At 37.5% G+C, this 51,139-nt stretch overlaps 3 protein-coding genes and 1 long non-coding RNA gene across 7 annotated transcripts; 1 reads left to right on the forward strand and 3 right to left on the reverse strand.

The window, feature by feature from the left end:
* Nucleotides 1-2,945: 2,945 nt before the first annotated feature.
* LOC107669611 (transcription factor 15-like) lies at nucleotides 2,946-4,507 on the reverse strand. The gene is made up of 2 exons (XM_016461915.1): nucleotides 3,827-4,507; nucleotides 2,946-3,189 (listed from the first exon to the last, which is right to left on the reverse strand). The coding sequence occupies exons 1-2, from the start codon at nucleotides 4,310-4,312 to the stop codon at nucleotides 3,124-3,126; spliced, it is 552 nt and encodes a 183-aa protein (XP_016317401.1). The 5' UTR covers nucleotides 4,313-4,507; the 3' UTR covers nucleotides 2,946-3,123.
* Nucleotides 4,508-12,788: 8,281 nt separating this feature from the next.
* On the forward strand, nucleotides 12,789-20,391 carry LOC107669583 (uncharacterized). 2 transcript variants are annotated; one of them, XR_001632015.1, is made up of 5 exons: nucleotides 12,789-12,823; nucleotides 13,513-13,669; nucleotides 13,791-14,030; nucleotides 14,560-14,697; nucleotides 19,416-20,391. It is a non-coding gene; the product is annotated as an uncharacterized LOC107669583 (long non-coding RNA). The 2 variants fall into 2 exon arrangements; XR_001632016.1 differs by lacking the exon at nucleotides 12,789-12,823 and adding an exon at nucleotides 12,947-13,071.
* Nucleotides 20,392-21,143: 752 nt separating this feature from the next.
* On the reverse strand, nucleotides 21,144-28,257 carry scrt2 (scratch family zinc finger 2). The gene is made up of 2 exons (XM_016462029.1): nucleotides 27,455-28,257; nucleotides 21,144-22,301 (listed from the first exon to the last, which is right to left on the reverse strand). The coding sequence occupies exons 1-2, from the start codon at nucleotides 27,603-27,605 to the stop codon at nucleotides 21,517-21,519; spliced, it is 936 nt and encodes a 311-aa protein (XP_016317515.1). The 5' UTR covers nucleotides 27,606-28,257; the 3' UTR covers nucleotides 21,144-21,516.
* Nucleotides 28,258-44,230: 15,973 nt separating this feature from the next.
* On the reverse strand, nucleotides 44,231-49,312 carry slc52a3-1 (solute carrier family 52 member 3-1). 3 transcript variants are annotated; one of them, XM_016461909.1, is made up of 5 exons: nucleotides 49,155-49,312; nucleotides 46,109-47,266; nucleotides 45,377-45,500; nucleotides 44,979-45,071; nucleotides 44,509-44,583 (listed from the first exon to the last, which is right to left on the reverse strand). In XM_016461909.1, exons 2-4 carry the CDS (start codon nucleotides 47,122-47,124, stop codon nucleotides 45,009-45,011), a joined length of 1,203 nt encoding a protein of 400 aa, XP_016317395.1. In that variant the 5' UTR covers nucleotides 47,125-47,266; nucleotides 49,155-49,312; the 3' UTR covers nucleotides 44,509-44,583; nucleotides 44,979-45,008. The 3 variants fall into 3 exon arrangements, with proteins under 3 accessions (XP_016317393.1, XP_016317395.1, XP_016317394.1); XM_016461907.1 differs by lacking the exon at nucleotides 44,979-45,071 and having other exon boundaries at nucleotides 44,231-44,583; XM_016461908.1 differs by lacking the exon at nucleotides 44,509-44,583 and having other exon boundaries at nucleotides 44,934-45,071.
* Between the last annotated feature and the right edge of the window lie 1,827 nt (nucleotides 49,313-51,139).

Here is a 51,139-nt window from a genome sequence, read left to right on the forward strand (position 1 = left end):
TGTGTGTGAGGCACGGTGAGGCAGTCACGGTGGGGTCGGACATGCATGTTTTGCTTTCCTGTGTGCCCATGACAACTTCCTGCAGAACAAAAACCAGGGAGCCATCTCACATCGGACATATGAGCCAGAAATGCACACACCGAAACAAGACATTCATAAATGGTAATGGAGTTTCCATGAACACACAAGCACCAGGGAGTCTTCCCACACGTCACCATTTTTCCCAGTAAATATATTTCTAAAGGTGCTGTTGACATGAAATGTTCACCAGATATCGGTGACAACCCAAGTAATCCATACATACAAATAAAACAAAACAAATAAGTTCAGAATTAACTACTGAAAATTATTTAATACTTTGTACAAAAGCCTTTGTTGGTAATGACAGCTTCAAGACGCCTCCTGTATGGAGAAACTAGTCACATGCATTGCTCAGGTGTGATTTTGGCCCATTCTTCCACAGAGTCTTCAAATCTTGAAGGTTCTGTGGGCCTCTTCTATGAACTCTGACCTTTAGTTCTTATTTTCTATTGGATTCAAGTCAGATGATTGTCTGGGCCATTCTAGCAGGTTTACTTGCTTTTTCTGAAACCAAATGAGAGTTTCTTTGGCTGTGTTTGGGATCATTGTCTTGCTGAAATGTCCACCCTTGCTTCATCTTCATCATCCTGGTACTGTAGGTGTTGAGACTGAACCAGCTAGTATTCATTTCCACTGACAAGGGGCAGGATTGCTTTGTAATTACTGATAGATTTAGCTGGTGTCTTGGCTTTCCATGCCTTTTTGCACCTCCCTTTCTTCATATGTTCAATTATACTTTTTCCCTGTGTCATTCTACTTTATTACACAGAACTTCATTTCTGAAATTATTTGTTTTGATTTCTTTGCATGTATGGATTACTTGGGTTGTTACCAACTTCTGGTGAAAACAGTGAACAGTACCTTTAGAAATATATTTACTGAGAAAAATGGTGACGTGTCCAGTTCTTATTTTACCCACTGTATGTTCAAAATACAAAAATCTAAAAATCTACCTTCATTACATAATTGACCCAAAAATATTTAATGTCAACAGGTTTTTGAATATTTCATAATATATATTATAATGTATATAACACATATATTTTTAAATATATTAAATCTCAATAGATCAAATCCCAATCATTAAGAAATTAAATAAACATTTATTTCCCAGATAATATGGAGCTTTGATTAGACTATATAATAAATATTTTAATATTATGTATTCAGATAACTTTTTGTGTATTATTATATTTTATAATACATAGCTATTTTTAATATATTAAATCTCAATCATTAATTCAACCATCATGATTTCTCATATAAATTTGGGCTGTGATTAGACTAAATAATACATATTTTATCATTATATTCAGATAATTTTTTATATTATTGTATTTTATAATACATATTTTAATATATTAAATCTCAGTCATTAATTCAATCATCATGAACACTGACTCCTATAGCAACCATAATTTTTCGAGCAGATCCTAAATCCATTCTCAGTTGTTGAAGAGATCATTACAAAAAACACAATTGTGGACTGTTTCATGTGAGAAACATGCATTCTGCGTAACTCTGGTGGAATGAATGTCTCTGTCTCCGGTCTGATCGCAGCATGTGAGATGGAACAACCGCTTTAAAACCAAAGAGGAGAGATCAGACACAACATATTTGCTGTCTCCTGTGTTATTTAAGGTTTTCCTTTCTCAACAGTTCACAGGGTTTGTCTTTTTTTATAAGCCACATAAAGTTCACAGAATATATTGGGATATTGACAATTTTACAGATCCATTTTTGACTGCAATTTTAAAACACCCTCTCAGCTTATATGTACAGTAACCTATGACCTTCATCCAAGCATCTGAGAGCTTGAATGCTTAATCTTCACTCAGACCTTCGACCTTGCTTTCTCTTTATCAAACCCCCTCTAACACTTTCTCTTGCTCTATATTACCCCACCCCACCTTCCAAGTTGACCCCGCTGGTGATTTATGCAGCTCAGAGATGCACAGCTGCAGCAGGTCCCCATGCTGACCGAAGGGTAGATTTACCGTGACTAATACATCCCAGATCTCAAAAACACATGCAGACAGAATGAGAGAGATATGTATCAAATAATTTTTAAAAATCAAAGGAAAGCATTTAGATTCTGTCCTTCAAAGAAATTACAAACCAACTTAACAATGACGAAAGGACCGCATAGAGAAATAGAGGAGTTAAATTATGAAAAGAGATAATCGATGAGTTTTTTCTGAAATTAAATGAATGTTTATTTTCAGATGACTGATTGATTTGAAGCTCTGCCTAAATCCCCCGAGCCCTGAACTGTTCTTCCAGCTCTTGGTTGTATTTTCCTGGCCATGTTTGGATTTTTAACTCTCAAGGAAAGGGATACAAACCCAGAAAAGCATCAGCCACAAAAGTCACAAATGCAATGCAATGGTTTGGTTTCAAAAACAAGTTGAAAATCAGTTTTAAAATAAAATAATATAAAATTTAAAAAGTAGCAGTATATAGGCTATAAACTTTATAAGGACGTCCCACAAAGCACTGATTTTTGTACTAAAAAATTAATTAATGCTTAGGCCTGCTTCTGAGGACGTTTAAACTCATCATCAAACGGAAAACTCATCATCATCATTCGTTTTCAATATATACCTAAATATGAAAACGTTTAGTTAACAGATTTATTGCAGAAATATTTAATTTTAAAGAAAAGTCCTTTCAACACAAACCATCCCAAAAATGTGGATTTTTTTTATGTGCCATCCACGCATAACTGACAGTGGACACTTGAAATTTGAAAAAAATATATATTTTATTTCACCATGGTGTTTTCACAATTTGTGTATAAAATGTATAAATTCTCTTTAACAAAAAAGAAAACGAAAAAGAAAACAATATTTTATGCACTGCATTTTAAATGTTCATATCTCTATACAAAACACACACAGAAAAAGTACAAAAAACTCGAAATGAACTCTTGTTTGAATGGCGAGTCTTCCGAAAATCTCCGTCGCGAGGAGTCTCGCTCACCTCTCGCGGAGCGCTCCCTGAGTTGCGGCTTTATCTCACGCGCCGCTGCCGCTGCCGCTGCTACCGGCGTGTCAGGCGCAGTGAAGTGATTCCCCGCATACGGACACAGTCAGTCCCGTCCTTTATCTGCGGAAATACACACAGACAAAACAAAAGGTTATTCATTTCATGTCATACAAATATATGATCTAGACTAGACTATCTCTCTGTGATTAGGGCCTGGCCTATTCTCTCTTTTCATATGATGTTTTTCTTTATTGGACGCTTAGAGGTTTTAGGCCTTCTGAATATTGGGAAACAACTCAGTTTAGGCCTTGATAAAGACATTTAATGTTTGACAGGGAAAGAGTAAACTATCGTGAGTAAATATAGATAGGATATTTAACATTTTCATTAGCATCTAGCACAAAAAGATGTGTCCAAATACATTATCAGTAGCCTATCAGAGGGGACTAAATGTTCAAGTTTTAAAAAGCTGTCACTGTATATATATTATAGGCATAATTAAAGCTAATAACATGAGGACTTCTATTAGGCTAGCTATTTTGGTTACGTAAATGTGTTTCCTTTCGTTTATGTGTACATTGTGTACATTTATTCTCAAAATTGCTCTCTTTAACAGAGGTCCTTCACACGTTCTGAGGTGCGTGGATCTGCACATCCTGCCCATGTGCCATTCATAAATGTTTGCTATTATAAAGATAAGTGTTTATTATTAGGCTACTATTTCTATATCCAAATGTATAATTTGAAATTGCCTTACCCCTTTTCTCTGGCTGCTGAGGCAGAAAGTACATATAGTGCGCGGCTGCTTTCCTCCGCTGTCCCCGTGCGCGCTGTAAACCGCGCTGACGCACGGCTGCGCGTCCTCTCCTCCGTCCCCTATCAGGAGCACATTGGCCAGATGTGAGATGTAACTGGAGGCTAAGCGCAGAGTCTCAATCTTTGACAGCTTTCTGTCCACCGGCTCGGTGGGAATAAGAGTCCGTAACGCTGTGAAAGCAGTGTTGACGCTCTGCGTCCTGTCGCGTTCCCGCGCGTTCGCTGCGTTCCGTTGCTTTACTACAACCACACTGCTCACCGTGGACTTGCGCAACATTTGCCGCCGCTTCTCCGCACTGGGACAGCAGCCGTAGCTCTGCTCCGAGCTGCCGTCGCTCTCGCTGCGGTTCTCCTCATCCTCGGACATCATGGCAACATCCGGGTACGCTAGATGAGTCGCCATGGGCCGCAGCATGGCAAATGCCATCACTAAAAATTGCTTATTGCTCACTGAAAAGAGCTTGATGAAACCGAGAGGGAAGTATCCAAAGTATCCAAAATGAAACGATGGCTTGTTGTCAAGCACTATCCACGCAAACACTGCATCGCCAAACCCTGCTGTGTGTTTCAGCAGTTGAACAATCTCATCACATGTTAAAGATCCTCTTGATGCGCGTCCTTACAGTCATTCCAAGCGCGAGCAGCTAAAGCAGGAGCAGCTCGCGCGGTCTTATAGGATCAGGGAGGAGCAGTCACTCATATGCAAATAACCAACGCTACAGGCTCACAGTCAAGCTAAACCATATTTGAGCACAAAATACCTATTTTTAATACTTGATAGTTTTGCTAACAAATTAAATACATTAAGGGATAAATAAAAACATTAAGAACAAACAGAAAAATACAGTTATGCATTCACATGAAAGTACCTAAAGGTATGTTTTTGGATAGGTAGGCCTTGGCAGTATGGCACTCTCGTGCACCCTCAGGAAAAAAAGGTATAAAACCTGTCACTTGGGTGGCATCTTTTTAAAGGGTCCATATTCTTACCTATTAGTAAAGTGTGCATATTAGAACCTAAAAGGTACAAAAGTGTACCTTTTTAAAAGCTACCGCCACAGTGACAGCTGTTGTACTTTTTTTCTGAGAGTGTGTATTGAGATGAGTTTTAGTTCTATAGTACAACGGTATTGCCTTCTGTACCATCACTGTATCATGGTACTGCCACAGCAATGTAAGGATAAGGGTGTTTTATGCATTTATAGATGTATAAATGTATAATTTCTATGTATGTAATATTGATCATTTATATTATAAAGTCTTATATTATTAATTTAATTGAGTTAGTTTATTATTCCTCGTGTTTTAATATGTTTTTGAAGAAATGTTGCCGTTGTGTTGCATGTCGTTTGTCAGTGTTTCTTGTTGCAAGATTGTTTCCCTTTAATCGCCGTTTTAACACTTATAATTTGAAAATTTGTGATTTTTATTTTGGCATCTTTTGCCACTATCAGATGTACTGTAAAAAATTAAACCCACTAAAATTGAACACTTCAGTTTAATTGCTGCCTTAGGCTACATGTTTAAAATATTAATTGCATTTGTTAAACTTTTTAAAGAATTTAATGACTTAATATTTATTATTATTATTATTATTGTGTAATGTGGAAACAAATAAAGAGACTTTTTAAATAAAAGAGCTCGTGGAGTAATACGACACTTCACTGGGAGAAACAGAAGCTGCACCTGCAAGTAACTCTCGGCCTGTGATTATCCTCTGAATTTATTGCTTTTATTGCGCGGCCATTTGACAGCGAGGCGTTTAAAACAACACCGGGCCTATAATGAACGCGCAACAAACACGCTGGCAAACGCACTGCAAAGATAAATATGTTTATTTACAGAAACACTTTCCGTCATGAACCTAGTACATATTAGAAAAACAAATAAAAAGAATTCAAATGTTCAAATTAAAATATTCATTTGGTGAATCGAGGTTTTCAAGACAACCTGCAATAGAGCGTATATTTACTTGAAAATAGAGCTTTTACTCGCACAGTCACATTGGGCAGTACTGCTTTTGTTAAGTGAGAGTTTTAGACCCGCTGCGGTTTGTTTTCATTCAGTGGCTCAAAGAGCACGAGACCACGATAAAGAACAGTGGGGCTCTCTCTCTCTCAAGCCTTTTCTTTTTCTCACCTTCTGTTTCTTCATCTTTTTTGGCATCTTTTCTTCTCTCGTACATCCTCACTAGTCAGTTTTTTATTTTTATTTTTTTAATAGCCTATACAGACAGTCAAATTTCCTATTTGATTTCTCTGCTTCACACTCACACATATAAGTTTTCACTTTCCTTCCTGTCATAATTCATGACTGGCCTTGTCATATAAGAATAACATGTCTCACTGCTTCACGATCATGCTCTGACTAAGTTTCTGTTTCAGTGCAAAGGAATGCAAGACCTTAAATCAACCATATGGGCTTATGTGACCAAACTCACTAACCTGTGACCTCTCATCTTTGACCTCAGCTTATGTGCTCAAGCAATGTGGTCATCCTCATTTGGTCCTATAATCGCTCAGTTGCAATATGCATAATTAAATGCTTTATTGGATGAAAGGTTTTGGCATGCATTTCAACTGAATCTTGGTCAGAAACTCCTTGTTTTGACATGTCACATTAACAACAGCTTAAAGCACAGGTCTCTTTCACTCACAGGTTATGTCATTAGCAAGATAACAAGATTAAATTCACATAATTGTGTTTGTTGATCTCTCAACTGTTTGGTTTGTAGCCGAGGGGCAGAGGTTCTGCTGGAGTCTATAATCTTCTGCTGGGGCTGAGCTCACGCAGTGATAATTTGTTTATAGCCAGAAGCGGGTGTTGGGTAAATAAACATGAGGCAGATGTTAAGAATGATCTAAGAAAGAAAGAGTGAGACAGTGGCAAATGGTTTCCAGACCGTTTTTCTCTGTCTCATTTATTTTCTCTGTGCTTCCATGGCCCGTAATATGTCACTTGGAGCAGCTTTTACAAACATGCCTGTGTCACTTAAACCCAGGACTTTCTGTCCCCTCAGCTGCACTAACAACCCCCTTCTAACATCTACGACACCTACGACATTTTCAAAACACCTGCATGCTGTTTTTACAAGCCTGGTGGGCAATAATCAATTAAGCTATGCTGATCCATACAATCCCTCATGTAAATGTTTAAAACAATCACCAATTAAAGATTTATTAGTCTTAGTTCATGTTTATTTCTTCATATATTAGGTTAGTGTATTTATTTATTTTAGAATTTTTAGGTAACTGCATTAATGTTAACAAATTTATTGTGTCACCAATTCTTTGCTAGTTATGTATTTATCATGCAATGACAGACTCAATGTTCTCATATGAGTTGGATGTGGTGAGTCAGTGAGCTAAGACTGCAGCTGAATACACAGATTTACAGGGCCAATAACAACATGTCAGAGAAATAGACAGACTTGTTTAGGAGAAAGGAGAGAGGGACTGTAGGCTGTGGGTTCACACAATTGAGTGAGTAGAGCAGGTGAGTGCGTGTGTGTGTGTGTGTGTGTGTGTGTGTGTGTGTGTGTGTGTGAGATAAGGCCATTTCAGGACAGAGTTTAATTCAGTGTGACGGATCTGTGACCGGGAACCTTTTCATCCCGAGTTAAAGTGAAACGGCTCAGCATCAGATCTCACTCACTGGCATTGTACTACAGTGTTTTTGTACATTTACCATGGTGTTCAATCTCAGTCATAGCATAATCTAGACTACGCTATAAGAATTTTCCCTCTATAATGCAACTCACAATTTATGGTATTATGTTAAAGGAATATTTGTGGTTCAAGTTAAGCTCAATCAGCAGCGTTTGTGGTGTAATGGTGATTACCACAAAAATATTTTTTTTTTCTGTAATAAATATAAATAAATAAATGTGGCCAATTTTTGTAGAATTTAAAAGTAGAAATGTGTAGCTTAGAATTTTAAAGTACTTAAATTAAAGAAATAGTTCACCCAAAAATGAAAATTTGTTGCTAAATTTCTTCAAATCTGTCCTGACGAAGAAACGATCTTGGGTGGCCTGAGGGTGAGTACATTAATTAATCTTGTAAAACTTGTTATAATGTCTGTAAAATTTGACCTATAAAGCTGTTCTCATCACTTTACAGTTGTTTAATAGTTACATTGCAACAGAATCGTAGTATTGAATATAACTTTACCCAAAAAAGTACAATAAAAATCATGTACATGCATATTGTTTAGGTGCTATGCTATTGAAACTGAGTATTTTAATGTATATAGATTGGCACTATTTATTTGTTGTAAGTGCCTCACTTTATATATATATATATATATATATATATATATATATATACTTTTAAAAACATTTTTAAAAGAAGACATAATCAGCATTATTCCACAAATGCTGTCAACTGAGCTCAACCATAATATTCCTTTAATACATTGTTGTCATAGAGAAATGCACATTTGGTCTCATTCTAAGCCATAAATATTATTCATAGCATGCGTATTGAGGATGTAGAGCACGTAAGGGTGAATAGACATTAGAATGAGTTTATCACTGTATATAATGTAGTATTGTGGTGCAGTACATCAACTGTATGACTATAGGGTCAGTGTCTATTAGCTCATATTGCGGCCACATGTGATGGAGGTGTGTGTGAGAAAGAGAGCAGGAAACATGTTTTCAGGATAGCTAATTCTTCACAGCATTTGCAAGGCTAATGTACATCCATCTAGAGGGGATGAGAAGTCTATTATTCATTTGCATGTAACTCCACAAATATGCTAAAATGGTTTGGTAAATTTCCCTGTGTGAATGTGCAAGTATGTCATTATTTTGTCATCATGTAAGCCCCCTGCACTGCAGCGTCAGCAGGGGATTCATACAGTGCACAGAGCCACAGTGTGAAATCAGACGCTATTCAGGGAATTGTTGACTGACCCCTGCAGGTAAGGGTCAATGGTAGGATCCTGCCAAAAGCTGTACAGGAAAAGGAAGTCTATTCATGTCCTATTGCTCCATAACTCTTGGACTCTGACATACAAAACAAGACCATAGAGCAGGAGCACCAACACATACACTTAACGGACACTTCAAAACAGAGGACACATCAAGTCTACGTCAATGATCTGGTGTCTGATGATACGGTATCTTTATTTTCTTTACAAACCTCTGTTAATGCTGAATCCAGCTAGTTCTGGAAAATGAAACCCAAGCTCAACTGCACCAACCTCAGTTTTAGCAGTTTTGTCAATTAAAAATGATCTAGATGGGAAAGGTTTTACTGTCATATGCTATTTTATATAAATTATTAGAAAAATGTTCCTACGTAAATTGTTACATTAAATTCAATGGAAAATTTAAATCAGAATGGGCTTCTGAATGATTAATTCTGCTCGTATTTCATGAATTCAATCATCTGTGAAAAATATGAAAAATTAACAGGACCAAAAAAACAACAACTTTGAGATAAGGATATGGAAAATTAAGAGAAAACTCTATTCTGAAAAAAATAGTACAATTTCATACCTAGATTGTGATTCAATAATGGATGTTAAGTGACTAAATTGGTATCATGAAATTCTGACTCTGAATCATCATGTTCTCACCAATACTAAGGTTAACAATTATTCTAATTTCTAAATTAATGTTATTGGACTTATTGTGAATGATTCATCCAAGCATGCATTTCATTTTTCACCTTGTAATTTTTCATCAAAATCTCATAACTCAACCTTATGATGAAACAACAGACTGCCCTATAATCAACAGCAAGCTAGATAAATATTACAAAAGTTTGTTTGTGAATGACATCATTAGCAACATATATAAATGGTAAGTTGTGCATAAATATAGTCATTTATACAAAATATCATTTATAATTTCAACAAGAGGAAGGAAGATCTGTGAAATCCTGTGTCTTGTGTCCTCATGATTCTCAGACAGACTGGGCTTGTCTAAGAGAGATGATTTTTCATGCCTGTCAAAAGCAGAGTAGTAGAATTACAGCAGTTACAGTGACAGGTGCTTGTGAGGCTGAAATATTCATGAGACTTTCAAACAACATACTTATGTGTTAATGTTGCCTCAAGTACCTGGATCCGTTTCTTCTCCCACCATCTGTCATTCTTTGTCTCTGTCCTCCTAGGTCGGAAGAAACATTTTTGGGATGTAGGAGACAATCTTACAGCTTCCTTTATTTCCCCAAAAAGCAGCAGGTGCAGCCCACACTTCCCAAATTGGTTGTGTGTCTGTCTGTCTTTCTTTGTGTCTCCTCAATCAGGGGTTTTGCGTGTCAGGAGACTTCTAAGGATACATTTTTTCTAGACCGTGTGGAAGCCACAGGAAGTCTTCTCACACGCAACCATTCTTTTGCCAGAAATTTACAGTCGGGCAGGTTTGTTCCGCCGAGGCCCTGGGCCCCCTCTTCACTTCCTGAGGAGCCCCAAAGGGAGGCCAAGATCAGGGCCAGCACCCCAGGGACTCGTATATCGCCAGTGGAGAAACTCTGTTATCTTCCAGCAGAGATCTACAAGGCAGTAATCGCTAATCACAGGCCTGTACCTTCCTCCACGATCAAAGGATGCGGCTGTAAAGACATGATTCCTGCAATCAGCAGCTGCTGGTGTCCAGCTAAACTCTGTTGCTATAAAGATCACATCTCTTAAAGGGACAGTTCCCCCAGAAATGAAATCTTGTGTCGTTCCAAACCTGTATGACTTTCTTTCTTTTGTGGAGTACAAAATATATTTTGAAGAATATTTTAACTGTTACATACAATACTATGCAACAAGCTTTTGTACCTTTTTTTCTGAGAGTGCATGGGTCACTTAAAAATTTTGGAGCTGCTGACATTTGCAAAGGATTTTATTTGTCTAATGAAGTCATACCATACAAACTGTTGCAAAGTTTAGAAACGCACAAAAAAAAGTCTCAAAATTCTTTCAAATCCAAAAGATTTGTCATCATTTTTATTGTATTATTATTGACTGAGCCACCTGTGAATCTGGGTTTTCAAAAGCATCAGTCATCGTTGTTGTAAAGTCTGAGAGGCCTTTTGCTATGGATATTAGGCCAAGGTCAAAAGTCAAAGAAATGCCGTTACAAGGAAGTAATCCGAGGTGCCCATCCTCTGATCTCTTCTAGACAACAGCTGAGAACAGAAATGACTGAGAGCAGTTTTCATGTCAGATAATTCAGTGGTTCCACTATATTTCCTCTACATCAGTCTGACTGTGAGCCTCAATTCATCTATATATAGCTGTGTAATAAAACTGAGCGGCTGTATTCATTCTTTTCCTTCACTCCAGCCTGCAGAGGAGAAGAACACTGGCCAGTTCTCATGACACATGACCCCCAACATGTCCTGCCATTATGGATGAGCTTCAGAAAATGTCCTACAATTCTCATGCCCCTCCACTGGCACATAAAAAAATTAATTTATAAAAATGCTGTGAATAGCATATCTAAAAATACACAAAGCACATTGTTTGCAGTAATTATTACAATTTAATGATTAAGATGTTCAGCTTTTAATATTCACAGCAGATCTGGACACAATACAGGAGTAAACTCTTTATGAATTTGGCTGTCAGTCCACCCGAGAGACTCAATCTCAATGCTGTGGTTAAGAGCACAGAGCACAACCAAGTCCAATGGTCACCAGACCAGCACATGCCTGTGGTCATCTTATTTTCTGTGCTCATCTATTTTTACCATTACACCATTTTTTTATTTTTTTTTGACAAAGCAAATGCATTTATAAAATAGAACAAAATAAAACCTTCTAACTGTTTTTTCCTCATAATATAATCACAGAAATGATTTAGTATTTCAGGTTGGCCTACTAATAGCATTGGACAAAATCTCATACTCTACTCAAAGCCTTCCCAAACTGAACAGGAGTCTATGAGTTGATGAAAAGTTAAATAACTAATAAAAAAAGTAAAATTACTATAAATAATCTTAAAATAGCAGTAATTAATAATAATGGTAAAACACTTACTAAAAAAGGACTAAATATTTTATTTGATTGACTACGTCATATTAACCAATAACAGAGCAAATGCATAAGTACATTTTATTTATAGAGCACATTTAAATTCAGCTTACACTGACCAAAGTGATGTACAAAACAATCATAAAATACAGTAAAGTATAAAATAAAATACAAATGTGTTGTTAAATTAATTAAATATCTACTTATAATCTCTTAAAGTTACTTAAAGTTAATATTTTAGATCAGACTGGAGGGTTTCACTGACAAAAAAGTTTGGGAATCTCTGCTTTAATCAATCAGTGTTGTAATGCTGCCATCTAGTGGTCAGACTAAGAATTGACAGATGAAGAGAGATCCGTTTAGTCATCGTGACTTGAAACATATACAGCGATCAAGCAAAAAATGATGTTGATCAAAAGGAATAAAAATATGTCAGGTAACAGTTGTAACAAAGCTTTGATTCATAAGAATGAAAAACCTTTATAGATACAACCAGAGAAGAGGAACTGACACGAAATGATTAAGAAACTTGTGTGAATATTTCCTTAACCAGGAACATCAAAGTGCCTTTTCCAAAAATGTGTATTCTTTAGAGGATTTAGATTGTATTCTTAGAGGATTTTGGTTTTATAATATTTATAAGCCTCCTACTCCCTACTTTTTCATTGCATGTTTTTTTTTATATTTATTTTATTTCATTTTATCTTATCTTATCTTATTTTATTTAATCTTATCTTAAATGTATATTATGTGGTATTGTGTTGTATAGTGCAGTGGTTCCCAACCCTGGTCCTGGAGGCACCCCAACACTGCACGTTTTGCATGTCTCCTTAATCAAACACACCTGATTCAGGTCATCAGCTCATTAGTAGAGACTCCAAGACCTGAAATTGGTGCGTCAGAGAAAGGAGACATGCAAAATGTGCAGTTGGGGTGCCTCCAGGACCAGTTGGGAACCACTGGTATGATATGAAAATTTAGTGTAATCTCATTCTTGATATGTAAATGTGTTGTTGTTCCAAGCATTTGAATTTAAAAAAACGAGCCATTAAATCAGTCAAGAAACAATAACGTTCTACATTCATTCAAAATACACTGATTCAATTTACTGATTCAAAACGGTCAACGGTTGGCTAGCTTTTCTTCGCTTGGATTATTTTCGTTGGTGCAGCTAAAATGGGCAAAGTACTGGCGATATTGTGTCTAAAATGTAAGTTGCTTAATATTAACGTATTGTTTGTTGAAGATGTTGTGTAAAATCAATATAGCAATGTAATACTATCACGGCTTTGATTACCTCAGCACTCTTGCTAGTGTAGTATTGATGTAGGCTACTATGATAAAGATACAGGTAATATTGCTGTACATAAACTGCGTAACGTTAATGCATATTGAGTAGCCTATAACTGGATATTCTTACTTTGTACATAGCATGACCTGGTTTTATTCCGTTGTAGTTGTTTTTGTTTTGTTTTGTTTTGTTTTGTTTTGTTTTTGAAAAATCGGGGTATTTCTCTCTTTTTTTTTTATCTAACTACATGTGAAGATATCTTAAGTAAAATATGAGATAATTTACAAAAAAATGTCATACTTCTCACCTAGTGTCTGATGTCTGAATCCTTGTTCTGCAATTTCTGATTTTATTTCTAAGCTGGCCAAAAAAGTCTTCCCAGAAATGATCAGGCATTTGTCTAAAAACTGGCCTGACAACATAACCATTGCCATAAGCCAAGAAAATCTACAACAAATGTATCTCTGCAGTACACTGGACATTTGGCATAATGAGGAATGAGATCTGTCTACAGTAGGTGAGATTTTCTTTTTTTCTTTTTTGGAGCTCAGCTCACTCTGTCTCTCACCATGGATCATTATTGGAAAAGAAAATGAACATTTGGATCTCTAAATGCTGTGAACTGATTCTTCTGACAGGAGCAGAAGGGACGTTTGGACCTACTGCCAGCATGCTGTAACAGACAGATGGGTTTTCACACAAACAACAGAAAACATCAAGAGCAGTCAGGCTGGCACACACAGAAGAAGAATCAGCAAAGGGGAGAAAGTCTGGATAATGAGGCACTGCTAGCAGGAGATGATAATTCACTTTGTGCTGTAAGACAAACTGTCCACTCCGTTTATAGAGTTCAACTCCGTCGTTGCAAAAGTCATATGGTGGGTTCACTAATAACATTTAGCGAATTGTTTTATCTTAATTGTACTATGAGCACCATCATGTTTTGAAAATGTATAGTGGTTTAAAGGAAATGACAATTAAATTATAAAAAAAGACTTAAAATTACACTAAAACGGAAGTAGCAACAGATCTTTTCTTCTGTATTGCAAATGAAACCGATTATTGAAAAAGAAAAATATTTGTAGGGCAGATAGTTTTATTCATCAGTTACTGATTGGATGGAGTCAGATCTGAATGTGTGCTTGCAGTACATTGTCAGATGGGCAGAGTTTAAGTGGACTAAATAATCAAGTTATGACATTTTTATTACTACAAATTATGAGATCAGTAAATGGAACATGAATGAATGAATTGATCACAGTAGGATCAATAATATGCATTTGGAAAATAGATTAATATCATGCCGATTTTACCAAATTTTTCAAATCTTGTTATCGCAAATAAATCTCATTGGCTGTATTTTTATTTTTCAAGAACCATCGCTAATATTGTTGCTCCCGATTGTAGGATATTTGGTACGCAAACTGATCTGACTGCAGTGAAACATAATAACCAGCAGATGGCAGGCAAACATCAGAATCCTTTTGATATGAAGGCATCAGAACCGCATATCAATTAAGTTTTGCAAGCAAAAGACGATACCAAGTAAGTACTGACATCCAAATATGCAGCACAAATGTCATTATCAGTCCCTAACTAAAAATATGTGGTGATACCATGGTACAGTGATGGCATCAGATGCTGTGGTACTATAATACGCCATAGTATTATATGCACTCGCACAGAAAATGATGCCATTAACATAAAACTGTCAAAAAGGGTAACAAATGGGAACACAAATAATATATATGCTGTAGTTTCTGTTCTCCATTATATGATGACTTCTGCTTCTGAGACCCCCAAAAATGTGAAAAGGGTACAAAAAAACATGCTTTTTGGCAACAGACTGGTGTAGTTACTGTATCAGATCCAGCCAAACCCCTAACCCTTTGATGGAGCACTTTACTAATGAGTTGTTTCAAGTAACACTTCTAAAATGTGAAGTGTTGGGAGGCCTCTGGGAGCAGGATTGAGAAACACTGAGCAGTATCATTGTGTTGGTCAATATCCACACGTACAAGTAAGGGTGAGCCAGGGGAGGATTAGGTGCTCTTATCTCTTAAAGGGTAATCAGTAACTACTGTAGCCTACTAAATACATCCATGGCTAGAGCATATGCACACACACATTTGCATATACTAGTGACACCACATGGATTTCATCATATGAAGGCACTCAAACACTGGAATTCTCTTTTTACATTGTTCTCGTTTCTTGTATTAGGATCAGTGATAGCAAATAAAACCTCATGTCAACCTCAACCTCAACCTCAACGTCATGTGCCAGTAAAGGGTAAAGCTCAGTAGGACAGCGTGTTATCAGGGAGTTGAGTGGTTTAGGGTTGCATGTTCAATATTGCAGATGATGGTGTTTAATAATTGATTCTTATGAAATCTAATGGCAGCATCACCACAATAAGACTTCAGTTACACTGACCTCTTTATTCAGAGTGATACTCACTACTAAACCTGGACCAATGTTATATTCCTTCATAAGGAAAGTATCTGCATAAAGGTCTCTGTTTAATATAGTAATGTGATGTAATGAAATAATTACTTTGTAGGTTTTACATAACATGACAATTTAAATATAATTAAGTCTAATTCAATTAAAATCTACTATATGGAATCACTCACAAAAAATAGTGTCTAGTACCCACAAAAAAACTAACTGATTTTACTTGTAAGTTTATACTATTTAGGGGACTTCTTAAGGGAGAAAGAAAGGGCCTAACCTAACTCAAAATGAATTAAACTTGATTAAATAAATGTTATTAAAAATGGCTTTGTTATGCTGATAAAATGTCAACTATACAGGTGCATCTCAATAAATTAGAATGTCGTAGAAAAGTTCATTTATTTCAGTAATTCAACTCAAATTGTGAAACTCGTGTATTAAATAAATTCAATGCACACAGACTGAAGTAGTTTAAGTCTTTGGTTCTTTTAATTGTGATGATTTTGGCTCACATTTAACAAAAACCCACCAATTCACTATCTCAACAAATTAGAATACTTCATAAGACCAATAAAAAAACATTTTCAATGAATTGTTGGCCTTCTGGAAAGTATGTTCATTTACTGTACATGTACTCAATACTTGGTAGGGGCTCCTTTTGCTTTAATTACTGCCTCAATTCGGCGTGGCATGGAGGTGATCGGTTTGTGGCACTGCTGACACGACATTCTAATTTATTGAGATGCACCTGTACATAAGAAACAGTTATAAAAATTGTACAACCGTAATTAGTACTGGTCTGAGCAGTGGCTCAGGGTTTGAATTTATGAGTTTATATTAAGGTAAATGTTTACTAAATGTGATCATGGATGGATCATTTTGTACTAACTAACAAGTGTAACAGTTTGTAACCAAGTGTTTGAGAAAGTATTTGAAAAAACATATTTATCGCCTATTATTCTGACTGTTGGATGGTTCTTTTCTCAATCAATGTTTATGGAATTTATGACTCTGCCTGTACATGAAAGTAGTAAACCAAGAGCCGAACGTATCCTATATTTACATTTTTAGAAGCACCAGTTAATGAATATAGCAATGTCATCCATTAAATCAATCGGTCAGGCAGAAACCGAAGCCGTGCTAAAACACTGTAGGACAGTGAAGGACATAATGGTCAACTCGTGTTTCCGGTTTCTTGGATATCAGTCCTCCTCTGTCCTGATGACAGTCTCTCTCCCTCAGCATCAGTAATCAGTCTCATTCAGCTCTTGAGTGCTGCATCTTGGTAAGGCCAGAGTGTAACATAAAATCAATGTTTCATTAACATTTAATGACTTGGACTGCCTTAACAGCACCAGGACAGATGCATGTGCGCCAGGTTTCAGAGTGACTTTAGCTGCTGACTTGATTACAGTTTGAATGTTCTTCCGATGATAGTTACAGCACTGATGCTTGTAGGAAAAGCTGATCCCAGATCAGCAGCGCCATTGCTGAGATGTGTAGGTGTTGTCAGGGAGGAACACAGGAAGAAGTCGCTCATTCATTCTGATTTGTGACTGTTGTGTTTGTGATCAGAATTTATATCCGTCTAACAGTAAGAAGAACAGATTACAAGCACAGTTCTACTAATGCAGGGGTTTTAAACTGGGGTCAGGGGTCCGTGAGTGGGATCTAAAAGCATCTAAAAGCACTTTCAGTGTACGTTTCATAAGTCTCATTTGAGAGAAAGTAAAATATTTAGTCAAATAAAAAAAGAGGCAACAGACTGCTTGTGCTATTGATTTTATTGTTCATAAACATCACTATTGGCTTTACCCTTCATAACAGGCAAAATGTAATATCAGAAGTGGAAAAGTCTTTACGGTTTTACATAGGGAGGCAGGAAGATAGAGAGAGAAGGCAAGGGAAAAGAAGAGAGACAATCTGAAATCTCTGAAGGACCATATGGATGGCTGTGAGTTGCCTACCATATGCTGAAGGCTTTTGTCATGGAAATAAGTTTGTTTTTTTGGCACTTCATATTATTGTTCAGCCAGGCTGGGCACTTCCACAAAAGAAAAAAAAAACAGGAGAGAAAAAGAGGGACCGGGACAAAGAAATATGTGTAGATCCTAGTGAACAGAGAGAGAATAATTAGCATTGTTAATATTGCTGGTAGCTACAGCAGGTAATGAACTAATGAAGTCCCTGATCCTGTTCAGCCTGTCCAGGGTTAAACGGCTCAGAAAAGGTAAAAGCAAAGGGATCTGCTTGCATGCGGTGTCTCGTTATTGCTGAGATCTATATACATACATATTTACACTTGCTTCAGGAAAAACGGGGGGAAAGCATTCACTTTCTCAGTCTCTTCAGTTATCTCATGTTTCTGAACATTTGTGGAAAAATGAATTTTCTTAAAACAAAGAGATGGTGGTAGTCCTTTGGAATAGTATTTAAAAGAGCTCATCTACATTACATCAAGCTTTGCATAATTAGAATTGACTCTAAATTCAAGCCTTATTACAATGGAAAATATCCAGATGGACATTCATAACAGATAGTCTGTTGATTCTTCACAGCTGTGGGTGTGTCAGAAATATGAGGGGATGATTTAGGAAAAAAAGCAGGGTGAATGTCCATTAGGGTCAGAAATTAATAGGATTTGGAGCAAGAATACCACAAAATGTGCTAGACAGGACACATTTCTACATGATATATCTGTTAGATAACATTTGTATATTTTTCATTTATGCTACCGTTCAAAAGTAAGATTTTTAAAAAATGTTTTTAAAGTCTCTTAAGGCTGCATTTATTTGAACAGTAATACTGTAAAAATGTTTTATTGTGAAATATTTTTACAATTTAAAAGAACTATTTTAAATTTAATATATTTTCAAATGTAATTTATGATGGCAAAGCTGAATTTTCAGCATCCTTACTCCAGTCTTCAGTTTCACTTATTTTCAATGTTGAAAACAGTTAATATTGCTGCTTAATATTCTTGTGGAAGCCATGATAATTTTTTTTCAGGATTCTTTGATGAATATAATGATTGTTTATTTGAATAGAAATCTTTTGTCAAATTCTAAATGTCTTTACTGTCACCTTTGATCAATTTAATCAGTTGAAACCCCAAACCTTTGAATGGTAGTGTTTGTGTGTGTGTGTGTGTGTGTGTGTGTGTATATATATATATATATATATATATATCATAATATTCTATTCTATTGGTCTGTGTACCTTATTCTGTCTAGAATAAAGTACACAACCAGTGATCAAGTATTAATTTAAGTAAAAAATTTCCAGCTGTTTCAGAGGGTGCATTTTTTATTTTAATAGCTGTTATTATATTTCGGACACTGATGTCCATCAGCAATGAGTGTGAAATACCATGCAGAACTCTGCTAAGACACGTTGAGACACAGCGTGTCAATGTACGAGGTCAGGAATGGGTGGAAAAGAGGCGAAGAGGAGAAGAAAAGTGGGAGGAGAAACTCATTACCTATTCCCCACAGGTTTTGGCCCATTACTGAGATTGTGCCGTCTTTTTATAATATGCAAAACGCTGACAGAGCCTTTGGCTGGTGCTGCACGACCTTCCTCACAAGGTCAAACTCAGACTCAATTATGCTCTCAGACTACTGTCTGTCCACCAACACCTGTTAACCCTTTAGGGGAGTGAACGCAGCCTCGGTTCACTCAGACATGAGCTGCATCATATATGCTGATGCATATTGTCCTATGCAATGTTTCATTCCTCAGGATGGTGCTAAATTAAATTTCATTATAAAATAAGCAGCTTTGTTTCTGCCTTTTCTACTTCACAGGAGAGACAGCAAGGAGACCGCTGATTTACACTGTCGCATTCTGATTGCACTTCTCATCCTTTCATCTCCAAACATCTTTCAGATCTTTATTATACAGGCATCAGCACATTGGCGCCATATGCTCAGCTATTTCCATCAATGCTGCCATTAAGCCTCTATTTTGTTTCATCTCGGTCCTGAACCCAGCACTCCTTTCTCCCAAACACTGAATAATCCATCCTGATTGGCCATTCAGGGGGGTCATTATTTCTGGGTCTAGGATTTGGAACTTCTATTTCACGTCACTGAAACTCTGTCATATTCAAGTCATCGTTTGGCGGCCGCAACTTATGATGGGATTTATTTGGACAGCTAAAGCCAAATTCATGAAATATGTCATGCTGTGGGTTAGTCTTTTTATAATTGCATTCAAAACTATTGCTGAGACATAAGACAGTTATATTAAGTCTGTGATAATAGTAAAAATTCTGTTAGAAAAAGGCTTATTGCTGCTGATTTTCTTATTAAAATGTTGTTTTAATTTGTAAGTACAAAAAGAACAAGAATTGTATTATCTGTCGAGTTTGATTTGCACTTTCAGGGATTAATATATTAATGTATGTTTTTGTTGGTGTTCACATGTAAAAGAGATTTCTCGATTACTAAATTGTTTGGCATTTGGCGATGAGATGAACTGTGATGTCACAAATGTGGGTGGAGACACACATACACACCATATGTAGACATTCTGGATGGTCTTAGCAAGAAATGGAGTTCTAGAAACGACGAAATGGAGAGAATGACCTTTGAGATATTAAGGAGGTTTTTGTTTATTGCCCTACATTGACTGCTAACAGGACAGCTGTGATTATACAAGTTGCTGTTCCTAAGAAGAATTATTGCCCATTAAACAAAGCATCACACCTGAATTAATTTGCTTTCAAACACTGCATACCGTCCCTCTCAAAAAAAAGAATAAAATCCCTCTACAGCTGAATCATGCATATAAAGATTTTCATTAAAGAGCAGCATCTTAAAAGTTAAACGGCAGTTCAGTATCCAATAGCACAGAGAATAATCGACCAAATAAATAAATAAGTAGATAGATAGGTACATAAATAAATAAATAAATACACATGAAATAAATAAGAAAATGAAAATAGTGCATAAATAAATACATAAATACTCAACAACAATATTGGAATGGTAGAAATTAGGTTTGTGTGATGGGCGCTTTGAGAGTGTGGACAGAGCAGAGGTTAGAGGTCATACCTGCCTCTGGGTGAGGTAATCATGGAGCAGGAAGACAAGGGGCGGAGCTCCAGGCATCTGGAGCACATGCAGTCTGTTTTAGTGTGAGGAAGCCCAGCAGAGCGAGCAGAGATGTTGTTGAAAGTCCCTGTCGTCCGTATTTTGAATGTTTCGAATGTTTGGAGATCATTGAAATGTTTAGTCTTGAGTGCTGTTTCCTCCGTATGGTAAACACAGAGTGATGGTCGCTCTGCTCGAATAGTTACTGGACATGATTGGCACAATAAATAAATAAACAAATCAATAATGGAACCAAGAAACAGCAGGAAACTTTGAATATAAAAATAACAATTATAAATAAAATACCAAAAGTGTAACAAAAGTTTGTACCTTTTCAGAGGTCTACAATCTTTTTTTTTTTCTTTTTTGCAAATACTGTCATTATTCATATTTTCATAAAAAGTTCATGTTGGCAGTTGCAAAATAATTCAAAATAAAAGAGCAGCATAAAAATACAAATTGATTTCATTTCTCAAAAAGCACAAACCTGTTGCTGTCTTTTTTATGTCTTTTTATGATTTACTATAAAACATCAGGAATCTAAATATTATTACTATCGTTATTAATAGTATTATGTTCATAAAAATTTGCATGCCAAGCCTCATAATTGTACGTGTCTATATGAGAGGGTCTTTTTTTACCAAAGAAAAAAATCCAGCATCTATTCATTATTGTCTTCTTATTATTGGGTTGGTTTGGTTTTTTTCTTGGTGAAAATATTGCTTTCTAAAAAAGGGAAAGTGGGGTGTGTGAAGGGAGTCTCTGGGGGGATTTTTGAGAGCGTTAACTCATCTTCATCTTTTCTCTTTTGTTAATTCTCGGAGCCAGACTCGTCCTCGTCTCCGGAGCCTCTGAAGCAGGCGGACTCATAGTGCTTGTTCAGGTAGGACTTCAGCGCGAAGGTCTTATTGCAGCGCTTGCAGCGGTAGTGTTTGAAGGCCGAATGCGTCTGCATGTGCGCTCGTAGGTTGGACCGGTCGGCGAAGGCTTTCCCGCAGTGGGCGCAGGCAAAGGGTTTTTCTCCCGTATGCGATCGCATGTGCCCCTGAAGCAGCCAGGGCCGGCTGAAGGCTTTGCTGCACACATGACATTTGTGCTTGAGGTTATGAGTGAGGATGTGCATGGCCAGCGCCGGCATGGACACGTAAACCTTGTCGCAGGTGGGACACTTGCGTGCCATCTTGCTGTCAAGGCTGCGGTGGGTCTGCTTGTGTCGGCTCAGGTTGGATGAAGTGGCGTAGGTCTTTCCGCACTCGTTGCAGGTGTGTCGGGAACCACCGTTGTTCACCGCCACCACTTCTTTCTCATCATCGGCAGCCTTCCTTGCTTCTGCGACCTCTCCCTTCCTCCTTGAACGGCCGTCAGATATGAAGAACGTGTCCATGGTGTAACCCTCACTGAGAGATTCGCTCTCGCTGTTGAAGTATCCACGGGCCGTGAGGCCGGACTGGGGGCTGTCCGGGTGCTCCAGGTCCGGTTGGCAGTACTCCCCTCCTCCGCTGCTGACTGGGGAGTACAGTGGATCCGAGCTCAGCTTCATGTCGGCCTGCTTCTCCTCTGTGTATTCAGAAGGGCTGATGCAATCCTGGATGTAGCCTGCAGCAGAGCAGAGAACATGAATAGGTTATTACCTCATTGACCTTTCACTTCTACAATGAACTCAAGGTGTAAAGCAATTAAAGACACAGATGAAGTACACTACAGACACAATGTGAATGTCTGACACAACAAAATAAAAGTACAACAAGTGCAATGACAAATACACTGTTAAAAATAAAGGTTCTTTATTGGCAACTGTGTTTCCATGAAGAACCTTTAACATCCATGGAACATTTCCATTCCAAAAAAGGAAGAAAAACGGTTCTTTTGATTATTAAAATGTTCTTCACACAAAGGAAAAATAAATGTTCTTTTAAGCACCAGTCACTGAAAGGTTCTTTCAGGATCCCAAAATAGTGTGGCATTGCTGCGAATGTTCCCCTTTTGGAACCTTTATTTGTAAGAGTGTAAATACCTGTTTCAGTGATATAGTTTGTATGGTGGAAACCAATTTTTTCTACAGATTTTTTTTTATTTGCCAATTACCTTTTTATTAATGTATTAATTTATTCATTTTTTATTTAATTTGACATAATGTGACTTCTTATCTCAACATTGCGAATTTGTTTTCACAATATGAACTCTTAGCTCACAATTGTGACTTTGCATATTGCAATGTGACTTTGTATCTCAAATGAGAGTTTATATTTCATGGTATGGCTTTATATCTCACAATTGTGATGTTATTTCTGATTTTAAACTTATTTATTTTTTGCTATGAGGTGCAAATGGGCTTCCATAGTTTCTGATGGCTGTTTGAGGACTACTGCATAGCTCATTCATGTAAGTGTGTGAGAGAGAGATTGAGACCCAAAAGGTTTTAACATGGTTAATGGCTAATTAAGCAGGTTAACTGTGGTGGAAGCATCACTGTCTCTCTTTCTCTCCATTATCTGAGGCCTTCCTTTGAGTTTTGTGTTTATTTGTCCACTGTGCACAGCATAATCTGTTAAAAGTGGAAGTAAAGAGAGGTTGACATTATGAATGAATTTAAACCGTTTTAAGGAAATCTGGACTTTACAAAATACTTTCACTTCTCTCCGAAGAGAACCGAAGCTCTTTCCCAGATTTCAAAACATTGAAATTGTTCCAAACATTGAAGTATATTACAAATGTATTCCTAATACAGGACGTCTTATTACCTTTCTATCTGCTGAAGCAAATAAACTCCCTCCTAACTTCTCTAAACTGATTATGGAGCCCTTTGACCATGAAGAGCGAGTCTTAATGCATCGTGAGGGTCATTCAGGAGCTGCTAAAAGGATTTCTGGCAGCCGTGGGGCTCAGACGCGTTTATTGCCATTGGAATTCCACCGACATAATACACCTTCCAAGGTGCCATGTCTTCAACAAAATGTTTATAATTAAATCTGTGTGCTAAAATGGAAACCCAAAAGGCATTAAATGCAGTGCAGTATCTGTGTAAGCTAGTTATACAGTGAGACTGAAGACAGCAATGAGTAATAAGGACGCAGCTGGCCAGGAGAAAAATCAACAGGATCAGCAGAGGGACTGAGAGGATGTTATTTGGCATATATAACCACATTGTCCACACGTTGTCTTGGGGGTTTTTCATAATCATATTTTCTGTCAGAACATCTGACTATAGGTATTGTTACGAAAGTAAAACTTAGCAAAGAAAGAAAGAAAGAAGCTTGCACAGTTTGAATAAATAGCATAAATAATCTGAATATAACTGTAATATAGTAATACAATCAATAATATAAAATAAGTAATTCAGTAATGCAATTGTCACAACACACACACGAGGATTACCGGAACTAAGGAGCGAGGAGACGAGGAATATACGACACAGTCTTTAATCCATGGAACACAGGGTACATAAACACAGGAGACAGCAGGAAACACATCCACGCAACAAGTAGACCAGACAAAAGGGAAACTGAACAGGCAGGAACTTAAATACAAGGGTAATTAATAGAACACAGCTGAATGGAATCATAATTAAACTAAACAAGGACAGGAAAATGACCAAATAAGGAAACACAGAAAGGCACATGAGGAGCAAAACACACACAAAACACGGACCAGAGTCTGACATAACTCCCCCCTCCCGCAAGGCGCGTCCCGCGCCGTACAACATCCAATGGGGAGGGGCGCTCTGGAGGCCTCTATGAGCAGGGTTACCGGACGGAAGGCCTCCAGGGCGACGCCCGTTCCGGGATCCATGGCGAATCCGGCAGTTCGGGGCGCCATGGCGGAGCAGGTGACTCAGGAGGCCATGGCGGAGCAGGGAGCTCGGGGAGCCATGGCGGAGCAGGGAGCTTGGGGAGACATGGCAGAGCAGGGAGTTCAGGAGGCCATGGCAAAGCAGCCTCCGAGGCCGTGGCCCCGGCCCCCGCCTCGGCCTCTACGGCTGGAGCCCTACTACCCCTAGAGCGAGCTCTGGGGCTGGAGCCGACACTGGAGTGAGCTCTGGGGTAGCCGGCGGGCCTTTCTTCAGAGCGGCCAGCGGGTTTGACTCGGGAGCATCCGGCGGGCTTGGGGGAGCCACGGCCGGCGGGCTCGACTTCAGAGTGGCCGGCAGACTTGACAACGGCGTGGCCGGCGGGCTTGTGTGAGCCATGGCCGGCAGCGGGGTGGGGTGGTCCTCATACCATGGGGAGAAGAAAAGGGAAAACAAAAGATGACAAAAAAACGGAAATAAAAACACGGGAGAAGGGGCGCCGCTTACTGTCTTGGTCTGGTCTTCTGTCACGACACACACACACACGAGGATTACCGGAACTAAGGAGCAAGGAGACGAGGAACATATGAACCAGTCTTTAATCCATGGAACACAGGGTACATAAACACAGGAGACAGCAGCCTCCCGGAAGGCGCTTCCCGCGCCGTACAACATCCAATGGGGAGGGGCGCTCTGGAGGCCTCTATGAGCAGGGTTACTGGACAGAAGACCTCCAGGGCGACGCCCGTTCTGGGATCCATGGTGAATCCGGCAGTTCGGGGCGCCATGGCGGAGCAGGGAGCTTGGGGAGCCATGGCAAAGCAGGGAGTTCAGGAGGCCATGGCAAAGCAGCCTCCGAGGCCGTGGCCCCGGCCCCCGCCTCGGCCTCTCTTCAGAGCGGCCAGCGGGTTTGACTCGGGAGCATCCGGCGGGTTTGGGGGAGCCATGGCCGGCAGGCATGACAACGGCGCGGCCGGCGAACTTGACTTCTGAGCGGCCATCAGGCTTGTCTTCAGCGCGGCCGGCAGGCTGGAGTGAGCCGCGGCCGGCGGGCATGACAACGGCACGGGGAGAAGATAAGGGAAAACAAAAGATGACAAAAAACGGAAATAAAAACACGGGAGAAGGGGCGCCGCTTACTGTCTTGGTCTGGTCTTCTGTCACGACACACACACACGAGGATTACCGGAACTAAGGAGCAAGGAGACGAGGAATATACGAAACAGTCTTTAATCCATGGAACACAGGGTACACAAACACAGGAGACAGCTGGAAACAGAACAACATATCCACGCAACGAGTAGACCAGACAAAAGGGAAACGGAACAGGCAGGAACTTAAAGACAGGGGTAATTAATAGAACACAGCTGAACGGAATCATAATTAAACTAAACAAGGACAGGAAAATGACCAAATAAGGAAACACAGAAAGGCACATGAGGAGCAAAACACACACAAAACATGGACCAGAGTCTGACAGCAATATTCCTAATAAAATAACATATATCATTATTTTTATGATTACAGCACCAAGTTTGAAATAATAGATATGAATAGAATTAACTAGATAGAATTAAATAATATTGTAAATATAAATATAATTCAATTGATAATATAAGAAACTATCCATAATTTAGTAATATTAATGAAACCAACAATAGTTGTAGTAACTGAAATTTTGATGTGAAATTTTTTTGGGTTACATTACTGGCTGACAGGAAGGATGGAGTTGTTTGTCCTTTGTTTAAAGAGCCCTGATGCTCGACCTTCAAGATGCAGCAAAAATGTCTTATGTATAATATGTAATTACAGGAACCGTATGCAGATGATTATACAGAACCATCAATGGAAAATAATTAATATGCGTAAAATAAAGAATGAATGTGTTTCCGATGTTGTTATTGCCTATGAAAATACACTGCAATAACAGCATAAATGTAATTTTAAAAGGAGCAGCACTGCTTTAAAAGTTCATGTAAGCTTGCAATGACCCAAAAACAGATAAACAGTCTGTTGTGTTTTTTTGTAACAGGTGGGAAGATATCCCTCATGTCTTATCTCACTTATCTGTGAAAAACACCATAGCAGGGCAGAGAGAGCCACACATCTGCTGCCAAAATCTGTCTGTGAGGACACAGAGCTCTCTGGACTCCCTTTAGTCTCTCTAGAATAGCTCAGTTTAGCTCAGCCTGTCCCATCATGTCCGCTCAGGGATGCTGGGCTTTACTCTGTGTGTGTGATGCTATTTGCCCTATTGTGCGTGTGCGTGCTGCTACTGCATCATGTGACATAAGTCAGCACTGCCTCCAGCTTCTCTTTCTTTTCATCTCCCTCATTCTCCTTCGAGCCGTACAGTACAGTCCTCGGATGTCTCCAGTGGTGTCAATGATGGCTGAAACCCTACCTCCCCTTCCACCACTTAGATTCATGTACCCGGAAGCAGGAGAGTGAAAAAGAGAAATAGTGCGATGAGGCAGAAAAGGAGGATGGGGGAGGAGAGCGAGAAAGAGAGAGTGCTGTTGGGAGGGGGGAGGGTTTGGACCGAAACTCAAGGGCAGTATCAGCTAAGGACAAACACATCAGCCCCACAAAGCAGCGTGTTAGTATTAGCATTAGCTGTTAAACACAACAAACTGGTATCAAGCCCGCTTCATACGGCTTTATTCGCATAAGCTGATCGCGCTGCGTGACCTGATTTGTGTCGGCACGAGTCAAAAAAACAAAAACAAACAAAGTCTGGGGGGCACAATGGAGGACAGGGCTGGGGGTGAAAGGATGGAGGGTTTTACGGATTAGTTCGCAACAGAACGGAAAGCTTTATGTAACATCTGTTGGACTCTACGCACAATGTTCGAAACACACAACAGATATTTTTTGTAGGCTATACCATTTGGGAACATCAAGCACAAGAAGTTAAGCTACTGTATCTGTATTTAATAATATATTTAGGCATCACACTCACCGTTTTCGCAAAGCCGGACGCCCAGGCTGGAGCGAGAGCGTGTGAAGGAGTCATCGAGATGATGATGATGATGATGATGGTTAGACGCTGACACGGGAGACGAGGAGAAATCATCCAGTTTGATTTTCTTCACCAGGAATGAGCGAGGCATGGTTCACACACGGTCGCACAGACGCACCAGAAATCCTTCACATCGGCCGCAGACAGAAAACAAACCCTGGTGAAAATCGTCCCGAATGAAATCCAGTGTATACAAAAAAAGATCCACGTCCCAGAAACTAAAAAAAAAAAGGTGACTAGATAAAGAAAAAAATGAAGTTCACGCAGGAGAAGAGAGAGATGTCTGGTGCCTTCTACTGTACACACAAACACACACACACCCGCTTACGCTGCTGAAAAAAATAAAAAATTCACTTGTTCAGCACTGGATAGCTCCTGGCCTGCAGCGGAGGCGGCTGAGAGAAGGAAGAGATAGAGAAGAGAGAGAGAGAGAGAGAGCGATAGGAAGAAAGAGAGACAGACAGACAGAGACAGGAGAGACTGAGAGACTAGCTGAGATCAGCAGTCAGGCAGGTTTTATAGAGGCAGACGGTGGGAGTGAGATCAGGTGGTACATCGCAGTGGAGCTGCTCAGCATTAATCCATCAAACATCCCTCGGGACACACATCACATTACTACTGAACCGTCTGTGCCTTCACACACGCAGACAGACAGACCCCCCTCTGATACGCTCCCTCCCCGTCCCAAACACCCCCATTCTGTGAGAGCGAGAGAGAGAGAAAGGGAAAAAGAGAAGGAAAAGCCTGAAATGTCACACAGTCTTAAAATGAGTTGATACAACAACCAGCATACATTCTGTTCGGTTCCGTTCCGCGTCTTCTGTCCCGTCTGTCTGGCAAGCTGTACTCGCTTCGTTTTTCTTCTGTAAATCTGCAGTGTCAACTAGAATTTGTGTGTTAGCTTTTATTTTTATATTTTTAGTTTTCATTTTCATTTTAGTTTGTTTTAGCAATTTTGTTATGTGCTTTTGTCATTTTTATCAGTGTTTTTTCTACATAGATTTAGTTAATTTTTATTTCAATTTTAGTTTTAATCCTTTTAAGTTTACAGTACTTTAGCATTTCAGTTATTTGTCAAAGCAACATTTCTCATTTTAATTTAAGTTTTCTAAGTTTAAGTTTTTTAATATGAATGTTATTTGATTTAAGCTTTATTTCAATTACGCAGAACATTTTTTAAAAGTTTTAGTTAATAACAACAATGTTTTAAGTTTGTGCAGATTCTTGGACAGTAGTAAATAATGATAACTGTTATGTGGAGAAATGTTAGACTTTATGAATCAATGCAATTTTGAAGCAGATCTCCAGTACAGTATGTTGTACACACACATATACATTATCAGTGTGCACAATGATGATAAGTGCAGGCCACAGTTACTATGAATGGAGCTTCATAGGACAGGATGATGTCGGCATCTGCCTGCATGCTGCACCCTTTATGTTCTTCATGTCTTTGTGCTCACATGTAAAGCAAGTGTGAGTCTCTCAAACCGGCCCCCCATTCACTTAATGAAGTGTCTGAATACACCACACGCCACTCTCGCTCTCCCTTTCTCTCCCTCTGACCAGTTTCTAAAATAATTATTATACACACACATATTCGATATATTTAGGATCATTTTTATTATATTATTTCAGATTGCCATAATATTATTTATAATATGTATTTATAATATTTTGTATATGCACATGCATTGAAATGTAAATATTAAATAAAATATTTTTATAATAAAAGCAGGTTATTTTTATGTTTGCAAGTATTATATTATTATAAAAATCTCTCTTCATAATTATATAGGTTACATTATATTCATATTATTAAATCACATTAATATTAATGTTTCATGTGTATATATATATATATATATATATATTTGAGGCTTGGTTATTTTGCATATATTCATATATTTAAGTAGATCGACATACTTTATATATTTACATTTATTGCAGCTGTTCATTACTTTATATGTATTACAAATATTAAATAATATAAATAAAGAACTGTATACACTATGTGCATAATTCAGATTCTATATAATTTTATGAATATTTATATAATATTGGCTAATATAAATATTATTAATGGTTTGCATATATAGAATGTTTATAAGTAATTGTTCATTTATGTATACATATTTTCATATATGTGATATTATTAATCTTATTAAATTATTTATTTGCATATTTATTTACATGTATCTGTGTATACATTAGATATATTTACATTTTTATAATCATCCATTTGTTGCAATAATCTTAATAATCTGTCAAAATCACTGAAATTATCAACAAGTGAAATGTTACAGGTTGTGTGTGTGACCACCCAACCTCGTTCACACAAAGAGAAAAAATCCTGATCTTTCATTTGAGCATCTGGTCAGTGCCCCAGGACAGGCGGTTCCCTCCACACCCCCACCCCCACCCCAGCGCCTGCGGGCCAGAGGGCCAGAGGGCCAGAGGGCCAGATCAGGTCTGCCTGCTGCATGCTATGAAAGGCTTTGGGTTTCATCCAGTGATTATTGTTTGGGGGGATTTACTCAGTATCTCCATCTATCTCATCCTCAGATAAGGCTACTTTTTCCTCTCTCTCTTGCTCCATCACTCTCTTTATCTCACTCTATCCCTGTTTCTTCCTCCATCCCTCTTTCTGGAATGCTTCCTGTTTCTCTGATCGCAGGTGTCTGATTCTCTTTGCCTCCGTTGTGGTTTCATTTATCCGGAAGGTTCTTCTTGCCCTGCTCAAAGGAGAAACACAAAACCCACGGTGGGAGATGCTCTCCTCCTCTTTCCTCCTTCTCATTACTGTCTCTCTCCCTCTCATGTTCATTCTTCATATCCTGCATTCTCTCATTGTTTTGTGACTTTGCAATTCATAAAACAGCACGGTTCCTTTAAATGTTTCTCAGTGATGAACTGGATTAGGTTTGTTAGATGTTTTTTTTTTGCTCATAATTACAACATTTTTCCCTGTTGCGCAGCAAAAGATCAGGACTTTCTGAAAACTCTTTCTTTGGTATTTCATCATCTTGCGCATAAAAAGTAAAGTTCAGGATATGTTGACCCAAAACTGCCTCTGTTTGTGCTTCTGCTTTCTCTGCTTCTTCACCATGATCCAAATTGTAACGTTTCATTGCTTTTAGCATCTCATTATTGATTTTTGATATTTTACTTAATCAGGTTGGCCATCATATTTAATTTGACATGAATGAAAATATATTCTGAAATACAGAATGCAAAAGTGTTGGAGGAGTGTGAATGATTCTAATTGAATGGGATGACAGAAATAATGTATCTTTGTGTGAAGGAGAGGTCACTGGTGAAGAAGAATTGACACCTGTGGAAGGGCTTTACCAATCACATCACTTCCTCTGTGTTTCACTCAGTCTTGGTGGATAGTAGAGCCTCTCTGGGGCTGAGAGATACGAGCACAGGGGTTTAAAGATAAAGAGAGAGAGTATAGAAGTCCAGGATATTAGAGAAAGAAAGTGTCCCTCAATCCCTCAGTCTCTAAAACAGGCTCCAGAGATGCCATTTTGGGCCAGATGACAAATGGCTCCTATCTGCATCGCTGAGGGAGAGAAGCATGCTGGGAGACTGCTCATTTCCACATAATTACCCTCCTTCTTTCTCTCTCAAGATTCAAGTTCCCTCTTTCTACCTCTGTTGCTCTTTTTTCTCTACGTTGTCCTCTATCTCTTTCTTCTATATTCTCTGTCAGTACTAAGAGAGTTTCTGCTCTTAGGCTGCATCTGCTCAACAAAAGCATGTAATATTGATTTTCATTTTTCTTGTTTGTAGAGCACTTCGAGTCGAAGTTTTTTGACAGCATCATGTCCATCATCTAACTGGTCGAAACTGACAAACACTTGGGTTTCAGTGCAAAGCAACAGGTTTTGGTGGAATTAAAATAATTCTGATTTATACTTTCTATACGCCTCTTTCTATAATTTTTAATGGTTTTTGGTCATTATTCAGATGCAGAATTCATTTCAGAATTCAGATTATTCATTATGAAGATATATATATTATTGGTTGGAATTGTACTGAAATTGAAATAATTTTAATTTATTTAGACTTTTTTAAACAGTGTAGGGAAATTTTTCAAATTTCTAAATAAATAAAAAACAATTGTCAAAATAATATTCGAAGACAAATTGAGGACTTACCTCAATTTAAATAACTGAATAAAAATGATATTCCCTGCATTGCAGGAGCCAAATATGTAATTTTTTTTTCTTGTAGCTTGTAAACTATAAATATGTACTATGCTAATTTAAAATGAAAGAATAACGGCTTGCAAATTCTTAGCTGTTATTTCTTAACATCAGTGAATTTTATAATGGATCTAAAATGTCATTTAAAAAAAGTAAGCTAGAAGCTACCGTTCAAATTTCCCGACATCTTGATAAACAACAAAAATGCAGCTGATTCGGCTCTTTTTTGTGTTGGGTCGGAGATGTTACATATATAATTGATGCCGTTAGTTCCTTCTCAAAACGTCTTCAGAGAATGAAGGACCCTTCAGCAATGCCTGCACTCAGCCAAATTACACTTAAGTACCTGCTCAATATTTTAACAGGACTCTGGAGTCGGGTGGGAGGGAGTTAAATGATGGGGTGTTGGACGCAGGTGCCTTTATGTATCACAGAAGCACCAGGCAGAAGCTCTTGATGGCTCGTCTAATGGGCCTCTTAGTTAAATATGATCTATTCAAATCCTAAACCCTGAATAACCCGTTTAAACGACACTCTAACTTTTCCCACACACTAGACGCTCCATTTCATCACATTTCCTTCCGCTTTCATAGCTGTACATTTGCACAATATTTCGTTTTTCGGTGTTACCCATCATGTCAACTTTAGCACCTAAAGGATCTCATTTTTTAAAAAGTAGTGCAGGATTTTGTTTACAAACTTCTTCCATGCAACTTTGAACAGTCAGAAGCACTAGATTAAGTGTCCGAGTCTGGAGATTCTTCTCTGCTCAGCCAGCCTGCAAAGAGAGCGTCATCATTACAGATCCACAATGCAGTCCAGAACAACTCTTCCGATTCTAGAACTCCCTCAGGGTCTGGAAGGTTATCTGATTTTTGTCTTAAAACCTCTTTCTTAACACCTTAAAAATGTCAATGCACCTCAGCTCATAAAAGCCAAATAGACTTGAACCCACATAATCTGTTCAGATTTACTATTTTTTTATGTTTGGGGTCACCAATTTTGACATAAACCTCATGTTTGTCCCTTAAATTGTACTTATGTAAAATTCATATACACTATCATTTAAAAGTTAGGGGCCAGTAAGATTTGTCTAAACAAATTAATACTTTTATTCAGGATTAAATTAATCAAAAGTGACTATTTAAATTAATTGCATTTGTTGCATTTAATATGCATGTTTTATATCATTGTTTGAGCCTGTACGGTGTCAACTAATAATTACTAATATAAATACACAAGTAGGGAAATGTGGAATATTAATCCGTGCCCAAAATAACACTGAGATCAGACCAGAGACATGGTGGGCTGGTTCTGATCCTCTCAGTTTTGTTCTGGTGTTGATTTGCAGCTTGTCAATGAGCAAATTGACTTCAATCTTCTTGATTTTATTGGAGACTGACCCACTGAACCTAGAGATCTCTACACCTGCTACCCAAAACACAGACACTTAAAGAGCTAAATAGAGGGAAGAGAGAGTGAAAGATGGTGTAAGCGTGCAGACGAGAGTGGTGCTGTTATCTAGTAAATCGGTCTGAATTGAAGCATCCTGCAGAATATGTGATGAGTGTGTGTTGTGTTTGAGTGTGTGATGGGGGTAGGGTGGCAAAGGAGGGTGACTCTTTGTTCCCAAATCCATCTGCTGGAACCTAACAAAGGGTAGTAAGGGAGGAGGAAAGAGAGGGAGACGGGGTTTAGGGGATGAGAAACACCACACAGATTGCCTGATGTTGGACGCTTGGTGCGTGTGCGTGTGTGTGTGTGTGTGTGTGTGTGTGTGTGTGTGTAATTAAAACAATTTAATCCAGTGCTAAAGGGATGGCAATGTAAAAAAAAAACTCAGCTGTCTGCTATATTGTTGTGGTTGTAAATAATCTTGAGCATTAATTAACACTTGTAAAAGAAGAGAGACATATATTGTCTTTGAAGGACATTTCCTGTTGGACCTGAAGCTCTGTGTCCCTCACTGCAGTAAATATAAATGTGTCCATTAGCTGCTGTGGGGAATTTATGAATGTTCCTTTAGTCATTTTATGGGTTATAACAGGTGCCTTTATGCTTTTTTCGTCAGCATTCTCACCAAATTCTGACATGTGTGACTGAGGGACTGGAACATGTGTGGAGGCTCAAATGAACCTGATTATGACCCTGGAAACATCACTGATTTGGCCAGGCATAAGATTAATTACCGCACCACCCAGGAGCACATTAGAGCGCTTTATTAGTCATATTTCCATGTTCCATGTGAAGTCAAGTCATTGACAGAGGAGGAAAAACATCCTGTATTGAGCCGTTATTTCGGATTTGTCAAAAAAGTATTCAAAAGCTTCCCAGCGTGCATGGAGAAAGAAAGGTCAGTGCCTCATTTCTGATCTATACAGTTTCAAAACCTCCCTTTTCAATCCCTCAGTCACTTTTTCTCTCTCCCTGCCTCTGAAACATTAAGGTCAGCCTTTGTAAATGTTTTCATATGTGTGATTTCTTTGTATAAGGAGGCATTTTAGGCCTTAGGCAGTTACATTAAAGCTGCAGTATGTGATTGCGAAAAGTAGACCAATCGCTTAAAACCAGCTGGCCCATAACCTTAATCCAGAATGAATAGCCTTGTCCAGGTTTGTGTGTGTGTGTGTGTGTGTGTGTGTGTGTGTGTGTGTGTGTATATATATATGAAAATATCAGCAAAATGAAGTTTGAATGACATTTATGTTTTGTTATTTTGAACTTGGAATCACTGTAAATATCGCATGGCACAATGACATCATCACTACATCAGACAGAGATCTCTCTCTCTTTCTCTCTCTCACTCACTCACACATATATTCTCAGTACAAGCTTAGCGTATTCTGCTCAGTTTTCCTCCTTTATCTAGTTAAGGTCACTTTGTTTCTTTGTCTGATATTTAAATGGCAATGTACCTTTATAAATATGTATGAGCATAATTGCCTTCCAGCACTCAGAGTAAAAATATTTAGCATCTTTAATCATGTTTATTCAAAGGTTTATCTTTCTGCACAACTTGGATTTCAGCACATAAGCTGAAATATCGGCTGTTTGGGCTCAGGGTGACCTTGCGGAGTACGACAGCTGTTGTCAGATCTGACTGTGTTGCACAACTCTGCTGGACTTGTGCAACATGTGAAAGCTGCAGCCAGCGCAGCAGAAACATGACCGATGCAAAGTTTATACTCACAGTGAGCACAAGCCCGTGGGGGAGCGTGATGTGCTGTCAGCCTTCAGCTCCAGGTGAGGAGTTTGGGTGTTATGGCATGACAAAAGAGCAGTGAGGTAGAATAAACCGCTGTGAATCAGTGAGATCGAGCCGGGAGGCAAATGTTGGCCTGGATGTGAAAATCTCTCTGTTCTTAGTGTGCATTCTGTTCTTTTTCTTTATTGACCTTGCGATAGTAAATTTGGTAAGGAAAGTCAGAAAGTATTAAAGGGATAGTTCAGCCAAAGAATGAAAATTCTGTCATCATTTTACTCACACTCAAGTTGTTCCAAACTTGTATGAATTTCTTTCTTCTGCTGAACACAAAAGATATTTTGAAAAATGTTAGTAACTAATCATAACAATACATCTATGCTAGTCTCGCGTAGCCAGACCTTCAGACTGACGGCTGAAGGTCTGGAATCCATGGCAGCTTTCTTTGGCCAAGGCCCGCCCATGAGGCCGTTTGACCGACATGTCAAACAACCAATCACAGTTCGTTTCGTTCAGCGGCACGTTTCGGGGCATGGAAATGTCGCCACAATAACAGACCGGTGTGTAAAACTCTCGGACGTATTTTAAAGATTCTGTGCCGCGAACTTTAAATATTTCACATACTTTTGAGAATCCAGCGTTTAGTTGGGCCTGATAAGCACTCGTCGTCACAGTTGTAAACACGACGGCTTTCTTCTTTCGTGAGGGGGTTTGGCGCCACGGTATCTTTGTTTCCATGCGGAACGTTAAGGAACGTGACACACATGTCTCCCGGATATCCTGTATAATTCAACCAATCCGATGACGACTTCAAAACTCCTGAAGTGTTTCCACTTTTGTGTGTCATATGCATCAGACGTTTAGCCAACGGTCCGTGGGCGTGACGTCTGAGGCTGAGACTACATCTATGCATGAACTAAATGATCATTATATTTTACATAAACTTAAATATCTCACCTATGATTGAAACTGGGTGATATTACTAAAATTTTGATTTTATTAAACACTTGCAAGTTTGTATGCATAGATCATCATGATTCATTAGTGATTAATCAAATTCAAACTTCAATGAAATCTTCAATTCTGTGCTTATTTTATTTATAAACTCTTAAAATCCATAATATAACTCTTAATTTATAAAGAGTTCAGGCAATTAGAGATCAGGATCCTCAATATGATTTTGTGATACTTTGTGACTTTGAACAGTATATCATTCATTCATTCATTCATTCATTCATTTGTTGCTTAATTGATTGGGAGCTTGTGCTTTCTTCAAGATAATTTTGAACAGTATATCTAGATTTATTAAAATAAATGTCCCTTAGTTTCATTTTTGTCATCTAATGCCGTTGCAATTTATTTTTAGGTGTGGCTTTAACAGAATACAGGGAAGAAGACAGGTGTGTTCAGGACACCTGTTTAAAATGGGTTTAAACAGGATTTAAAATGGGTTTCATTTTAGGGTCACAGAAATGACAACCTTCACCTTTAGTGAAGTGAAAAAAAAACGTTTCTATGCCAGCCTGGACTGCAGTTACTTGTTACGGTTCAGGGGTCAGGGCTTTCATGGCAGCTTGTTGATTTCGTGCAAATTACCTTGTGCTGTGAAAAACGTGAGAGAGAAAGAGTGATGAACATCATAAAACTCAATGACAGCAGAAGTGACTTGTGAAAGGTGAGGAGCTCTCTGAAGGTTACCATGGTGATGAGATCATAGTGTTTGGTTGGCTCTGGTCCAAATGGACACTCTCTCCATCCTTTCATTATGTGAAAGCTGCTAGTGTCCTTTCCAGACATGGGTAAAAATCATAAATCAGCAGGATGAGATGGAAGGAGAAAAAGAATGGAGGAAGAGATGAAGGAATGGAAGGAGAGAGAAGAAGGTTGGAAAATAAATGGAGGAAGACAGAGACATATATATGTAGGATTGAAAGCATAGTCAGAGACAGAGAAATTAAGCTTTTTTAATGCTAGTGAGGATCCTGTGAATGTGGGAGATCTCTGTACTAGTCTTAGGGGGTATTTGAGGTTCAGTGGGCTGTACTTGTTAAGTCTTCTCCTTTCATTCTCCCTGTATTTGGCTGTTTATTTGCCCTGTAAGAGTGCATTAGCTGTATTAACACCACAGTGCATAATAATGGATTCCTTCACCGGCATAATAGAGAGATAGCAAGGTTGTAAAAATATCAGTGAAAACTGTCTCTTTAGTGCAGGTGTGTGTAATGTGGTGTTGACTTGCGCTTCATTACCTGTTACACTATCATGAGCCTCGTGATTTAAAAAATATTAAGAAGGTAATTAACGTCAGTTCCATCAAGCCATTAAGTTTCCATATCATTAGATGAGTTTGATGTAAACGTCAGCAACAAAAACAGTGTTAAAGTTGGATCATTCATATTTTATTTCACTGTACATTTTTATATTCACATCATACACTACCCTTTTGAAAGAAGTCTGTTATGCTGACAGAGGCAATATTTATTTGATCAAAAATATAGTAAAAAGCATAACATTGTGAAATATTATTACAAATTTGAATATAATTTAAAATATAACTGAATCCTGTAATGGCAAAGCTGAATTTTCAGCAGTCTTCAGTGTCACATGACCCTTCAGAAATCATTCTAATATGCTGATTTACTGCTTAAGTAACATTGATCTTCAATGTTGAAAACAGTTAATGTTTTTGTGGAAACTAATACTTTTACTGTTTTCCAGTATACTTTGATGAATAGAACGTTCAAAAGAACAGCATTTATTTTAAATGTAAATGTTTTATAACATTGTACATGTCTTTACTATACTTTTGATCAATTAAATACATCTTTGGTGAATAAAATCATTCATTTATTTTTTACAAATATTACTGAAACCCAGACATTTTTGTAGGACAACAACAACACAAACATAATCAATGGAACTGAGAAGTTCTGAAATGTTTTGTTGTATTAGTTGGTTTGTTTCACTTCAAAACTACATAATTTGGTTAGATATTATTCGGAATATAAAAATATGGATATAAAATTAACTTGTTGACACGCTCATGTAACTTTCAAAAGCTATGTTGTTTTATATTGAATGTCTGTGAATGTCTGTACAAGCTGTTATAGAAATGCTTCCCTAAATTAAAGTACATAAACATCAAGATTGAATATGGTCAAATGAGTGAGAAATTATCAAGATTTTTGTATTACCCAGATATATTGTTGAGAAATGTTGTATTACCTCTAGAATGCCCTCATAACGATGATGGCTAAATGCAGCTAAAGTGACTGAAGTTCTGTTGCATTAATGTGCCACGCTCATGCTAATACAGTTCACGCGCTATTTTCCAGATGTGCCTGTCGTCAAGGTCATCTGCACCCACTAACACAGTTTTAATTAGTATTCAGGCAGCCTGGAGGGAAATTTCTTAGTTATAATCCTCATTAGAGACAAATAAAACTACTGATGAAGAATATATCAGGTGAACTGACAGAACTGCAAGCAGTATTTATCTCTTCCATATTTTTAAATCTCCATTTTCTACAATGAATGATCTTTAAAACCTTCAGAAAAGTCTGTTGAGGGTATCCTCAAACAATGCACGTCAAACAAAGATTTACTGACCTCAAAAATGTACTGACCGCAACAGACCTCAGATACTTTCAACCATAAGTGAGCAATAATGAAGTCACTACAACAGACTAACGGCCTCTCACTTCCTCACTGTGTTTCACATCCTAAACGGTCCCCATATGTCCCAACACACACCCTCAGCAACTAAAGGTTCCCAGGGGCCTTAGTTGACCCTCGCTGAACCTCTCTGGTACAATAAAGGGGAGGAAACATTTACATCTGCCAGACAGTGTGAATGACACAGAGCACAGTTTATTAAAACGTAATCAATGTTCACGCTAGCGTGACGCTTAAACAGCTGAGCACAGAAAGTCCAAACAGCTGATTCAGATGCAGAGGATGATACAGAAGCACTAAAAAGGCATTATGCCACAATATGCCAGTGTTTCATAATGATGGATTTTGTAACATATCTTAAATTATTGGATGGCAGGGAAAGTATTGTTTTGCATCATTACAATTACTTCTCTTCTGACAGGAACAGAAAATGACACTCTAACTTACTGTTTCTCAACTAATGGGTCCCAAACATTGCAGGTCTGAAATTATAATCAATCAAACTCTGCATTAGTTTGGTGCAAATTCATTTCTCACTTGTATACTACAGTTTAGTTATATTAGAGTGCCCCTATTATGGGTAATGAAAAGTTCATACTTTGGTTTTGGGAGTCCCCAACAACATGTTGACATGCATGCAAGGACAAATAACCCTTTCATTTTCTTATAATATGCATTTATTTTTACCTTACTTGCTCAAGGACTCCCAAACGATTCGCTCAAAGATTCGTTTTTCCAAACCCCTCCTTTGCGTGACACTAATCTGTGGTGTTTGGTCCGATTGGTCTCATTTTCATTTCATCTTGCCTGTAATGCCTGAAAAAGCAGCGTTTGTGAGCGGAGTGCTGCTTTGTGTACAGCGTCACTGGGGAAACCGCTATTTTTACCGTTCCAAAAGCGGCATCTAGTGGCAAAGAATGAATTTGCATTTTCATTCAGACCAATGGGAAAAGACGAACAAGTGGGCGGGCAATATGCTAATGTTTCATGTTGAGTCAACATGAAACAGCTTGGGATTCGTTTTAAAAACGACTCGTTTCAATGATTCAGAGTCGACTCTTTCTTTTGAGAGACAATAACTTTATACACGGTGCACTTTCAGATTAAAAACTTTGCAGGATGTTTTCATTCACTTAGAGATGTGTTACACACTGCATGAAAGGTATTTTTCAAAAATCCATAATAGGGGCACTTTAATATAAATAATATTAGTATATAATACTATATTACAACAATATTTTTGTTTGTTCCATGTGTTAGGCTGGTAAATCACGCTTCTGTTTTTTGGTAAATACACTACTGTTCAAAAGTTTGTTGTCGCTAAGAATTTTTAAAATAAATTATTTCATTTTTATTCAGCATTGATGCACTAAACTGATCAAAAGTGACAGTAAATACATTACAGTGTTACAAAAGATTTCTATTTCAAATAAATGCTGTTCTTTTGAACTTTCTATTCATCAAAGAACAAAATGTATCACTATCAATATTCAGCAACACTGTTAACATTGATAATAATAAGAAATGTTTCTTAAGAACCAAATCACATATTAGAATCACATATTTCATGTGACACTGAAGACTAAAGTAATCGCTGCTGAAAATTCAGCTTTGCCATCTCAGGAATAAATTACATTTTAAAAATTGAATTTTTATCACTGTTTTTTAAAAAGTAATATATCACAGTATTACTGTTTTAAGTGTTTGTTTGTTTTTATCAATAAATGCTGCATCTGTGAAAGACATATGAATCTTCTTTCAAAAACTAAAATCCTACTTTTGAAACCCCAACTTTTGAACAGCAGTGTACATTTACATTTTGTTTTAATAACTATAATTTTTGTACAATAAATTTTGGCACTGAGTTGGATCACCACTTGGTATGTAATGTAAAATCTAAATCCTGAAGCAAAATATTTTAAACTAAATAGCAAACTATCACTATTTATTCCCACTTTACTCTACACTGAATTACTACTAATTCAACAATACCAAAACCCATCAAGGTCAGTGTGAGCTTACGAATCTTCAAAAGAGTGGCATAGAAAGCTTTCTCATTGTCTTCTCACCTTTGCATCCCATGTTCTCTCATTCACTGAGCTGGAGAACATCAGCGTGTCACTTTTCTGTTCACAGGCAGCGTGTTCAGCGAGTTGAGTCTCGGCTGATGGGCTAGGAGACTTAAGGGCATGTTGATGTTGTTGAAGTTTTGTCCAGAGCAGATGGAACTCGCAGCAGTGATTTTTAAAGGGCCCTCAACCCTCTGCAGCTCTCACGTGACCAAAAAGAAGGAAACCAGGTGGCTATGCGCTCTTGGACCAGCTGGGAGAGTGAAAGACCATCTGACACTCAGCCAGAGAATCATACACTCTCCTCAGCAAACACTTTGCATGTCAATACCATAGCAGCACAAAGGGACAGAGAGAGAGACAGAAAGACATAGATCCAAGAAATTGAGCTAATTATCCTGGTACTCGGCTATTTCTACCCCATTTTTCACATCTGAACAATTGGGCCCTTAAGTGGATAAACCAGCACAGAAAGTGGTTTATGAGCGTCTTCAGCTCATAAAGTGACTCACAGTGAGTGTTTGAACAGTGTTAATCTGTGGTTTTTCCTTTATATACACAGATCCTAGATGAAAATCAATCCAGATTTTTTTAAATAAAAATTAGAAATTCAGATTCACTGATTTTATACTCTCTCTCTCTCTCTATATACATATACTGTGTATTGTCAATATTTGAACTGTCTCACAGACAGACCCATATGATCCTCAGATGTTTCTTTGTGGAAATCAGGATGCTGATTACAGTGAGAAGGAGGCATCTGCATGATCTCCTGACCTCTGACCCTTAGGCTTTGCGTAGAGGGTAATTTAGGCTTTTTACTGTTAGGATCAGTCAAGCATTCCTGAGTGCCCAAGAATCAGGGTCAGCAGCTGACACCACTCTCTCCTTTACTCTCCATGTCGCTCTCTTTGTCTGTCTCTTGAATCCCTCAGGACGAGTGTTGTAACACTGCTCATTTTTTGTTTCTCTTTATTAGTTAACCATTTCTGGCAGTCTGATCACCTGTCAGGACTCTGGCATAGCAGGAGATTTGACTGTATAACTTAGCCAAAGGTCAGTTTTTGGATGATTTCTCAGGGTGCATGTGTAATTTTGGGCTGATTTGCATTGTTGGATTTTGTATTTTGTCTCTGTGAGGATGTTGAATCAAATATTGTCATTGGCACAAATGGTACAGCACCCATTTTGGCATTTGAAAGCTTGACTAAATTAGTCAAAATAGTCAAATACTGCAAAAAATGATTTTCCTACTCAATATTTTTGTCTTGTTTTGCAGTAAAAATAAGCAAAATGACACAAGATGATTCATTTTTCAGAAAAAAAGACTAAGTCAAAACTAAGAAGAAATCTCTGCCAAAGGTAAGAAAAATAATCTTGCTTTCCCTTTGAATTAAGTTTTTTTTTTTACCACATTGGCAGATATTTTTCTCACTTCATTTTGATATATTTTTCAGAACACAAAACTTAATATCTTAAAGACATTTTGCTTCTCATTTGGTAAATGAATCTTGATTTAATAATGTTTAGATATTCGTACTGGAAAAACAAGACAAACATTTTTTTTTTTTTTTTTTTTTGCAGTGATGAACATGTAAGAGGCCAGATGGGTTAGAGGCTGTCATTAGTGCTTTGTGTATTTCTCCTTATTGATAGCAGTCGGTTGACTCAGAAAAGGATGTGGGTGGTGGACGTCTAAGGATTCACAATCTAGACTGCTAGCTCAAGAGATGCCAGACTGATTCTAAAATGTGCAATTTGGGGATTTGTTCAGATCACAATTTGTACCCTTGAGCAAGGCATTGAATCCAAGGTTATTACATATCTGCAAGTTGCTCGGGATGAAACTCAATAAAAGTTTCCACTAAATGGCAAGTATTTGGTAGTAACGAATAAAAAAAGCGTTTGCGAAGACCTGAGGCTTCTCCCTTCCTAAAAAAAAAAACTGTAGTAAAAAGATTTATTACTCAAAGCTTTTCAACACTATGTATCTTGTAGCCATCTGGTGGTCAAAATATGAAATAGCACCTAACAAACGGATGTGTCCTATTACAGCCGCTTCACATTTAATTCTGCAACTGATTCTATATTTCAATTATTTTATTTTATTGATTTAGAAGTAAACGCATGGTATTATTTTATAATTAAAGGTCACTGTCAAAGTGATTCATTTGTGTCTGTGTATTGGCACTAAAATAATTCAAATTATTTAAAAAAATCATGAATAAAATCTGCAGCCTGTCTATTTTAACCATGCCCCAGTCCTGGCTTCAATTGATATTTCATAGTCAGATGAACATTGAGCTTCATAAATAAATTCATAAATAATAATAATTAATTTAAAAAAAAAAAGTCAACTGCACTGGGGTTTGCTCATTTTGAACAAGATACTAAAGCAGTCATGTGGTTCTCAGATGAATGACGTTTTGGGTGTCATAGATCACATGCTTTTGTCAAAAGTGAATATATCTCTGATACAATGTTTTAGTGTGATTTTTTTAAAACTGCGGAGGTTTGATGTCAAATGTTACATCACAAACATTTGGCTTGATTTATTTATTTATTCATTCATTTTAAATATCATTTTTGGAGCTGCTGTCAGTAACACCCTCCTGCAGTAGTTCACTCTGAAATCACAGGCCGTCTGCAAAAGAGCATTACCATAAAAATAAAATATACAGCAAATGAGCGCCATCTAGTGATGACATGATGTCATGACGGTTGACGTTCTGTTGACTCACAAAAAATTTGTCTCTCACTTTATAAAAACAAACAAATAGTGTGTACAGCAGTGCACTTACAGTCTATGGGACAAGAAACTGCATTATAATAAATGTTAAAAAAGGTTTTGAAAGTAAAGCAAGAAGACTTACAAGTTAAATGAGATAAAAATCCTTAACTAGTTTTATCAAAAACTCCTGCTGTGACCATGCGAAGCCATTAAACCATGAAGCTTTCGCATAATAGGAACAGAAAGGGACTGTTTACACAGAGAACAATACACCCACATGAGTCTATTGTGAGCGCTGATTGAGAGACGAGCCAAATTATTATCTGTGATAATTGACAACACACCACAGAATCTGAATAGTGCTTTACTCGTTAGAGAACATTAATTTAACAGAAAACATCAATTTAGTAGTATTTACAATATTAAATAATTTATTGATATAATTAGTGCTGTCAAACGATTAATCGCGATTAATCGCATCCATAAAATCTAATAATATAAATTTATAAATGTATATACATGTATATATTTTTTAAAATATATACTGTGTGTGTGTGTGTGTGTGTGTGTATATTTATATATACATAATAAATAAACACAGTACACATACATATATTATGTAAACAAAAACTTTTATTTTGGATGCGATTAATCGCATTTGATCATTTGACAGCACTAGTAATCATAAGATGTTGCTATAATATTGGACTGGTCATACTACATAAGTGATCCAGAAACACTTGTAGATATTTCCAGATATCATGAAGTCTCAACATCATACATAATAATCCACAATAATTAAAAAAAATGTACAAATGTTAAGTTAATGTGAAAAGAAAATAGAGGAGCATCAAAACAGTTCTAAGGAGTTCCAAATAAGTGTCAAATATTCATTAAACAATATGTCACAATCATTAGCTCAGTAAGCAGTAGTTTATTCCCCTGTTAGTCTTATTAAACCCTTATTATAATGAGCATATGGTGTTGCAAGCGTCTCCCGATTGGAAAAGATGATAGATGTTAACCAGGGGAAACATAATGACGGAGCCCAACAAAGAGCCTGCTTGAACTGCTGCTCCACACCAGACGAGGGCACTGTGACTCCGGTCCCTCAGAATCACACCCACCATCACCTTCACATAAGACAGCAGACCAGTGAAGAACACCCATGACAAAACCTGAAATAAGTTCAAAACACAAAAAAAAGAGGCAAATGGGTCATCAGTGCTTGTCAGATTGAAATCAAATATTTTAAGGTTAAATAACAGAAAGGAACTACCATGTCTGTAACAGTAGATCTGGGGCCGGTTGCATAAACTGTTTAGACTAGTCTTAAAAGTTAGCCATCTAATTTTTTTCTTCAAGACTGGTCATAACTTTTCTAATTCCATTATGAAAAGGCAGATTGGTCTTATTTGTATTGGAAGAGTAAGATTGATTACCCCTTGGCAACTGCTATTTGGTCAAACTAGTTCTTAAGACACAGTCTTAACATGGTGGCTAAGTTTATGCAACTGGCCCCAGAAGTGGTCAGTTATCGGGGTAATTATGAGAAAGCACTAGTATATCTCACCTCAGCCCAGAATTACTCAGCTCAGCATTACTAGTGATGCAAACACTTGACTTTGAAACTAGGGAGCTGTTTGGCACATGGGTCTGGATTTCTCTAGTGTTTCAGGATTATACCAAATCCAGCATTAATCATTTGTGATGTTCACTAGGCTTCATTCATATTTGGAATGTAATTATTTATGAGAGATTATCATAATTGTTTCTTTATGTATGCTGTATTAGCTACCACTATTTTACATTTGTTTTATTTGTTGCCTCAGGAACAAAACTTTTGACGAACCATTTTCATTAATCTTTTAAGATTTCATTCCGAATAGAATAAATAGTAGATTCATTATATGCAAAACATTTAGACAGAATATTCTAGAAATGGGCTGATTACATTAAAAAGTAACTCACTATTATAGCGTTCCCTAGAGGTGTATCTTGGAGTAATGGGCAGGGACTCATGGCAGCCATGGCCATATTGTAGCCTCCAAAAACAGAGCCCAGCAGACACAGGATGCCCAGAAATACTAATGAACTGGAAGAGAATTATATACTCACTGTTAGTCAAACTGCAATTCTAAACCTTGAAATGTGCTTTAAAGTGAATATTGTGGGTTAAATACAGAAAATAATGTAGACTCATCCCTCAGATGTAAATGTAAATGCACTTAGAAGACTGGCAATATAGACAGAGGGATTAACAGAAGAAACGTGAAGGTAAAGTTTTGGTTAAAACACGTCACTATTGAAAAAAAACTGATAAACTCATGCTTATGCACTCTATACATCATTATTGTATTATATAAAATAATGTGTATGTATATGTATCTCATGTATACATAAAATATATATATTTTTATAAAACAATTTATATATATATATTCTTTTTAATAGTTATGTTTATACAGTGTGATCTAGCCCTTTGCTAGGATTCCATATTTTTTCATGTATTTTGATATACTGAGGGATTCAATATTTATGGCAATTGACAGCAGGCCTCAGATGTCATAAAGTTGTTTTTAACCTGGAATATATCTTTAAACACACAGTTTATCTGCTTAATAGAACACAAATTAAATGCAGAATGGTAATAAAATGGTAAATAAATGTAAGATTATTAGATTGTAATTAAAGTAGAGATACCGTTTAGGGTAAAACATGGCAATGATGCAGGCCACTGGATTGGCTACCGCCGACAGAGCAGCTGACAGGTGATAGGCTATATTTCCATATGGCATACAGGAGAATGTTTGCACTGAGGGCAGCAGTCCGTTTGTTGCACCGTTCACCCACAAAACCATAAAATAGATAAATGCCAGCTGATAGCCGGAGTGTAGTGGTTTAGAAAGCAGCACTGTACTTCTCATCTTTTCCTCTTCCTCTGGACTGTTTGTCTTTGGATTGAGGTCCACGGGGCCTTCCAAACCCCTGCAGACTGTTGCAACAGCATCTGAGTCCGGGACGAGATTTTCAGTGGATAGTTCAAATGTACGAGGCATGCGGTTTAATATAATGAAGGAGCCCAGGCTTATTGCTGTCATTACGGCCAGGAAGGAGAAGAAGATCTCAGTGGAGAAATTAGGAGGGAGGTACTGTGTCTCCACAATGAAGATCGGAGGTCCAGGCTCTGTGAGGTTATCTGATACATGAGACACATTGACGCATTTTGACATCCCGACCCCTTGTGCCAGGGCCACCAGGCCTGGAACCAGACCGCTCAGACCTTCTCCAATGAAGTATGTGGTGATGTATTTGGCTGGAAGTTGCATCATGAATGGCAGGAAGGTGACGGATGAGGTGCAGTCGACCAGAGCTAGAAAAAACGTGAGAATGAAAAATGCTGTGCTACGCGGTTGCCCAAGGATCACGGTGGTGTTCTTCCAAAACACAGCAAGTAGGACGCAAGCTACAACACCGATCGACAGGACCGCATAGATGACCAGATGTTCACGTAGTCGCCCGGGACAGAACTTGTGTGCCAGGGTCACCAGCAGAGGGCCTAAGTTGGCAAGCTGAATGATGACTGTGAGGTAGGAGGGCAAGTCCCAACCCTCTGACAGAACATTGACTATCAGAGGAAGCTCCACCCACAAGCCATTAATGGACACCCAGGAGCCCAGACCGAAAGCACATGCCAAGGCATGGATGTACAGAGGCATGCTGAACAGCTGGTTGAAATGTAGAAATATCTGATGTCAGACAACTCCTTTCAACTTCAGTATTGTAAATGGTGTGATGCCACTTCAGTTCGGCTATGTTTGGATGTCTTCTCTTCTTGCCTTTGTGAAGACATCTGATTACCTTCAGTGAGAAACAGAAAAGAAATATTAAAGGTCCAGACCAAGTAATTAAGTAGCAATTATATATCTAGATAGATAGATAGATTTATTATTGCAAATTAAGAGCATTTATTATGAATAGATTTTTTGTAACTACAAGTATTTACTGTCAATTCTATATATTATATATAGAGAGAGAATTTATATATAGAATTGTATTCAATTAAACTAATTATATAACACGTTTCATGCAATACAAAGTACAAGTGCAACATAGCAATAAAAAGATCATAAACAGATATTACGACAGTAAAATGTGAATTGCTGGATTAATATGGCTTGTTAATTGTAAAAAAAAAAACATTTTTTATATTTAAAACTTATAATATAATAATAATGTAATGTATAATTATGTAATAACTTTATTTATTTATTTTACAATCAAAGACTTAACATTAAAATTAGGGCTGCACGATATTGGGAAAAAAACTCACATTGCGATATTTTGTTTTTCTGCGATATATATTGCGATATGAAAAAAAAAATCACCAGATGACTTGAATTGCTCTATTTGGAAAAAAAAAAAATCAATGATTGGGCTGATTTTGTAGAAATCAGCATAGAAAATAAACAAATTACAAGCATAGATAAATATAATAGAACAAAGATACAAATGAAATAAACGGTCTAACCGTATTCAGTATTCTAACAGTATTCATGTACAGAAATTGAATAATCAAACGTAAAATAACTGCATAGTCTTCCCTGTATAAATTAAATCTAATAAATCTGTGTTAAAGCTACAAAAGTGTTTTTTCTCTCTGTGTTTTGTTGTTTGATAAACATTCATGACACAGAAAGCGACAGGAACATTAAACTGCTGTGAATATACTGTTACACATCCATTTTCTTTCTCAATTGTCTACCTTCACCTAAGCCATAAGCAACAGTGTTTACAAGGATACTTCCAGAGACATGCATTTTGACATCATTTTGCACATATGTGTCATTGCAGGCACACATAACCACGGAAGTGAACGGAATTCAGTGTTCACGTGCATCTGCGTGGCTCTCACCGTGTCTACAATGGATGCGAGCGGCGCGGTACGACGCTACAAAATACTATAAAACCCATTATAATCAGTGATACTACTGTCTATACTAAATGTGGCGCGGCGTGACAAATCCCCGACAGTAAACTGATGCCGCGTTCTATTTACACAAAGTTCAAATGATTTGCAACGGTCGCTTTGTCGCGTCCAGTGTAGACAGACTTTAGCGGTGCGGGGCAGTGTAGACACGTTGTCTGTGTGTGAGCAAAGAAAACGATCAGTATAAAAATAACGCTCAGTATAGTAAACATCGCACATCCTGCAATGTGACTATCGCGGATGCGCACATCGTGATATCGATGCTGAAACGATATATCGTGCAGCCCTAATTAAAATTAACTTAAACTTCTTCCCCGTCTTCCCAGCAGGCACCTTGATATCAATTTGATATCAACTGTAACATGAGTTTAAATTCAGTTTGGACGGCAATTGGTAATTGGGTAAAAATAGGAAGTTAATCCCACACTGAAATTGGTTTCATGTATATGTAGGACAATATGTTTGATGTTCAATTTACATAAAATGTAAGTTTTTGACATCAGTTTGATTTGCATATTTGACCTGTATTTTTACGCCAATTTTGATGTCAATTTGATGTCTTTTCAACATCAGTTGCCCTTGGTTAAGTTAAAGACAACCAGATTTGCACAAATGTAACATGATAACAGTAGCGACGTGGTAAAAATATTCAGTCAGCATTTTTCAGCTCTAGCAAAAATCTGATGCCAGTAACACAGGACAAAAGATTGATTTATGTGCTACCTCACTGAAGGAGCATTAAACAAATACAATACTCACATTACTGCTGAGGCAATGAGCCAGACTGAACACGCTCTTCCTCCTCAACAGACATTAGTGCGTGCTATATGTACAGTCATAGAAACGGCTGTCATTCCCCAGTCTGGTGTCCCGTTGTTACCGGTTAACTTCTCAACTGTCCACAATGATATGTGATTTTTAACCTCAGCATACGAGTGTGGGTGGGTCTGCCTCTCTCATGAAGGTCATCCCGCTCTAATGAGGTGCATTACTCTTTGGTCACATGACAGGCTTCACAAAAAAGCCATTTTAGCTGATCCAGTTCTTCTGTGAAACTCGTTGTACTACAGCATTGACATCAAGATGTAAAGTGTGCATCCACAGTGTTCAGTAAATAGTAAAAATTTGACTTGTAGGCCTGCCGTGCCTCTGAGATGTATCATGATCATTTAATTGTGAACAGAATATTCTCTCTTTTGTGGCATGTACTTTGACCCTATTCAACAATCATATCTGTCTTCAAGACGAAAAAAATGTAGGGCACATTCACATAATATTTGAGCAATAGTCCTTGACTCTGAAGTCAGTCTTCAGTGGAACTTTGAACACTCATTATAGGACACTTTGCACATTTTACAAAATATTAAACTTCTTTTATTTTCTTTGTGATAGCAGGTAAAATCAAGGTTAACAAATCAAAACATCACAAGCCATTTTGACTTTAAAGCTTATTCAGGCACAGCATACAGTATAAGTGCAGCTTCCTATGGTGTGGCCTACATGTACAACCCCTATTACTGATTAACAGCTTTGGTTAGGCTTTGAACTTGTACCTAAAAAAGAAAGATTTAATATAACTATTACCACATTAAATAAAACCATCCAGCTGTATAGATGGGACCCATGAGAACATGTTCCACAAATATATTAAGCAGCACCAGGCTTTTCAACAATAAGAAATGTTCCTCAAGCACCAGTCACCATCACGGGAATACAGTTATTTTAAATATTTCACAGTATTACTGTTTTTACGAAATGTTTTTTTTTTTTACAGTTATTTTTATGGGCTTTTTATGCCTTTTTATTCAGATAGGACAGTAGAGAGACGACAGGAAATTCCTGGGAAAAGAGAGGGGTCTGCAAAGGACCTCGAGACGGGAATCAAACTCGGGTCAACGTGAGTGCAGCTGCACTATATGTCGATGCACTAACCACAAGGCTATTGGTGCCAACTTTACTAAATGTTTTGATCAAATAAATGCAGCTGTAGTGAGCATAAGTAACTTCTTTCAAAAACAATAAAACCATTAAAAAACTTGTTCTCACTTTGTTTTAAGGTTCAATTTTCACTATTAACAAACCATTAATTACGACTTTTGCCTCAATAAACTCCTAATTTGCTACTTATTAATAGTTATTAAGGTAGGCTAGTTGTTAAGTTTAGGTATTGGGTAGGATTAGGGATGTAGAATATGGTCAATGCAGAATAAATGCTTTATAAGTACTAATAAACAGCCAATATGTTAATAATATACATTTTAATAAGAAACTAGTTCATAGTGAGACTTGATCTCTATACTAAAGTGTTACCAAAAACATTTATGAACTTTGGAAATTGTGTATAAATTAATATAATTTTTTATGATTTTCAGATCATTTCCTTCATTTTTCAATACTGTGAAAATCTTCCCAGTGCTCCACATACAGGAATAGATTGTTTAGTTATGAAATATACAATATACAATGTTTGTTATTGAACTCGCACACAAAAAAATTCACAAACAAAAGTGGTTCCGTTTCTATAAAATATAAATGTATTATTTATATTTATTATTCATTAATAAATCTAAATCTATTACAAGTAATCTGATAACAATGTTTCATATATTATGAAGTGTTACAATCTGTTCTGGTGTTAACCACCTCTATTTATTTCTCTTTTAGTTCAGTCACAATGTGAAGTCATAAGAGTCAGTGTGTGTGTGTGTGTGTGTGTGTGTGTGTGTGTGTGTGTGAGAGAGAGA

Source organism: Sinocyclocheilus anshuiensis, unplaced genomic scaffold (genome assembly GCF_001515605.1).
Source record: "Sinocyclocheilus anshuiensis isolate Anshui unplaced genomic scaffold, SAMN03320099.WGS_v1.1 scaffold80, whole genome shotgun sequence".
Taxonomy (NCBI): Eukaryota; Metazoa; Chordata; class Actinopteri; order Cypriniformes; family Cyprinidae; genus Sinocyclocheilus; species Sinocyclocheilus anshuiensis.

Excerpts from the sequence above, each read along its gene's own strand:
- LOC107669611 (XM_016461915.1), bottom strand. The coding sequence starts at position 4,312 with ATGGCATTTGCCATGCTGCGGCCCATGGCGACTCATCTAGCGTACCCG. Across the intron at positions 3,190-3,826 it reads TCAGCAGCCAGAGAAAAGGG|ATAAAGGACGGGACTGACTG; the intron begins GTAAGGCAATTT and ends GTATTTCCGCAG.
- scrt2 (XM_016462029.1), bottom strand. The coding sequence starts at position 27,605 with ATGCCTCGCTCATTCCTGGTGAAGAAAATCAAACTGGATGATTTCTCC. Across the intron at positions 22,302-27,454 it reads CGTCCGGCTTTGCGAAAACG|GCTACATCCAGGATTGCATC; the intron begins GTGAGTGTGATG and ends GCTCTGCTGCAG.
- slc52a3-1 (XM_016461907.1), bottom strand. The coding sequence starts at position 47,124 with ATGCCTCTGTACATCCATGCCTTGGCATGTGCTTTCGGTCTGGGCTCC. Across the intron at positions 45,501-46,108 it reads GCCATGTTTTACCCTAAACG|TTCATTAGTATTTCTGGGCA; the intron begins GTATCTCTACTT and ends ATTCTCTTCCAG. Across the intron at positions 44,584-45,376 it reads CTCTAGGGAACGCTATAATA|GTTTTGTCATGGGTGTTCTT; the intron begins GTGAGTTACTTT and ends AACTTATTTCAG.